The 71,597-nt window shown below is 44.1% G+C and overlaps 3 protein-coding genes across 6 annotated transcripts; 1 reads left to right on the top strand and 2 right to left on the bottom strand.

Moving 5' to 3' along the window:
• Positions 1 to 32,691: 32,691 nt before the first annotated feature.
• On the bottom strand, positions 32,692 to 39,373 carry LOC136751636 (G-protein coupled receptor family C group 5 member B). 3 transcript variants are annotated; one of them, XM_066707409.1, is made up of 4 exons: positions 37,842 to 39,373; positions 36,341 to 37,713; positions 36,008 to 36,072; positions 32,692 to 34,405 (listed from the first exon to the last, which is right to left on the bottom strand). In XM_066707409.1, the coding sequence occupies exons 2-4, from the start codon at positions 37,647 to 37,649 to the stop codon at positions 34,310 to 34,312; spliced, it is 1,470 nt and encodes a 489-aa protein (XP_066563506.1). In that variant the 5' UTR covers positions 37,650 to 37,713; positions 37,842 to 39,373; the 3' UTR covers positions 32,692 to 34,309. The 3 variants fall into 3 exon arrangements, with proteins under 3 accessions (XP_066563506.1, XP_066563503.1, XP_066563505.1); XM_066707406.1 differs by having other exon boundaries at positions 38,435 to 39,093; XM_066707408.1 differs by lacking the exon at positions 37,842 to 39,373 and having other exon boundaries at positions 36,341 to 37,835.
• An 833-nt stretch (positions 39,374 to 40,206) lies between these two features.
• LOC136751647 (retinal cone rhodopsin-sensitive cGMP 3',5'-cyclic phosphodiesterase subunit gamma) lies at positions 40,207 to 46,673 on the bottom strand. Its single transcript, XM_066707423.1, has 4 exons — positions 46,534 to 46,673; positions 43,052 to 43,224; positions 42,744 to 42,784; positions 40,207 to 42,382 (listed from the first exon to the last, which is right to left on the bottom strand). Exons 2-4 carry the CDS (start codon positions 43,195 to 43,197, stop codon positions 42,306 to 42,308), a joined length of 264 nt encoding a protein of 87 aa, XP_066563520.1. The 5' UTR covers positions 43,198 to 43,224; positions 46,534 to 46,673; the 3' UTR covers positions 40,207 to 42,305.
• Positions 46,674 to 52,188: 5,515 nt separating this feature from the next.
• Positions 52,189 to 65,012, top strand: erp27 (endoplasmic reticulum protein 27). Of its 2 annotated transcripts, none has more exons than XM_066707418.1 (7): positions 52,189 to 52,389; positions 61,174 to 61,259; positions 62,812 to 62,949; positions 63,435 to 63,551; positions 63,652 to 63,777; positions 64,045 to 64,242; positions 64,898 to 65,012. In XM_066707418.1, the coding sequence occupies exons 1-7, from the start codon at positions 52,380 to 52,382 to the stop codon at positions 64,946 to 64,948; spliced, it is 726 nt and encodes a 241-aa protein (XP_066563515.1). In that variant the 5' UTR covers positions 52,189 to 52,379; the 3' UTR covers positions 64,949 to 65,012. The 2 variants fall into 2 exon arrangements, with proteins under 2 accessions (XP_066563515.1, XP_066563514.1); XM_066707417.1 differs by lacking the exon at positions 52,189 to 52,389 and adding an exon at positions 59,781 to 61,007.
• Positions 65,013 to 71,597: the final 6,585 nt, after the last annotated feature.

Here is a 71,597-nt window from a genome sequence, read left to right as displayed (position 1 = left end):
CAATAAAAAAGGCAAACATAATGCTAGGGTATATTGTCAAAAGTGTAGAATTGAGAACAAGGGCAATGATGTTCAGACTGTACAATGCACTAGTTAGAGCTCATCTGGATACTGTGGACAGTTCTGGGCTCCACACTTCAAGAAAGATAACGCTGCTCTAGAGGCAGTTCAGAGGAGAGCAACCAGACTTATTCCAGGTCTGAAGGGAATGTCCTACTGAGAGACTGAGGACCTGAACCTTTTCACCCTGGAACAGAGGAGACTACGTGGGGACTTGATCCAAGTCTTCAAAATCATGAAGGGCATCGACCACATCAAACCAGAGGAGCTTTTTCAGATCAGCAGGGACACACGCACCCGGGGACACAAATGGAAATTGGGCTTCAAGGCATTCAAGAAGAAGCACCATCACACTTTACACTTTCACACCATAATTTCTCATGAATTACTATACGAATACCACAGGATAAACCCATGAATATGTGACGCACATGTATAACAGGGTTAGGGTTAGGATTTAGGTTTAGGGTAAGTGAGGGTTCATGTGCTCAACATCAGAACTCAGATGATAGTCATGATGTATTGATGTTTAAATCCCATGGTAATCATATATTCATTCAAGAGGAATGATGGTACCATATTGTAAAGTGTTACCAGAAACACACATACAGATAATGCACTAAATGAAGAAAAACATCTTGGGCCACTCATAGGAGCATTATGGTAGGTGGAATGGCATAAAGCCCCTAAGAAAGATGGCCTCTGTAATGGCCCCTTGCCCTTACAAAACTCTGTATTTGCAGGTTTGAGTACGATGTTTATCAGGAATTTACTTAGAAGTGTTTCTCACACTTCTATTACAAGAGCAACTTTGAAGAAAAAATGTGCAAAACCAAAAGGAGAACTTAGTCAGTAAAACTGTGAAAGAATTACAATGTATGCACAATGTAGTTTAGAAATAGTACAGCATTGTATTACTCAGGCAGGTGGCTGCGAACGACCACATTTGCTACTAAAATTGTCTTTATTTAGAAATCTAGTTTTGTTAGGACAGTACAGGTCCCTGGGGCACTTAGACACAGGACACCCTGCTCCAAAATCCCGTACACTCTGTGTGATTGGTGTCAGGGTCCTCATTACTCTTATCTGTTTATTTCATTTTGTTTGCAGCTGGTTGTTTTGCAGAAAAAACAACAGCAACAAAATGTGTTATCATATCTGATTAAAAACATTTACACACAAGCCGGTTTAACACTTGTGTGACTGTGTCTCACTCTCTGCCCGTCTGTGCTTATCTTTCGCTGTTGCCACTGCTGTTGTTACTCCTTGTCTTTCTGTACTTGATTGTGTATGGTGCCACTCCCTGAGATACTGAGACTGTGGAGGTTATTTCACCAGTAAACTTTTAAAAAAAAAAACATTTGACACCCCCTCCCTTAGAACACACTTCGTCAGCACGCCCCCCCCCTCCGGACCACACTTTGCCAAGACAGGGTGCCCTTTTTTAGATTGAGCCACTGCTCCTCAAAAAATCTGTACTGGTATGTGTAAATACTTCAATTATGTATTTTCACTAGTATTTCATACTCTCAATTTTAAAGTATAATTTTATTTGTACATCACAACAACATAAATGTAGCACACCATTAACGGAAGATTAAAGACACAATGTGAGATTCCTAACATAGTCCCAACAAGGAGAGTGGGAGAAAAAAATTCTGCATGTTCAAAAGCCTAAATTGGTCATTGACTCCTCGTCTCCTCCCCATCTCTTATTGAGGAGAACTGAGCAGAGGATGAAAATTGTTATATCTCGTGGGTGTAAATGTATATATATTTATATACAGTGATCAGCCATAATATTATGACCACTGACAGGTGACGTGAATGACACTGATAATCTTGTTATCATGGCACCTGTCAGTGGGTGGGATATAATAGGCAGAAAGTGAACATTTTGTCCTCAAATTTCATGTGTTGGAAGCAGGACAAATGGGCAAGCGTAAGGATCTGAGCAACTTTGACAAGGGCCAGATTGTGATGACTAGACGACTGGGTCAGAGCATCTCCAAAACTGCAGCTCTTGTGGGGTGTTCCCGGTCTGCAGTGGTCAGTACCTATCAAAAGTGTCCAAGGAAGGAAAAGCGGTGAACCGGCGACAGGGTCATGGGCGGCCAAGGCTCATTGATGCACGTGGGGAGCGAAGGCTGGCCCGTGTGGTCCGATCCAACAGACAAGCTACTGTAGCTCAAATTGCTGAAAAAGTGAATGCTGGTTCTGATAGAAAGGTGTCAGAACACACAGTGCATCGCAGTTTGTTGCGTATGGAGCTGCGTAGCCGCAGACCAGTCAGGGTGCCCATGCTGACCCCTGTCCACTGCCGAAAGCGCCTACAATGTTCATGTGACCATCAGAACTGGACCACAGAGCAATGGAAGAAGGTGGCCTGGTCTGATGAATCACGAGTTCAAGGTGTTGATTTGACCAAATTCCCCAGATCTTAATCCAATCGAGCATCTGTGGGATGTGCTGGACAAACCAGTCCGATCCATGGAGGCCCCACCTCACAACTTACAGGACTTAAAGGATCTGCTGCTAACGTCTTGGTACCAGATACCACAGCACACCTTCAGACGTCTAGTGGAGTCCATGCCTCGACGGGTCAGGGCTGTTTTGGTGGCAAAAGGGGGACCTACACAATATTATCCAGGTGGTCATAATGTTATGGCTGATCGGTGCATATATAAGGCACAGAATTGAGGAGAGGATGAAAATTGTTATCTTGTGGGTGTATATATATATATACAGTATATATATATATATATATATATATATATATATATATACACTCACCTAAAGGATTATTAGGAACACCTGTTCAATTTCTCACTAATGCAATTATCTAACCAACCAATCACATGGCAGTTGCTTCAATGCATTTAGGGGTGTGGTCCTGGTCAAGACAATCTCCTGAACTCCAAACTGAATGTCTGGATGGGAAAGAAAGGTGATTTAAGCAATTTTGAGCGTGGCATGGTTGTTGGTGCCAGACGGGCCGGTCTGAGTATTTCACAATCTGCTCAGTTACTGGGATTTTCACGCACAACCATTTCTAGGGTTTACAAAGAATGGTGTGAAAAGGGAAAAACATCCAGTATGCGGCAGTCCTGTGGGCAAAAATGCCTTGTTGATGCTAGAGGTCAGAGGAGAATGGGCCAACTGATTCAAGCTGATAGAAGAGCAACTTTGACTGAAATAACCACTCGTTACAACCGAGGTATGCAGCAAAGCATTTGTGAAGCCACAACACGTACAACCTTGAGGCGGATGGGCTACAACAGCAGAAGACCCCACCGGGTACCACTCATCTCCACTACAAATAGGAAAAGAGGCTACAATTTGCACAAGCTCACCAAAATTGGACAGTTGAAGACTGGAAAAATGTTGCCTGGTCTGATGAGTCTCGATTTCTGTTGAGACATTCAGATGGTAGAGTCAGAATTTGGCGTAAACAGAATGAGAACATGGATCCATCATGCCTTGTTACCACTGTGCAGGCTGGTGGTGGTGGTGTAATGGTGTGGGGGATGTTTTCTTGGCACACTTTAGGCCCCTTAGTGCCAATTGGGCATCGTTTAAATGCCACGGCCTACCTGAGCATTGTTTCTGACCATGTCCATCCCTTTATGACCACCATGTACCCATCCTCTGATGGCTACTTCCAGCAGGATAATGCACCATGTCACAAAGGTCGAATCATTTCAAATTGGTTTCTTGAACATGACAATGAGTTCACTGTACTAAACTGGCCCCCACAGTCACCAGATCTCAACCCAATAGAGCATCTTTGGGATGTGGTGGAACGGGAGCTTCGTGCCCTGGATGTGCATCCCACAAATCTCCATCAACTGCAAGATGCTATCCTATCAATATGGGCCAACATTTCTAAAGAATGCTTTCAGCACCTTGTTGAATCAATGCCACGTAGAATTAAGGCAGTTCTGAAGGCGAAAGGGGGTCAAACACAGTATTAGTATGGTGTTCCTAATAATCCTTTAGGTGAGTGTATATATATATATATTTGTTTTAATTCATTTTTCTTTCAATAGCTTAATAGTTTAGTAATGTGAGCTGCAACGAAAATGCCTTTACATTAGTGTCCTTGTGTCAATGTTTTCCGGTCATAACAGCGAAATACAAAATGTGTTAGACTATATGTAATTATATAATGCACATTTCCAAACCACAATCACTATACAGACTGCCAGGTCATTAAAAAAGTCAGTAATTATGACTATGAAAAGTATTCTTTTAAAAAAATATGTCGCTATTATTTTACATTATTATTTTATTCGGGGGACTGATGTGTAGGCTCTAGCGCAGTGCAGTCTCTTTGCAGAACGCGTGTGCACAGTTCACACTGTGCTGGAGCCACACGGCGGTGCCTGGAATAACACAATCATGTTAAATAATAGCGACAGTTCTGGGTGGTGAAATAGACTTTTTATGTCTACAAACCGATGGTTCTTTCGGAAAAATAGGGTGATGGGGCAATCAAACGTGTATACAATTATATTTGTACAAGGGGATAGGCCCCCGGTGATGTCACGGCATATTTCTCAATTGGGTGGTTTGCATGTTGGGAAACCATGCCACAGCAATGGAGATCGAGAAAGGGAACAGAAGCTAACCCTGACAGAGCTGATCTGAGGGGCTGGCCTGACATGCCTCTCCACAGCCCTGATAATCTGCAGTGAAGGTAAACAGAATAATTACACAAGATCATTAAACAAATTTCACTTCCTCTTCTCTCTTCTGCTTTACCAGCATTTCATAATTGTATTTTAGGATAAGAGCAAGCCCTACGTGCCCTAAGCACAGAGTCTCTTGACCCACCCTTACAAAATTGAAATATATTCCAATTGTGTTTTGACAATAAATATATTTCAATATATATTGCCATATTTACCATATATGTAGCCTTCATAGCAAAATATATTGTAGAGTATGCCACAGATAAAATATATTTCCCAGTATATTATATAATATATTATAATACACACAATCTCTACTGTCATATATTCTGCTTGCTGTTGCCCTAAGAGCAAGTTATATATAAACCATTCAAATAAGACAAAGTCATACATTTGGGTTAATGTTAGAATATTTACTTTGTTAATAATGTGTATTATTACAGTACAATTAAATGCATGTATACACTCACCTAAAGGATTATTAGGAACACCATACTAATACTGTGTTTGACCCCCTTTCGCCTTCAGAACTGCCTTAATTCTACGTGGCATTGATTCAACAAGGTGCTGAAAGCATTCTTTAGAAATGTTGGCCCATATTGATAGGATAGCATCTTGCAGTTGATGGAGATTTGTGGGATGCACATCCAGGGCACGAAGCTCCCGTTCCACCACATCCCAAAGATGCTCTATTGGGTTGAGATCTGGTGACTGTGGGGGCCAGTTTAGTACAGTGAACTCATTGTCATGTTCAAGAAACCAATTTGAAATGATTCGACCTTTGTGACATGGTGCATTATCCTGCTGGAAGTAGCCATCAGAGGATGGGTACATGGTGGTCATAAAGGGATGGACATGGTCAGAAACAATGCTCAGGTAGGCCGTGGCATTTAAACGATGCCCAATTGGCACTAAGGGGCCTAAAGTGTGCCAAGAAAACATCCCCCACGCCATTACACCACCACCACCAGCCTGCACAGTGGTAACAAGGCATGATGGATCCATGTTCTCATTCTGTTTACGCCAAATTCTGACAGACTCATCAGACCAGGCAACATTTTTCCAGTCTTCAACTGTCCAATTATGGTGAGCTTGTGCAAATTGTAGCCTCTTTTCCTATTTGTAGTGGAGATGAGTGGTACCCGGTGGGGTCTTCTGCTGTTGTAGCCCATCCGCCTCAAGGTTGTACGTGTTGTGGCTTCACAAATGCTTTGCTGCATACCTCGGTTGTAACGAGTGGTTATTTCAGTCAAAGTTGCTCTTCTATCAGCTTGAATCAGTCGGCCCATTCTCCTCTGACCTCTAGCATCAACAAGGCATTTTCGCCCACAGGACTGCCGCATACTGGATGTTTTTCCCTTTTCACACCATTCTTTGTAAACCCTAGAAATGGTTGTGCGTGAAAATCCCAGTAACTGAGCAGATTGTGAAATACTCAGACCGGCCCATCTGGCACCAACAACCATGCCACGCTCAAAATTGCTTAAATCACCTTTCTTTCCCATTCAGACATTCAGTTTGGAGTTCAGAAGATTGTCTTGACCAGGACCACACCCCTAAATGCATTGAAGCAACTGCCATGTGATTGGTTGGTTAGATAATTGCATTAATGAGAAATTGAACAGGTGTTCCTAATAATCCTTTAGGTGAGTGTATATATGAAGACATTATAGCTTATAGAGAACATTTTGGAACCTGTACATAGCAGTAAAATATTTGTGTAGCTTTACTAATCTAATATATACAGCTCTGGAAAATATTAAGAGACCACTGAAATGTTTTCTTAAATCAGCATCTCTACATGTATGGCAGCCATTTCATTCCAGTGTCTGTTGAATTCCAACACAGGCACGCCTGATTCTACTGAATGAGGTACTGATTAGGTGATCACCTGAACCAAGTTTTATTTAACGAGGAAAGGTATAAAAACCACTGCTGTGGTTATCACTATTGCAATAGGACCAGCTGGATGGCAAAAACAGTACTAGTAGTACCTCAAAAGTAATTGGATTCAAAAAATAACTATTGACATCAAGTGTCCTACAAAAGGAATGGCAAACGTTAGCTGGGGTAAAGTGCACGGAGAGGACGGCCCGTCTGGCACCAACAACCATGCCACGCTCAAAATTGCTTAAATCACCTTTCTTTCCCATTCAGACATTCAGTTTGGAGTTCAGGAGATTGTCTTGACCAGGATCACACCCCTAAATGCATTGAAGCAACTGCCATGTGATTGGTTGGTTAGATAATTGCATTAATGAGAAATTGAACAGGTGTTCCTAATAATCCTAATAAAAGAAGAGCCAGGCTGATTAAAGAATGCACCGTAGAGGACTGGAGTAAGGTCATCTTCTCTGATGAGTCCAATTTTCAGTTTTGCCCAACACCTGGTGGTCTAATGGTTAGACAGAGACCTGGAGAAGCCTGCAAGCCACAGTGTCTCGCACCCACTGTGAAATTTGGTGGAGGATCGGTGATGACCTGGGGGTGCTTCAGCAAGGCTGGAATTGGGCAGATTTGTCTTTGTGTAGGATGCATGAATCAAGCCAAGTACAAGTCCTGGAAGAAAACTTGCTTCCTTCTGCTCTGACAATGTTCCCCAACTCTGAGGATTGGTTTTTCAGCAGAACAATGTTCCATGCCACACAGCCAGGCCAATCAAAGTTTGGATGGAGGACCACCAGATCAAGACCCTGTCATGGCCAGCCCAGACCTGAACCCCACTGAAAACCTCTGGAATGTGATCAAGAGGAAGATGAATGGTCACAAGCCATCAAACAAAGCCAAGCTGCTTGAATTGTTGCGCCAGGAGTGGCATAAAGTCACCCAACATCAATGTGAAAGACTGGTGGAGACCATGCCAAGGTGCATGAAAGCTGTGATTGAAAATCAGGGTTTTTCCACTAAATATTGATTTCTGAACTCTTTCTTAAGAAGTTAAAACATTAGTATTGTGTTTAAAAATGCATATGAACTTATATTCTTTGCATTATTCGAGGTCTGACAACACTGCATCTTTTTTGTTATTTTGACCAGTTGTCATTTTCTGCAAATAAATGCTCTAAATGACCGTATGTTTATTTGGAATTTGGGAGAAATGTTGTCAGTAGTTTATAGAATAAAACAAAAATGTTCATTTTACCCAAACACATTCCTATACATAGTAAAATGAGAGACACTGATAATTTTGCAGTGGTCTAATTTTTTTACAGAGCTGTATATATTAAATCTGTATTTTACCACAGGTACCACAGAAATAGAAACATTATTTTGCCATCTATAAAAATGTGTAAATCACATTTACTTTTCATTTTAGAAATACACCTCTGGAAAAAATTAAGAATTAATTAAAAATTTATTTTTTCCAGAGCTGTATATAAACAGTATAAACCTATAGGATCATGCAAAAAGTATATGATATGATACACACATTTCAATTAAAAGTTATGTGGCTTCCAAGCTGGATCCCATAACTATAATTAATTCACATTTCAAACATAACAAATATAATAATAATAATAATAATAATAATAATAATAATAATAATAATAATATAACAAATGTAATCAGTGTTAAAGTCTGTTACCAAAATCCATTATTTCTCATATTACACCTGTTTGAAACTGGTAGAGGTCTGTCAGGGGCATCACTAGACTTCAGGTTTTAGGGGGGCTATGAAACGATGCCCAGGAGCTGCTGACGGTGTTCTCCAATAAGCGCGGGGTGGGCGGGGGGCTACACCGGCAGCAACCTAAACTATTTTTGGGGTGGCAGAGAGAAAAAAAAATTGAGATCCGGGGCTATTCATAAAACATTCGGGGCTGTAGCCCCAGACACCCAGGCCTAATGACGCCAGTGAGATCTGCCATATGAAAGCATTATAACAAAGGCAAATTATATCATGAGAATATTTTACAAAGATCTTGAACAAATAATCCTAGATAGCAAATAACTCTTCAGCCTATTTCTGATGTCTGATGCTACACTTGTGAAAGAAAAAACTGCTGGAGCATCACTGTCAGACCTGGGCCCTGACAGTAAACATGAATAAACCCAGAGTCATGATATTAAAGAACAAATCCAGATCTCAGGTACCACTTCACTCTAGGCAGCACCACCCCAGAGCACACAGCTACACATACCTGGGTCTGCCCATCAGCACCTCAGGGAGCTTTAACCAGGCAGTGAACGCAGTAAAGGAGACTCACGCAGGACTTTTTATGTCATAAAGAGGAGGCCCTGTAACTTTAATCCTGCCAACAAAATGTGGCTCAACATTTTACAAACTATAATTCATCCAATTGCCTTAAACAGCAGTGTAGTGTTGGGACTGATCACCAACCAGTAGTTCACAAATTGGGACAAACACCCCACAGAAACCCTGCATGCTGAGTTCTGTAAAACAAATATTGAAAGTACAGAGAAATACACTGAACAACACATGCAGGGCTGAATTAGGCCTTTATTCCACTAATAATTAACATTCAAAAAAGAGCACTGAAATATTGCATTCACCTAAAAAACAGTGACTCAAACTCAGTTCATTTCAAAGCCAGGTGGTGAGAGGCTCACTGATCAGAGTGACACTGCGGTCAGTCAGCTGCAGCACAGCACTGCACTAACAATGCCAATTCGGTTGAACCAATTAATACAACACCTCAAACACTCCTATGGGGCCCATTGGGAAACCAACACTAAAACACAGAACACACTGGAATGCTATCGGACCCTCAATAGAGCCTGGCAGAATACCTGGTGACTGTCAGAAACACAAAGCAGAGGCAGATCCTTCCTCTTTAAGGTGAAGTTTCAGTCTAGATTTGTCGGTGGATCATATCAGATTACAACATCTATTATTTCAAGTGTGCAATCCAGTGTTTTTGGCCTGTATCGGACCAATACCAACACGGATTATCGGATCGGCGCATCTCTACTCTAGCACTGAAATTGAAGATTCAAGACATTCAATTTACATTATACAGTGAGGGAAAAAAGTATTTGATCCCCCGTTGACAAAGAAATGATCAGTCTATAATTTTAATGGTAGGTGTATTTTAACAGTGAGAGACAGAATAACAACACAAAAATCCAGAAAAACGCATTTCAAAAAAGTTATAAATTGATATGCATGTTAATGAGGGAAATAAGTCTTTGATCCCCTATCAATCTGCAAGATTTCTGGCTCCCAGGTGTCTTTTATACAGGTAACGAGCTGAGATTAGGAGCACTCTCTTAAAGGGACTGATCCTAATCTCAGCTCGTTACCTGTATAAAAGACACCTGTCCACAGAAGGAATCAAACAATCAGATTCCAAACTCTCCACCATGGCCAAGACCAAAGAGCTGTCCAAGGATGTCAGGGACAAGATTGTAGACCTACACAAGGCTGGAATGGGCTACAAGACCATCGCCAAGCAGCTTGGTGAGAAGGTGACAACAGTTGGTGCGATTATTCGCAAATGGAAGAAACACAAAATAACTGTCAGTCTCCCTCGGTCTGGGGCTCCATGCAAAATCTCACCTCGTGGAGTTTCAATGATCATGAAAACGGTGAGGAATCAGCCCAGAACGACACGGGAGGATCTTGTTAATGATCTCAAGGCAGCTGGGACCATAGTCACCAAGAAAACAATTGGTAACACACTACGCCGTGAAGGACTGAAATCCTGCAGCGCCCGCAAGGTCCCCCTGCTCAAGAAAGCACATGTACAGGCCCATCTGAAGTTTGCCAATGAACATCTGTATGATTCAGAGGAGAACTGGGTGAAAGTGTTGTGGTCAGATGAGATCAAAATCGAGCTCTTTGGCATCAACTCAATTTGCCGTATTTGGAGGAGGAGGAATGACCCCAAGAACACCATCCCCACCGTCAAACATGGAGGTGGAAACATTATGCTTTGGGGGTGTTTTTCTGCTAAGGGGACAGGACAACTGCACCGCATCAAAGGGACGATGGACGGGGCCATGTACCATCAAATCTTGGGTGAGAACCTCCTTCCCTCAGCCAGGGCATTGAAAATGGGTCGTGGATGGGTATTCCAGCATGACAATGACCCAAAACACACAGCCAAGGCAACAAAGGAGTGGCTCAAGAAGAAGCACTTTAAGGTCCTGGAGTGGCCTAATCTAATCCCATAGAAAATCTGTGGAGGGAGCTGAAGGTTCGAGTTGCCAAACGTCAGCCTTGAAACCTTAATGACTTGGAGAGGATCTGCAAAGAGGAGTGGGACAAAATCCCTCCTGAGATGTGTGCAAACCTGGTGGCCAACTACAAGAAACGTCTGACCTCTGTGATTGCCAACAAGGGTTTTGCCATCAAGTACTAAGTCGAAGGGGTCAAATACTTATTTCCCTCATTAACATGCAAATCAATGTATAACTTTTTTGAAATGCGTTTTTCTGGATTTTTTTGTTGTTATTCTGTCTCTCACTGTTAAAATACACCTACCATTAAAATTATAGACTGATCATTTCTTTGTCAGTGGGCAAACATACTAAATCAGCAGGGGATCAAATACTTTTTTCCCTCACTGTATATTCCATAAACCAGGGCAACAAACCCAAATACAAACTACATGCTGGTAACAGAAGCCTCAACCAGCTTCTTACCCAGTTTGATAACAAACAAGAAAAGGTGACTTAAAACTAAATTTAATGACACTTATGTAATTCTACCTCAACACCAAAACATGCACCGGCCATGTTGGTCTTAAAAGAAAGAGCATTAGCTAAAACAACCACTGGACCAATTACATTTCACATACAATACAAAATAAACATTTGGTAAGGGAATTATTCATACATCCCAATTTATCCTCCTCTGACATGGGCATCAGACCAGCCCCCCTGGAATTCCAAGAAATGTTATTGTAATTGTTAAATGTGCAATAGCACCTGGCTTGTTTGGTATCTAATGTAAGGTCATGCTTTGAGGGACTGGAAAATGTCATTGATAGAACTAAAACTTGAAAGTATAGAGAGTTAGAAACGCGAAGGAAATAGTTGTACAATTTTCACATTCATCAAAGACATCACACCCCCAATACACATTCTACAGGAATCATGGGATAGGAAAGAAAGACTGCTTTGATTAGAATTAGAATTTTATTACACCAATGAACCAGCAGTTTGTCTAAAACATATAAAAACAGAAAGTTAACACTAGCAATTCGGAGTGGAACAACCTAGTTGTGGAACACCAGGAAGATTGGAAGGAACCGAAGTGGAATCCCAGAAAGGAATCAGAAACAGAACTTCTCCACCAAAATCCTGGAAGCTTTGCAACCGTCCTCAAGTGGACGCAGTCTGCCAGCCCTCCCCGCTATCGAACGCCTGCATAACTGAATCTCAATAAACCACACAGGTAGTATATTTCGTGTGCTAGACTCGGATTGTGTAAATCAAAGTTACATAAAATATAGTTGTGTATGGGCTCTAAGTTGTAGGAACAGGTAGCATAACACTATTATTTTGTTATTGTAGCGACCTCAGGTTTTGAGGTCATGGTTGAAATAAAAGAAAGTAAACCAAATGGTTTCAAAACAAAACTGAGACTATTTCTTGAACACAGAGGTACCTCAACTTTCCCTCCTTTCTGCTCACTCACGAAAAGACACTCAGGTGCGCTGTGGTTAACTCTCCTACTCCAACTCCCCAACCGGCGCGTCACCACCCCCTTATATACCCCCCTGGTAACGTGACTCCCACCCCCCAATCGCCACTCTCTGGCTGTACTACCCCGGAGACGGGGGAAGCCACATGACCCTTAAACATCCCTCCCTAGCCCCACACAATAACACCCCACACATACACACACACACACACACACATACTGGATACTATGGTCTATAAGGACATTTTTTACAAACCATTGTTTAGACCAAGAGTTCCCAAAGTGCGGCCCGGGGGCCAAATGCGTCCCTCAAGGATGTTTGGTGTGGCCCCCCAAAGCCAACCTTAAACCCACTTTTTTCTGAACCTTTACTATATTTTTACACTTTATTAAAAAATTCTTATACAAATTGCACATTGTAATATGGAGGGGAAATGATAAAACAACAATTAAAGTTCATAAATGTTCAATAACAGAAATTTATAGGAAATTAAAAGGTATGATTTGGGACATAATTTGTTTTCATCGGTGGTTAATTTTCTACCCGATCCTATGTAACCTCCGGAAATTGGCCCTCCATTACCAGACATTAGGAACCCCTGGTTTAGACGGACCCACACTTCCCTTTGTCCTACAGCCTATTCAGAACTATGGAACAGCTTCTTATGATCTCAGTACAAGAATTTCACTTCAGATCTCAATTGGAGTATACGGGTCAGGAGAAACTGACACCTGAGATTTTACAGGTATATTGGGATGGGTAAAAAGGGGTGGGCTTAGATAAAGTAGGGTTTATGAGGTAATCAACTGGACTTTCTCTCTCTCTCACACACACACACACACACACAGGTATGTCAAGACCCTTCACTATGGGGACTGGAATGGTTTATCTGGTCATTGGCCCTGCACTGATATTGTTGGCATTTATCATTTCTAGGATAACATGATGCTCTCTCTCTCTCTCTCTCTCTCACACAGGTATGAAAACATAAGAAAGTTTACAAACGAGAGGAGGCCGTTCAACCCATCTTGCTCGTTTGGTGTCCATTGGCCACTAAGTGATCAAAGGATCCCATCCAGTCTATTTTTAAATGTTCCCAAATTTTCAGCTTCACCCACATTGCTGGGGAGTTTGTTCCAGATTGTGACGCCTCTCTGTGTGAAGAAGTGTCTCTTGTTTTCCGTCTTCAATGTCTTGAAGCCCAGTTTCCACTGATGTCCCCGAGTTCGTGTCCCTGCTGATCTGGAAAAGTCCCTTTGAATAGCCTGTGCTGCCGAGGTCATATCTGCTCAGCCACCTATTTTAGTGTCATCTGCAAATTTGACAAGTTTTCTAACTATCCCAGAGTCCAGATCATTAATATAGATTAGAAAAAGGACAGGCCCTAGTACTGATCCCTGTGGAACTCCACTAACAACCTCACTCCAGTTAGAAGCAACTCCTCTAATCGACACCCTCTGCTTCCTATACATCAACCAGTTCATAATCCATCTACTTACATTACCCTGAATGCCTACAGCTTCCAATTTGAGGATCAGTCTTTAATAAATTAGTAAGACATGATCTGCCTCGTCTAAACCCATGTTGACTATCTACTTGTGGATTGGAATGACATTTGCTGTCTTCCAGTCAGTTGGCACATCCCCTGTTCTAAGTGTCATTTGGAATATTTGATTTAGCGGCCTACAAATAATTTCCCTCATTTCTTTAAGTACTGTATATAACTTTGGTAACACATCTTTCAGCTTTATAGTGATAAAGGACGGTTTTAGATCCCTTTTTAAAGATCTAAAGTCTCTGATACTGTACTGTACCTATGACAAAATTGAGGTAAGGTGATGGAGGTAGAGTTCAATCTCAAATGAAAAGTAACATCCAATAATTTACAAATATAAAAAGTAACTTGATAGAATCAAAATGAAATTATCTGCTGACCGAAAAAAAAAAACAGAAAGAATGGTCATTACATCTTCCAGCAGATGTCCTTCACTTTGTACTGTGTGAAGGCTATGTGACTGCCTTGTATAGCTTCATAACACTAATGGAACCGTCATTCTCTTTGTCCAGTTCCAAACTCTCTGCAAGTGCCTCTCTTATGTACAGGTTGGGATGATATGGTCTAGATAGTTCACAGAATAAGAGTGAGACTCTATTGAATCTCCCCAGCATTAACATATCTAGATTGAGAGATAACTCAATCATTTTTGATAAGATATCTGATGGTAGTGTAGCGTAAGTTACACTTATAAATTTAAATTAAAGAAGTGAATTTATAGTATCACCTTATCACGAATCCTGGAATCTTGTTGAACTCAATTTCTGTAATAATTGGACACAGACACCAATTCCAAAGATATAAATTGTCAAATTTATTCAAAAACAAAGACTAAATGTAACACTACACTAATTATACAAAAGGGAAAAATTAATTAAAATTCAACTCTAGATCAACAAATCAAAGACAAATCACTTCCGTGACCAAATCAAAGACCATGGGATCGCATATGATATCACACAAATCGTTAAACAAAAAAGGTTATAAACACATTGACTACCATACCGGCTAGTAAGACAAAGGTGAGTCTCTCATTAGTATTGTTAGTCAGACATTAAATAACTACGCAGGTTAGTATTTATGTCAGGTAACTTCTCGTTATATATATATCAGTCTCATTTACGTTTAGGTGCCGAGAAAGATCCTATCATTACTTGTTACCACAATTTCCCTTAACTGATCATTATTCAATTATTAAGGATAGGCAGGGCCACCAATAATCTGGTGTCTATTAACTTGTGTCAATTTCAGACAAAAAAATACTCGGCATTGACAGATTTTATTTCTAAAATTATCAACAAAACAGTTTAATGCAACACACATTTATATTTAAGAAAACTAAATGAATCACAGATTAACATTTCTAATTGATTTCTCAAATGTCATGAATCACAAACTCCAAACTGTTAAACTTATGTGAATTTCGTCGCAGAGAGGCCTCTCTGGCTTCGGGCTCAGATAACAGCACACGGCACGAGGTCCGTGTGGTTGGAACAAAGGCAGTCCGGTTCGGCTTTGTCCAAGAACTTCCACTCAGTCGATGCACCTGGAAGTTGGGGTTTCGCGAAACAGAGTCTTTTCCAAACAGATTTTCCACTGGTTTGAAGGCTCCAAGGTTGTGCACAGAATCTCCACCGTACTTATTTGAAGACAAAGTCTTTGAGGAAAGCAGGTCCCTGTTTGGTTCCAAGGGTCGAGTTTCTTAAGACTCAATAGCTATTTAAATGACTGACACTTTCGTATACAGTCGACCAGCTGTAAGACTCCACTTTATTTAATAAAGTCCTTTAAAATAATTCTTCGTACAGCTCAATCTCCTTCTCCCAGTTTAACTCTTCTGTTGCCGGCAAAGACTTGGTTAGTTTCCGGTTCTAGTTCTGGCAACAGAGCTACAGGTAGAGCTGTGGCAGCGAGTTACTGGTTCAGGTGAGAGAGAGAGAGATGCCATGTGCTACCCTTTATACGCCTGTCAGATCAAGAGGTGATTGGTTCTTGAATTTGTGAGATTGGATTTCGGTTTCAGCCCCCAGTGTCATATTGGAGGGAGCTTGATTTATGACTAATGTCAATCCATGTCATCTTTTGGAAATGCCGGTTGGCCCGGGTTCATAGCTCTGTGTCAGGATTTCGGCTCTCGTCCAATTCAAAGCTTTTTTATTATCTCTAGGCCCTTTTCCCCAGACATTTCACAGCAGGGATCCCAAGCCATTTGGCCCATTCTCGGTGCCATCCTCCCAAGACTGCCACTTTGATATAGAACAGTTCACATGCTGATGAGCTTAGGAAATCTGATAACTTTGGGGGAGAGGTCTTCTTTAGATCAGAGCTTCAGCTCAGAGCCAAAATGCTCTTATCAAAATACACCCCCCCCACTTAACGCTACATACCCCTTTTCTTGAATGGGACTGAGGTCGACAAGGATGTTATCCCCTTCAAGACAAAATAAGACGTTAAGCATTTATCTCAAAATTATGTAACAGAATTCAACAGTGGACTTCACCATTCATGACTTCAAGAAATCAGAGAAAACAAACTAATAGTTCATTATCTAAGCAGAAAGTATTCCAATCAATTTGAAAATCCTATACTAACACATATACAGGTTACATATTATAACACAAGTACATAAAAACAAAACAAAAATTGGTATTAGTATTACTCAGTATATTGAGTATGGTTATTGACGGTAACCATAGGGGGAAGTTAATTAACAGAGGGAGGTGACTGGGAATTCAAAGGTTATTCGGGCACCTGACCTCCACTATCACTGTCACCAATGCCTATAGTGGGCAGGGACCTGGGTTCAAATGGTTGGCTTACATGGTAAGCCGGTGCTCCTCTGAAGTTATGCCCTCTGTCGTGCAATACCCACAGATGCATGGCTAGCATCCATATCACACTTCCTGTCATGATCCAGCCAATCAGGAGCAACGTTATGAATACCACATCCCTGATCCCCGGGTGTGAGACAGCCTGTGCTTTCTCTCACGTGACTCTAGGAGGGTGGCATTTCAGCAGTATGTATAAGACATAGATAAGTAAAAACATGAATAAAAATAAAATCCTCACACAGTTACTACAAAACACTTATACTGGTTCTTCACAGAGGCGCAGCTTACGACAAGGCAAACCAGGCAGCTACCTGGGGCCCCAAGACTAAAGGGGTCCCCCAAGGGGCAACTAAATAGAATCCACAGCATTGACCGCAAGGCCCCCACACACTCCACTCTCACCAGAGAAAACTCCGTCAGCACATCCCCCCCCCGAAAAACAGGCCCCGTTTTGGGTTTATACCCAGACCGCTAGATACTAGCAGTCTTGTTATCTCTGAACGTAAACTGTGACAGAAAGTAGCGTAAGGGCACACCCCTAGTGTTAGCAAACATAGTTCAATAGTAATGGAAGATGAAAGAATTGTTCCAGCTCCTGCCTCGGCTTTCATTATAGAGAAGGCACAAAGAGATTGACAAAAGTCATGTGGTGTGTAAAATGCGCAATGCTAACGTAAAATATTTGGGGTACACAACAAATCTGAGAGCTCATGTAAGGAGGCACCATTCTGATGTACAGCTAAAAGAACAACAGCAGCAAACAGCTAACGTTAAAAGAGTGGATCCCCTTCAACTCACTCTGGATTATGTTCATACAAAGTTACCACCGACCTTAACGCGTGCATCCAAAATAACTCAATCTATAATTTATTTCATTTGCAAAGATATGTGCCCTCTCAGTGTTGTAGAGAATGAAGGCTTCCATATTATGGTGAAATCACTACACAATACCATCCCGACAACACATCACGGACATTGCTGTGCCAAACTTGTACAAGGAGGTAAAAATGAGCGTACTGGAATAAATCTTAACTCAGCTGAGAGAGTCGCTTTGACATGTGATGCTTGGACATCACGGGCCACTGAATCGATAACAGCGCCTCACATAACAAAATGAGTGGAATCTGGTCTCGTATGTGCTACAGACAAGAGCGATGCATGACAGCCACACAGGGGATAACATTGCAGAATTACTAATGGAGGACATTACTGAATGGGGGTTGGAAGAAAAAGATCCCGTGATTGTAACAGACAATGCATCCAATATGAGTGTCACAGCTGGACTTGCAGACATGACCCACATATGATGTTTTGCACATAGCCTGAATCTCGCCTCACAGAAAGCACTGAAATTGCCAGCAGTGGAGCGACTACTCGCCAGGATCAGACGTGTTACAAGCTTTTTCAGATGTAGCACCACAGCCAGCAACCAGCTAAAACACAAACAAGACCTGCTCCAGTTACCAAAACACAGGTTAATCACAGACATTGTCACAAGGTGGAATAGCTCTTACGACATGATAGAAAGATTTTTAGAACAACAACCAGCCATCTATGCAGCACTCATTTTAACAGAGGTCAGAAAGAGTGAAAAGGATGTCTTCACACTGAACGAGGCTGACATCACATGTGCCGAGGAAGTGCTCAAGGCACTGAAGCCAATGAAGGATGCCACATTGGTAATGTCAGAAGAGAGCATGCCCACTCTGTGTCATTGCACCACTTTATTCCAAGCTTGTCATGGGCTCAGAAGAAAGCCTGGATGATACAAAGACAGTGAAGGACATCAAGGCTGCTACAGCACAAGATCTGGGAAAGATATACCAATGAGATATACTGTCCATGGCATCAGCTCTTGATCCTAGGTTTAAGGATCTACCCTTTCTCTCTGAAACAGAGATCAATAAGATTACTCCAAAATGACTGATGCTGTGGTGGCTGCCATAAAGAAGCAACAGAATGTAAGTAAATACATTAATGTATATAATAAAAACAGACTAATTTATTAAAGTTTTTAAGTGTATCAGTTAATATTGTGATGGAGTAGGCCCATCCCTGTGTTAAGGCGTTTAGGAAAGAACAGACCTTCCAAACAAAGGCTTACCTGGGGTGGGGCTGTGGAGCAGCCATCTTGGGAAAGTAGAATAGAGGTTACAGAGGCTTGACAGGGGATTTTAAAAACCTGAGTCACCTTACTATTGACATGGGGAGGGGTCAATATTGTTTGCAGTGTTGTTCCTTTCGTTTATGGTTTTGGATTTTGGGTTTGAATTGAATACCACTTTTTGTTATAAGTTTATTTTGAAACTTATTTTTGGTAACATTTTTGGGGTTCTTCGATAGGTTTTTTACAGTTATTCCTATTTTTTAAATGGTTGGATCTAGAGGGTGGGGCTAAGTGGCCAAAAGTATAAAAGCTGGTTCAAGGGCCTTAGTAAGGGAGAGCCTGGTAGAGATTATCACCTGTCTGTTTGTGATTACGGAGTGTGTTGCTGTGACTACACTGGTTTTGTTCTGGATCTTTAGGAAGACAATAAATGTTCTGGTTTTGAAGCCTTGCTTCCATTATTCTTGCATGTCTGACTTTGGGACCACCACAAATACAAATAAAAATAAATGTTAATTTAGTTTTAATAGTTGTACTTGGATAATTATTTACAAAATAGAAATATGCAATATAATGAATTTGGTCTCGGATTGTGTTGTGACTGTTAATGCCAATTTATTCTAACAAAATAATATCTGATTTGATGCTTTGATGTTTTTCAGCAGCCAGAGGAGGTATACTGTCCAGTAGAGGAGACTGACCAGTCAAAGGACGTTGATGATCACCTACCTAACTATGAGGATGGCCCTGCCTCCCCCTCCCTGCTACCCATGAAGAGACCAAGGAGATCATGTGCATTGGCTGACTTGCTTGGAACGGTATTTGCCACTTCTAAAGACTTAATGTCAACACAATCTGCACATGCTGCTGCTGCAGGTGAGATTAAAAGGTTTAGAGAAGAAAAACCTTTGCCATTCCCAGAAAACCCACTCAGTTGGTGGAAAGAACATGAACATGAGTACCCTGAGCTATCAAGACTAGCCAAGCGTTTCCTGTGCATTACTGGCACCAGCGTCTCTGCTGAGAGAATCTTCTCCACCGCAGGAGACATCATTACTGCACATAGAAATGCCCTGAAATCTGGGCACATTGACCAGCTTATCTTCCTCCAGAAAAACCTTGACATTAAAAAATAAAGACTGACAAATACAAACAAACTGAAAAACCTGTGAAATCGAAGTTAAAAGAATCTGAGAATATTCAACATCTGTATTTATTGTATTGTTTACATTTGTTTGTTTTCTATAGGAATCCTGCAGGCACTCTTTTTCATTGATATTAGGCAGATGTAATTCTTTTGATCAGATCACAAAATAAGTTATGACATACAGTTACTACTGTAAACTGTTACACTGTGAACCTTTAAAGCAGGATCTCAAAATGTATCGTCTGTTTATAACAGTTTAAATTTTTTTTAAATATGTTAAGGTACAACGCTTCAGTTGAAGCAACCCTTCGGATCCCAGTGAATCAGGCACCCCAGTGAGTGCTTCCAGTAACAGATGAGACTTTTCTGCAGGAGACGAGCGCTCGGGAAGAACATATTCACAGACACTGAAGTCTGCTCGTTTATCTTCGTTTATTGAGAGTTTCACACAACCTTTTATACATCTACAAGCAGTATTTCAAAGGAGTTTCGGGGCCGTCCCAAAACTGGATGATATCTTCTTGGCATATGTCCTGGGGCAGTTCCGAGACACGGGAAGTGATAATTAATAAGGTTTTCATTGTAATTAGTTCAGACATGGAAGCGCTGGTACCAAGGACACACTGTACTAATAAAAACGTGTTAATAGATCATTTCGGTTCGTTACCCAAAGAATTTGCCACGGCAGCAGAAATAGTTTCTGCGTGCCACATGGATAAGTCTGAGCAGAGAAATCATAATAAGAGCAAATAAATCCTAATAAGAACAGGTTTTAACTACTAACTTACTGGAAGGTTTCTTATATTTTCGAACAGTTGCCCTCTTTAATGGGATGTTGTACACATCACATTAACCCAATATGTCAGTTGTGGGTCTGTTGTCACAATAATTGAGCACGATATGCACCCAATGGTTTGGGGTTAAGTGCATCCAGGGAAGAGGATATCAGATGAGCCATACACTTTTGAAAGCACATGCAAATACAGGGTCCAAAGCACATAATTAAAAGCAAAGTAACAATACACGGGATGGCCACAGTAATATAGGGGGCCATCCAACCAAAAAGAAACCACCACCAACCCCAGGTCTTTAACCCAATTCTTTAACCCACTGCTCTCATATCATTAAGGGCAGCAGTTATATCACCATCCTCGGCATCATTAGGGGGAATATATGTATAGCAATGGTCTCCTATCAAATGACAGACACCCCCTTCTTTAGCTAATAACATATCAAGAACTAGTCTATTTTGTGTGATCATAAAACGAGTAGCCGTTAATTCAGCCTTAATAGCCTCTATAGCAAGAATAGTGTCATTAGTAAACTGTGCCAATCTATAATGTAAATGCTCAATAATATGCCACTGTTGTACAGTTCCTAATGGAGAGAGCATTGAGGTCCAAAATCGTCGTGCCCTAGTGGTGAGACAGTGTTCCTCAGGTACTTCAGATGCAGATCTATCAACAGAGGCGGCCCTCTTGTGTCGCCTCAAATGCTTAGCTATATTCTGTGGCCAATTTGTGTTACACATCCTCGGACAATAACATTCCCACAAGGCATGACATCTTCACCTGCACTGCCAAACTTTAATTTTATTTTTTCCCCAAACGCATTAACCAATGAAATATTATTATTATGTTGTGTAACATAATATGAACTATGCATAAGCCACCTGTTAAGCGCGTAAAAGTACATAATCCTAACCAGTCAGTGGGCAGGTGAGAATAAGCTTTGTTTCCACAGACCCAATACCAATATTTAATGATAAAGGTTCCCCAAAGTGGGAAGGTGGTGTTACAGGTATCGGGCTGTCCGGAACATGTGAGCCCAGAACTGTCACTGTTTAAGACAGGAGGAGTGTGGGTGTGATTACATAAGGTTAGGGGAAGATTTCCAACAGCGGTGTAAGTGCCATTGGTGTCATGCTGTTTCGACCAACATAGGGAAAAAGGAGCGGGGAGTCCGGATAGCCATCGCAGAAGGCGCACATGCTGTACGACATAAAAGGGTCCAGTGAACTACTAGTGCTGACAGGAATAACATATGGACACAATAAAATTGTTTCTTAACACTTGATCAACTTTCCCAGTTCCGGCCAGAACCAAACAGTCTACTTCATTATTGTCCAAAGGGTGCAAAAGTACTCAAAAGAAATGGAGAGTCCGTTCCATGAGGCATCAAGGAGCACACAAAGCAGGGTGTCTTGACGTTGTTTTCTCTGGCGGTGTCATGGGCATATTTCCAGAACAGGTTACTCTTTTGGAAGGAGAAGGTATCTGGCTTCTTTGGTGCAGCAGCGACGTGTGCAGCAGCCAGGGTCACATTGCGAGCTGTATTCAAGGACAACTTAATACAGAATTAGTAGGCGTGCGCTTTACTCTGGATGCATAGATCCACTGTCGGAATAAATCGGTTAATACAGCAGTTCTGGTTACAGCAATCACTGTGCAGGGTGCAATAGTGTCTCCACGTTTCCTAGGATTCAAAGTTTTGATTAGTACAATATCACCCGTCATATATGGGTGTGTTGGTAACCCATCATTCCTAGGGAGAGTGTAATTTATATTCTGTTGGATCTGGGCCAATTTGTCTGCCAACAAAAGCGCGTATTGAGCTCGAAGCACAGATAAATCAGAGGAGAGTGTAGGTGGTCTCCCCCGCTTTCAAACCCACGGGGTGGGAAAGGGAATCCCAAAGACAGCCTCGTAAGGAGATATCCCATTAGTTTTACTGGGAGTCAGGCGTATTTCAGCCAAAACCATAGGCAACAGTGTGACCCAGTCCCTTGTTTGCTTTTCTGTCATTGCTTTTGTCAATTTACTTTTAATGGTCTGGTTCATCCTCTCAACCACCCCAGAGGACTGTGGGTGATAGGGGATGTGCAATTGCCAGTCAATGTTGAGATATTTCACCAGAGCCTCAGTTATTTTAGAAGTGAAGGGAGTCCCTTGATCACTATCAATGGCCACAGGGATACCGTATCTGGGGATAATTTATTTAGCCAAAATTTTCACCACAGTGTTTGCATTTTCTTTAGAGCATGCAAAAGCCTCTGGCCATTTGCTAAAAGGGTCCACCATCACCAGTAAATATTTGAGGGGACCTCGGGGTTCCATGTGTGTGAAGTCAACTTGCCACTGCATGAAGGAAGTGTCAGGATATTCCAAAGTCTGGTGTGTGTTCTTTGCCCCCTGTGTATTGTGACGAGAAACAACCCTTGTTGTCAAGAAATGGCAGCATCTGCTGTGCTTGCGCAGCTGCCTTAGCAGCCTCATCAGCCCTCTTGTTTCCCATAGCCTCCTCCATGTCTAACAGACTATGCCCCTTTGTTTTGACTATAGCTAGTTTCTTTGGCTTCTCGCAAGCTAAAATCAAATTCTCCACTAGGGATGCATGCGAGATCCCTTTTCCGTTAGCGGCAGTAAATCCCCTAGTCTGCCATATGCAACCTAAATCATGTGCTACCCCAAAAGCATAGCGGCTGTCTGTATAAATAGTGACAACTTTTCTTTCAGACAAAAAGCAAGCTCTAGTTAATGCAAAAAGCTCTGCTGCTTGTGCAGAGCTGAAAGGTAAAGCATAAGCTTCTACCACATCTTGTAGAGTACAGACTGCATAACCACACAGCGTCACACCGTCATTAGGCTTGGAGCAGGAGCCATCAACATATAACACCTCCCCTCCACTCAGGGGGTCTCCTGCAAATCGGCTCTAATGCCTGTGGTGTGAGCAATCTCCCATGTACAGTCATGTCCTTCGAAAGCATCACGCAGATCTGGCATGTTGCCATGTAATCATTGATGCAGGTACTGTGCGGAGTATTTAGGGAATTGAAGGTTTAATTTGCAAATTCTCGGTAGAACACAAAATAGTCTCATACCCTGTGCCGCTGTGCCGTCATGTGTTGTCTGTATATTTGTCAATATATGTGTGACTTGATGAGGTGTGTGTAGTATAAGTGGATGTGATAAGACCAACCTTTCAGCACCCCCCCTGCTGGAGCCCGAGCCAAGATCTTTTAATTCTTTTATGAAAGATTATATTTTAAAATGAATTTTAAAAATGAATTTTAATTGTTTTTAAAGATTTAGTTGTTTTTAAAAACACTAGTTTGATTGTTTTTTTGGGTTGTTTTTGTTATATTTCTTTGTCAAATGCATTGGCCGTTTGGTTTTAATTTTAAATGAATTGGACTGTTTTGGTTTGTTTTTCATTTTTCTTGTTTTATTTTATTTTTTTGATTTGTCCGATTCATTTTCAGTTATTTTCAATGTATTTGACATTTTTTGTTGGTTAGCAGGTTTGCTTTTAGCACATTTGTTTCTCCTTTTATGCACATGTTCAGTTATTTTGAATTTAACACTTTGAGATTTTTAAATTTTTTAAGTGATTTTAGTAATTGATTTAAATTTTTTTTAATCTTAAGTATTAAAATTTTGAATGTTTTTATTTGTAAAATGTAAAATACTTTCACTTAATAAACAGTATTTCAGCATCCCGCACCATTATTGCGCTAGCAGCCACTGCACGCAAACACCAGGGCATCAGTCCCAGAAAAGACAACACTTGAATCACAGTTTTGGGAAAAGCCAGGGTCTCGACAGCTTGAACCCTCAAAGGGGCCAGTGTGCGCTGTCCCTTGGATAACTCAAATCCCAGGTAGTTCACAGTCTCTTGTGCAAATTGTATTTGTGCTTTAGCAACCTTGAATCCCTTTTTCCCCAAATGTTTGAGGAGTGCTATAGAAGCCTGTTGACAAAGGGCTTCACCTTCAGCAGAGACAAGCAAGTCATCTGCATATTGCAAAACTGTGGATCCGTCTGGGAGGACGAGCTCAGAAAGCGCCCGACACACTCTAACAGCAAACACAGCAGGAGAGTCCACAAATCCCTGCGGCAAACGTGTCCATGTGTATTGTTTTCCCCTGTGCGTGAATGCGAACAGCGGCTGTGTTTCAGGATGAACGGGAACCGAAAAGAAGGCTGAGCATAAGTCAATAATGGAAAAATGTGTGTGATTATGTGGAATGGAAGTGATTAAAGACGGGGACTACAGGGGCAACGGGGAGAGTGATATCGTCTATTCGCCTCAAATCTTGTGTAAAAAGCCACCCCCCGTTGCCTTTTTTACAGGATTAACTGGAGTTTTATACAGAGAAACAGTAGGAATAATAACACCCTGCTGAAATAGAGAGGACAGAAGTGCATCGATCGCTTCAACTTTTTCTTGTGACATGGGGTACTGCTTCACCTACACAGGTTCCTGGGTTTTCAGAACAGCTTTATATGGTTCTACATCGACTAATCCTACTTCATCTCTATGCTGAGCCCAGACAGTGTCCAAACTAATCACTAGACCCATTTTAATTAACAAATCTCTCCCCAGCAGATTATAGGGACATTGGGGCAGCACAATAAATGTATGCTGAAAATGTATGTGTGGATCTAATTCACATGTGACTGAAATAAGCGGTGTCTCATAATGTTATTCCCACAGAGCGCTGTTGGCTTTCATTTAACTGCCCTCTATAATCCCGTGAAAGCGAGGAGAGGGTAGCCCCAGTGTCAACTAAAAATGCAGTGGTCACACCATTCAACTCTAAAATTAATAAGGGCATATCATATTCAGAGGAAGCCTGTACAGACAACTGGAGAAAGCTAGAAGGAGCGATATCACCCTGCGGGCATCCCTATTGCGGAGGAATGGTGCTTTGAGCAAAAGGAGGGGTGTAGCCTGACTGCAGGCCCCCTTCCTCTCTGCGCGGTTGTTGGACAGGCAGATACTGTCCGTTCCATTGGTCTCTCTGTTTCTTGCGACATTCTCACACCCAATGTACTCGTATTCCACAATAATGGCAGTTTCCCGGTTTTCTGCCTTCCCCTGTTCCCTGGGTACCTGTCTGCTGGTACATTTGTACAGCCGCTTTCTTTCCCATACCACTGGGGAAGGCATTATCCTCCTCCAACTCTGCTAATCTCTGTTTCCATTATCTAACATCCTTTTTATATCTGTCCTGAACATGCAATCTGATGACAGAGGCCACCAGAGGACGGCAATTAGTAAGAAACGTGTTCACAAACATACCCTGCATTTGCGAGGAGTTGAGGGGCAACAGACACTCCTCAGTCCATGTCTTATGAAATCGAGTGAAAAACAGAGAGGTACGCCTATCAGGCCCCTGTTTACATGCCACAGCACCCGTTATATCCTGTTTCTTACTGGCCACTTTCAACAAATACTTTCTTAAATCCTTTTCCATCTCTTTGTCCACACCTGGCTCATTCCATATAAATTTCAGTTTCGGTTTAACCCTTCTTTTTCGAACAACTGTTTTCTTTCCCTTTTCTGTAATAGCTCCCGGTTCTTTTTCCTTTTCTTCCTCTTCACCCTCTTTTCTTGGTATAATAACCTTTCCCTTTCCTGGCTCCTCAGTTACTTCAAATTCCTCTTCATCTCCTATCATATACGGATTATCATTATTCTGATGCAACAATGGCACTTTCTGTATGAGTTCATCCTCATCATAATGATCCCCTAAGGTCTGAGCTAGAATAAATTGATAATCTGCCCCAGTCATATTGTTGTGTTTACTTATTCTCATTAAACGGGGTTAACAAACTGGGAAGGCAGAGTTTTAATAATCAATGACAGGTCTTATAAAGTCGGGGGAATAACCTTGATCTCACGAGAAGTCACCTGGAAAACGCCTTGAAACACATCTGACTCATTTTCACCCTCAATTGCACTATCCTTCCTTTGAATTTCACTAACCATCGTCGGTACAGCCGGATACAATTTAGTTCCCACGGGGGTGTACAGCGGTGCTGAGGCATAAGGCGGAGGAGCAGGGAGAGGGGCTGGTACAGCACTTTTCTTCCCCGGTCCTTTTGGAAGTTTAGGTTCCCGCTTAGCATTAATCTTAGCCAGCTCTTTCAGGTCTACTTTAGTTTTCAGACTCCAGTGTTTTAGCCAATATGGTCTCAAACGCTCCCATTCTAAACAACATTTTTTCATGTAATTGTAATCCCACTCTGGATCTCCCCAACCTTCAAACACCATTGCATGCATTTCCTGAACATAATCATCCTCAAAACTACCCTCCCGAGGATATGGCATCACCTGTGGGGACATGCCCTCAGATCATCCAGCTAACACCACAACAGCTTTGTACAGTTTGTTTTCTCCTGCGTCAGGAGGACGTGCAAGATACAGTATCGTACTTTGATACGTCAACTGTTACGCATAAGATCCAGTATCTTATTTCAATACATTAACTGTTACGTGTAAGACCCAGTATCATAGTTCGATACGTTCAGCCTCGGATTCACACCCAGTGAGCAGTTATTAGGGTACAGCACAACGGCAATAAAGAGACCACTCACAATTTGAAAGGATACAATCAGGGAGCAGTTCTTAGAGTACAACACAAAGGCAATTAAGATACCACTCACCTGATTGTTTCCCGGAACGAGCCCCCATTTGTTAAGGTACAACGCTTCAGTTGAAGCAACCCTTCGGATCCCAGTGAATCAGGCACCCCAGTGAGCGCTTCCAGTAACAGATGAGACTTTTCTGCAGGAGACGAGCGTGCGGGAAGTACAAATTCACAGACACTGATGTCTGTTCGTTTATCTTCGTTTATTGAGAGTTTCACACAGCCTTTTATACATCTACAAGCAGTATTTCAAAGGAGTTTCGGGGCCGTCCCGAATAAGACATATCGCAATATACTACCTTGCCCACAGTATCGCAATATACCGCAACACATTGTATCGCAACCCCTGTATCACAATATGTATCGTATCGCCAGATTTTTGCCGATACACAGCCCTAGCACCCACGTGCATTTGCAGAAGGGGGCATGGCTGGGGGAGGAAAGGGGTGGTAAATTGACTGTATGCCCACTACTTCATACCACTAGTCTGGACCTCAGACCACAAAATGCTACAACCCCTTCTCTGAAGCGCCTGCATTGCTGTCGGACTGATGCCAGACTGATTCCTGGTCGCCGACGGCAATAGGTTGCTGACAGTATTGATGATACACCTGCTAAATCAAAATGTTGCCACAATGTCTGCAGTCATAGCGGGGTACAAGCCAGACGCATGCACCACCACAACACAATGCAATAATGAACAAACTATATACAGGGCGGCCTCTTAAGTCAGCTTATCTGGAGGCTGCATGATGTCTGCCAAGGGGGCACCTTGAAAAAGGGCCCAAGATGTGGCAACGCCTCGAGTCGAGTGGGCCACCAGGTGTTCAGGCACCTTAGTATGTTCCAAATAGCACCTGAGGGTGAAGCCAACTCTCTTGCTCTGAAGCGAAGGGAGGAGGATGAAAGCCATCAACTCAATAGGCCTGTTGACATTAAATGGATGAACGCCAGGTTAGGCCGTAGTGTGACCTTGGAACCATCTCCCACAAAACGGACACACAATGGGTGTACGGACAGGGTGTGTAACTCGCTCACACGTTTTGCGGAGGTGATTGCCAGCAAAAACGCTGTTTTAAGTGACACTTAGCTGAGTTCAGTGGCTCAAATGGGGCTTGGGAAAGTGTGTCCAGTACTACATCAAGACACCATGCGGGCAGTGAAGGGGTGAAGGAGTAAGATCTCTTATGGATTTTACTGCTGCTTCTGGCACTCCTACTGTGGAGGAAAAAGCTCTGTGGACAAAAACCAACACAGCAAGTGGTCGGAATATATAAGGCACAATAAACATGACTATAATTTTTAAAAGTGCTCTATTTGCAAAACGAAACTGAAACCGACAGAACAGAATCGGATTAGCTATCAAAATAATTAATACAAAACAAATACAGACACACACACTAGTAAAACAGTGGTGAACAACACAGCCATGAAGCCAACCAACTGAAAAACTGAATGAGGTCTAATGCACAGACAAGACACAGAGAACTCACGTTCTCGAGTCCAGCGAAATGGCAAAAGAGGACGAACCTTTTATAGAACAGGAAGTGGGAAGGGACCTGTTCTGAGTGACGAGCACATGGGCCAGTGGCAGCTTTGATAGATTGACGTTTCGATCAGATTCCTACGGAAGTGGGCAGAAAACTCTACCCCTTGGGCAGTGCTTCCGACTTGATATATAACTGGACTTTACACAAAGCGACTTCTCACTAACTGCAATTAAAATGAAATATTGCTCCCGGTTCTCTTGCCTTATATCTCTTGTCTAAATAGAAACACCAAATCCCACTATTTTGTGCATTGAGGAAACAAACACACCCTGTTCACTGGTAACTGGTAGGAACAATTAATATAGGGAAAGAATAATTGGTTTGTGTCATGCGTCTTAAATGGTTGTAAAGTTAATTTTAGCGGTTTCCATTTCTACTGTTTTTGATCTGAAAATGTATACTTATGTAACTCATACTGATCTCTATATGGATAAAATCCCTACTTATTTTAATCATGATTTTGCAACATATTGATGTATTGTTTTAGTAAACTATGAGGAGATGCAGTCATTGTTTGTCATTGCTCAGGGATAGGGAGGCTCATTTTGACAAATTGTGAGAACCCCTGGTCTATAGATACTTATTTAAACCTTCAAAATGTGTAATAAATATCAGTCAGGACCTTTGTTGACTGAAATACTTCAGATTACACATGATGGGGACTATGACTAGGGCAAAAATGTGTAAACCACTAGGTCATTGGAAAAAAGTGAGGGAGGGGGGTGATGGGAGAAAAAAAATGAAATCCTGCTTAGGGCTCCCAAAAGGCTAGAAATGACCCTGGCAATAGTGTTCACTTGTTCAAAGTGCAAAACACAAGTTGGTAAATATGCATTTTGTACAATGAAATTGTTACAATTTAGTTTCAGAACATAATCTGTATTGTTGCATCTGAAATTAATCACTGCTGGAGACTGTGGACCACATTCAATTAAAACATTGACCACACGCTAATCACAAACTACAACTCTGAATTTGATGGTGGTTGTTTTAATGTGTAGAAGAAAGAAGCTCCTTACCAAAAACAAACAAAACAAATTAACCTGACCCTGTGTCTGACAAATTACAGGATATTATATTAATAAAAATATTATTTCCAGTATGTCAATAGGCCATGTAGATAAGGAGCAACATTTGAGTATTGAGTGTAGTTCATTAGACCATTTGCACATTTTAAAATAAGTTTACATACCCAGAACAGTAAAGTGCACCAAATACACACCATTGGTACCCAAAGGTTATTTTTTCATACTAAGCCCACCCACAACAAATGGCTACATGAGTTTATTTACTAGAAATTGAAATAATGTGATTTCCCGGGCTGGGAAACCACATGACTGGCTTATAAAAGCACAAACAGACCCCATGCATTTCAATCTGAACCCGTAGCAGCAGTCCACTGAAAACTGACCACGTCTACAGAAGCATCTGTTAGGTAAGTATCTTATCTGTCAAATACAAAACAGGCTTTATTGTATTCTCTCAGGGCTGGCTAAATGCAGCTAAATGCAGAGGGGAGACAACCAGAGAGGAGTGAGGAGTTGAGGAGGGAGGAGATGAAGGGGAGAAGATCAGGAGCGGTTGCTTGGAAGAGGCGAGAAGGGAGAGGGTCCAGGGCACATGTTGTAGGTTTGTGACGTAGGAGGAGAGCAGAAACTTCAGCATCTGAGAGAGGTGAGAATGAAGAAAAGGAAGCTTGATCGGTGGGAGGTTTCGGTGTGATGGGAGATGAGGGTGGAGTATTGAAGTGCCTGCGGATGTCTTCAATCTTGGAGGAGAAGAAGGAGGCGAAATCATCAGCAGTGAGAGATGAGGGAGGAGGAGGGGGGGGCAAGGAGGGAGGAGAAGGTGGAGAAGAGTTTGCGGGGGTTGTTGACAGTGCAATGCAACATTTTAAATATATTTTCAAAAAGAATTGTACTTAAATTGATTCATGGTACAGTATGTATATCAAATTGTGCATTAAAACAATAAGGGTGTTCTTAGACTTCATATTGTAACACTTTTTGGGGTTTTTCGGGTCCCTGGCGAGATGGGGGATTGAACCCCATTCTTACCGCATCACTAAAGACCCAGGTCTCTTAGCGAGGCTCGTGATCGTTACAATATGAATAATGTAAATTATTCTTATTCACTTCTATTACATGCTTTGCAAGTAACCTTTTTGCTGATAAGTTGATTAGAGGAAAATAGTGTTAGGAGGCTTTCACACTGGGCTCGTTTGCTGCGCTCCAAGCCTGGGGGCAATTGTTCCCGGCACCCCCCGCAGGGTCGGTCTGGTTTCACAATAGGGCTGTGCGATATGACGATATATATCGTATGACGATAGAAAAACGTCTATCGTTCCATATTATGCTCTATCGTTTATATTGTGGTTTCGCAAATGCCACTCTTTACGGCAATATTTTTCGTCATTAGGATGCGGCAAGAAATGTGCATCAGAAACACAGACAGACATGGAGGAGAGAGAACTGACACAAAATAACCAACACAACCAAGAGATATTTTAATGCTCAAGCGCACGCGTTCTGCCCCGCTCTTGTCGCCGGGCTGAACGTCTGCATTCTTGTGAGTTTTCTCTAACTGCTCCTGTATGTTTTCTTCTCTCCATATTTGAATGGGGCACCTCACCTCTTCTGTGTCCCACAATGCTCCCCTGCCACTCATGGTTCTCATGTGTTGAGGAAACAATGATATCGTCAGTGTCACGCATGCGCAGGTTACCTCACTTCCTGAACAAGGGCACACCCGAGTACGTGTTGCTTTCACATACCCGCGAACCGTGCCACAGTTTGGGAGCACCTCCACCAGGTAGTCTTGGGTTCGGTACTCCAGTGCACACCCGGGTTCGCAGTAGCTATTTTTCATGCGAACCATGCCCCGTTCCAAAAGCACCCTTAGTCAACTCCGGCAGACAAAAAATTGACACACCACCACATTTGACCTCTCAACAGGGAGCAACCTTTTTCAGTCTGCTAACTGGTACTACAACCTAATGAAAATAAACATTCTTCATCAGTCAATATCAAATCTTAATGGTTATGGCTGACGGAGTTAACACCTTATGGTTGTGGCCATGATGAAATTATATTTTGTTGAAATGATCAAAGACCGTCTGCAGTTATTCGTCACTCAAAGGCAACAGGAAGTGTGAATGGGGTCCCAAGAACAAAGCAGCCTATGAATGTTCCTGATGTATAACCTTTTTGTTTAACTGACAGAGTTGAGACAAACCCTTTACACTTTTTGTTGGAGGCCTTGCTTGAGCATCAATTAGATTGTCACATTATTATGGCCATGTATTTAACAAGCCTAACTTTCAGTAATTATGAGGTTGAGAAATTAAATTTAAACCCTTTTTTGAAATACCTTGATTTGAGGTCTGTTGTGTTGTACAGGGGATTTCTTTAATTATTACAATTTCCATAATAACCTGATCAGTTGTAAGCATACATGTATGCATGTCACTTAGAAATTGGAAAATGTGGTCAAGTATTTAATTTAATTTTTACTTTAAGTAACATATGGTGTGGCTGGACGAGTTGTGTCCCAATTTTTTAAAATATAAGTATAATTTGATTTGATTTGATGAGATTTGATTGTGGGCACCCACACCTCGCTGCAAAACATTTTAGTGGTGCCCATCTTTATGGTGGAGAGAAAATGTGTAGGTAAAACAAAAAGACACACAAACATGTATTGCACATTAACATACACTGTGCATGTTGAAGAAATAGATTTAGTAATAAATACAAATGTAAATAGTTGGATTTTACAAAACAGAAGATTGCAGTTATTTTTCCGCTGACATTCTCATCATAAACTCCTTAGCAAAATATACACTTACATACATCATATTTACATTAAATATTACATGAAGGTGTTTTGACCTCACTGGAGACACTATGCTCGAGTCTCAGATGAAATGCCCTTCTTCCTCTCGGCTTTACGTGGTCTTAGTTTATTGCACTGGATATGAACTTCTGTTTACCTGCAGACACGCAGAGGGCAAAGGAGTGTCTAGTGCTGCGCCTTGTTGTTTAATACTTAGTTATAATGATCTTACCCGAGTGGGTTCTCATGTCACTGATGGAACTACAAAGCCTTGAATAGAAGTGTTTATAAAGTTAGGCTTACAACACGAGGTACAGTAGAGATCAACCGATACTGTTTTTTTGGGTCCGATAACGATACCGGTAATTGAGAAGCAAAATTGTACGATAACCGAAATGTACTTACTTTGTTAGCAGTTTGCTTGCATGGATTCCTCAAATTTGGCTCTCATAGAGAAATTGTGACAACTATGCACTGGAGGCAGGATTTTTACATTTGAACAATACATTTTAGGTTAATATTAATTTTGATAAAAAACAAACACAAACACAATTAAAAATAAATGAGTAAATGGGAGTATAAACTTAAAATATAAAAATATGCATGTTCTTTACATTAGAGCAAATAATAAGATAGTGTTATGTGCTGGCTGGCCTAGCTTAGGCTATATAGGCATTTTAGACGGGTCAGGTTCTCTCAGGTTTGCAAGTCCTGCTCAGTGCTCAATACTTCAGATCCAGCAGGGGCAGGTTATAGTGCAGGAAGCAGCGGCTCTGCATTTTCTCCCAAGAGGAGCTCCGTTGTTGTTGTTGTTGTTGTTGTTTTTAAATGTATTTAAATATGCCCTGAAAAGCATAACGTATTTACTGCATATGTTATAAGTATTGCAATACAAAGCATAGCCAAAACACGATGTAGGATTTGCAGTAGTTTTATAAATATCTTGTATAGTTTCACTTTTATACAACAGTGTCTGAGAAGTGCGTGCTTTCTCATTTTCTTTAGATTTGTTAACTGTGATCTGAGCTTGCTTGTCATTTGGAGACACATTATATCCAATCAACATCTTCAGGAAACATTATTGTAATTGCTTTATTTTAGTTACTATTATTAATTTTGACAAGCGATTAAATGTACTTTTCAGCAAAAAAAAAAAAAAAACTTATCAGCCCCGATTATAAAACCTGTAGTACAGTTTTTTGTATTACCATCAGGGGGAGCTGTTTTAATTTAGCGCCCCTAAGGAAGATATTGCTGTTTGAGTTCATAGGTGTAGGTTTATGGGGGGACAGGTGGGGGACATCCACGTTAATATTGAGAGAATGTTTAATTGTTCCCCATATAATGTATACTCGGCTCCATAGGCATAGGGGACTTGCCCCCCGATACTGATAGTGTCCCCCACAATATTGATAGCTTCCCCCCAATTCTGAAATGAAACCTATGCCCCTGTGTGGTTTGTGTGTGTGTGAACGTGTGTGTGTCAGTCAGACAGCCTGTGCCCATAGTTGTAGGGCTCTTCAGCGATGGCTGCAGTCTGTGGCCTGGGGATGGAGAAGTCTGTGTCAGGGTCGATCTCCTGAAACACAAACACACAACAGCCCTTAACAAAATGATACAACACAACAAACACACACACAACAGCCCTTTACAACACACTGTCACACTACACAACTGAGACACAATGCACTCACACACACATAACAGTTATTAACTACACAGGAGAGGATGGCAATCACACACACACACACACAGTCACAAGCATTAAGTACATCCACCCACAGACATGGACAGAGAGAGATAGAGATTTGAAAGGGAGAGGGAGGGAGGGAAGGGGAGAGAGGTTGGTGTTGCAGATGAGAAAGAAAGGAGGAATTTTGAAAGAGTGGGTGAGTGAACTGGGCGCAGCTTCCTCCTGTCCTGTCTTGTCTCCAGAAGGAGGGAGAGACTTGAAGAGAGAAAGAGAGTTACTGCCAGAGTGGGAGAGAGAGAGAGAGAGAGAGAGAGAGAGAGAGAAGGACAGAGACGTGGAGAGAGCAAGTGTTTTGGGGTGTCAGAGTGTGAGTGTGTCTTCATGTGTGAGACTCACAGTGTCATCAGTGTCACTTAAATACTGATTCTTTTGATCCAGATCAGAACTGGCAGTGTGAAGGTGTGTAATGTGAGCATCGCAAATACCCCATGATTTAACCTCCACTTTGGGCAACAAAGAAAACAACAAATCTTTTTCGAGAAGACAACTTATTTCTCAAGTATTTGGCAAAACCTCATACATATCTTTTCTTTCCTTCTCTATATAAGGAATAAATGAGACACAAAGTTCCAGGCAAACAAATGCGTATATTAATATGTCTTTGTCTGAAATGTTTAAATGCCATCTAACCAACTTTCGTAGTTTAAAAAAGAAAAGCTTGTTAACAGTGCCTGAGAGTTCATTTCATTTAGAATAATTGTTTTAGACGATGTAAAGTTGTTCAATTACAAGTTTGTTGTATGTGTTTGTTTTATGGGGCTGCAATCCTCTTCCAGAGGGCAAATATGATACAAATGAGTTGAATAAATACACTGAGCAGGTGTATGTGAGCAGACTCTGAGGCTTGTGTCTGTATATGTGTCACACATATTCTCATCCAACTGGATTAAACTCCTCTAGTTTTCATTGTGTAACAAACATGCACTGCTGTCTGATTATAAATCTGCGCCACAATGCTGCTTCAGTTTTGGTGTTTTGCTTTTGCTCTTTTCTGCTTTCCTTGGATAATGGTGTTGGCAGTACCATAGAAATGACTTTCAGCGTGCGGCTGGATTTCCCCTTTGATCACGAGTATGTGGGATGCATGCGCTCAGATTAACATTTACAAAACACCTGTGCACCAGCAAGGTTGTTGTTATTGTTTGGTGTACTTCCGTCAAGGATCCTCTATCTGTCTCCTACACGCAGGACCTTTGTTGCTGCCTTTGGGGGAGGAGAAAACTCATTGTTCATGGGGGAGATTCTGGTGTGACCGCAGCGAGATGGTGACGTGTCCGGCTCTATTGTAATGAGGAGGTCACGACACCGAATGTTGATTGGCATCTTGCTGGCAGTCGGACCAGAGCTGCTTTAGGTCCGACCTGGCAGTGTTAACACAGTGAGAGCGTCTGTGAGTCAGAGTGTCAGTGCGTTGCTGGTGTCACTCACAGTCATGGTGTATCCGGACTCGTAGGGCGATTTCAGCGATTTCAGCTCTGGGTCCTTTCTGTTTCCTGTGGACAGACACACAGAGGTCAGGGGGCGGAGCACAGAGGTCGAGGGGGCATGGCAGTGGGGGTGTGTCCCCTCTCTCTCAGCCTTTCAGTGGTGTATTTGTCTCTGCACCTGCATCCTCTCCTCCTCTCCCCCACCCTCTCTACCTCTCCCTCTCCTCCTCCTCTCCCCAGCTATCTTCTTCTTCCTCTCCCCCACCTCTCCACCTCCTCCTCTCTTCCTCCTCACCCTCCTCTCTACCTCGTCCTCTCCTCCTCCTGCTCTTACCTCTCTTCTTCTTCTTCTTCTCCTCCACCGGCTCTTCCCCCGCTCCCTCGCTGCTGACGTAGCTGCTGTTCTCCCGGCCCGCCCTCTCACTTCCCAGGCCGGTCAGGGTGGTGGGGCTGGTCCATCCTCGGAAATCCGGAGGACCCCCCTTGCCCTTGGCCCCTCCAGCCTCGCCCCCCCCGAGACCGAGGAGGTGGAGGAACTGGGGCAGGGCGGCGCCCAGCAGGACACAGGCAGCGCAGGTCAGCAGCGCCACGCTCAGGACCGGGTCGTCCCAGCGGGGGCGGCGGCCCATCTCTGGGTTCCCACGGATCAGCAGGGTGATCCACACCACCCACACCCCAACGCACAGCACCAGCACCAGGCACAGCAGGCCCGATTGGACCCGCGCCCACACTGAGCCGGCGCTGGAGTCGTACCCGTAGCTGTGACGGTAGAACAGGCAGCCCACTCGGAGCAGAGACGCCCCCAGCGCAGTGGCCAGCAGCACAAGCACGTAGACCTGCAGCAGGATGAATTCGGCCTGGCTGTAGTAGCAGGGTAGGCCATCGCGCACCAGCACGAGGACCAGCCACTCCACCGCGATGACCACCTGTACCAGGGTGAGTGCCACCGCCAGCCCCAGGGCCCCCCAGGCCCCGCCCCGGCCACTGCAGCCCCTCGGTCCAGGCAGCCAGAGGGCCAGGGCCAGCAGGGACGAGAAGACCTGAGCGAAGAGCACACCGAAGAGGAAGACCCTGGTGGGGCAGGTGCGGGCGTCTGACTGGATGACGAAGGCAAAGACCAGAGCGAAGAGCCCGGCGCAGCCCAGGAGCAAGAACAGCAGCAGGGCCACCTCGCCCCCCGCGGGGCAACCCCTGCCACCCCAGTGACCCCAGCGCCCACTACCAGTCCGGCGCGCACACAGGCCGCACGCCACCCACCCCACCAGCCCCAGGGCCAGCCCTACTGCCAACAGGAAGCCCAGGGAGGCCAGTGCCTCCACAACCACGCCCCAGACCGCATCCAGGTCGCACAGGTATGAGTAGACGGGGGCCAGGCCTTCCCCACAGCCGCGGGCACGGGTGGCGTTGGTTGGCATTCCGTTGGCAAGGCGTTGGGTTGAGGCGGTGTTGGTCGAGGTCATGTTGGCGGTGGGTGGCGTTGGGTTGGCGTTGTTTTTTGATGTGATGGCGTCTGTGGTGTTTGCAGGAGCGGATTCCAGGCTGGTGCTGTTTGGGGGGCTGGGTATTGCTGGGCTGTAGAGGGGCAGGGAGAGGAGGAGGAGGAGGAGGAGTGGGAGAAGGAGGGAGGAGGAGGAGCGGGCCATGCCTCTCTTCTCTTGCGTGGTTTTCTGGTCCTGTCCTGCTGTCTGTCTCCCACGGGGCGCAGCTCTGAAACACAGGCAGGGAGCTCCAGCCATTAGCCAGCCATGAGCCACCCTCTCCCCTCGCCCAACAACAGCTGCCAATGGGCCAATTACCCTAACGAGCTCATTACGAGATGAACAGGCGGGGCTCACCTGGATTTGCTGACTGTGCTGGCAGCTACTGGCGTGTGAGTGCGAGTACCACTCTAGTAAGTTCTGTCAGCAGTAGTAGTAGTAGAGTAGCAGCAGCAGGAGTAGCAGCAGGAGCAGAAGCAGCAGCACTATCAGTACTACTACCAGGAGTAGCATTCGTGACAGTGACAGTAAGTAGCAGTAGTAGAAATAACAGTCACAGCAGTACTAGCAGTAGCAGTAATTACAAAAGTTGTAGCAGTAGTAACTACAAACGTAGTAGCAGTAGTAGCACTAGTAACTACAAACGTAGCAGTAGTAGTAGCAGTAGTAACAGCAGTAGTTTTATTAGTAAAAGTAGTAACCGAGGTATTGTAAGCAGTACCAAGAGTTGCTACTACCAGCTGTAGTACCAGCGGCAGTGAAAGGAGCAGCAGAATAACAGCACAGTACCTGGGGTTATTACTATTCACAATACAGGCAATTACAGGAGTGATATTAGTAGTAGCAACTGTAGTAGTATCTGCAGTAGTAGGAGCTGTAGTAGCAGCGAGTAGTATTAATAGTACCACCTGTAGTATTTACAGTATCAGCAATAGTATTAATAGTAGTACCTGTAGTAGCAGGAGAAATACCTGTAGAAGCAGTAGTAGATTCTGGAGCAGCAGTAGTAGTACTTGTAGTGTTTATAGTAGCAGCAGCAGTAGCAGCGTGCTGTGCTGTAGTGTGCTGTGCTGTGTGCTGTGTGCTGTGCTGTGTGCTGTGCTGTGTTGTGTGTGCTGTGCTGTGTGCTGTGTGCTGTGCTGTAGTTTGCTGTGCTGTGTGCTGTGTGCTGTGCTGTATTGTGCTGTGCTGTGCTGTGCTGTGTGCTGTGCTGTGCTGTAGTTTGCTGTGCTGTGTGCTGTGCTGTAGTTTGCTGTAGTGTGCTGTGCTGTAGTGTGCTGTGCTTTGTGTGCTGTGCTGTGCTGTGCTGTGCTGTGCTGTGCTGTGCTGTGTGCTGTGCTGTAGTTTGCTGTGCTGTGTGCTGTGTGCTGTGCTGTATTGTGCTGTGCTGTGCTGTGCTGTGTGCTGTGCTGTGCTGTAGTTTGCTGTGCTGTGTGCTGTGCTGTAGTTTGCTGTAGTGTGCTGTGCTGTAGTGTGCTGTGCTTTGTGTGCTGTGCTGTGCTGTGCTGTGCTGTGCTGTGCTGTGCTGTGTGCTGTGCTGTGCTGTGTGTGCTTTGCTGTAGTGTGTTGTGCTGTAGTGTGCTGTGCTGTGTGAGCTCCGGCTTTCCAGCTATCTTCCCAGAGAGGAGTCTGTCTGGATTATTCTGTCCATTGCTTCCACTCCCTCCCTCTCTCTTGTCTCTCTGTTTCCCAGGGTGCTGTGCTCCTGGCTAAGCCAGCGGCTGGTCCTGCTGGTCTGATGCTCCGAGAGACAAGTCTGTCTGGAACAGTCTGTCTCTGTGCGTCTGTCTTTCCCTTCTCCAGCTCTCCCTCTTTGTCTGTCTCTCTCTCCCTGTGTTCCCGTCTGAGTGTCTCTCAGTGCCTCTCTCCCTCCCATTCCCTTCCTCTCCCTCTCCCTCTCCCTCTCTCTGTTTGTCTCCAGGCGCCTCTCTCAGTCCAGTCCTGACTTGTCTCTCTCTCTCTTTCCCTCATGCACCCCTCCCCTCCTCTCCTGCTCTCTCAGAGAGGATCAGAGGACAGGTGTGGCCCGATACACCTGGAGGGCATAGGGGCGCTCACACACCTACACATTTACTACAAAACAAACACACAAACACACTACACAGTTACACACACACACACGCATACTCACAGAGCCAAAACTTACTGCACAACTACACACACACTGCTCATACAACACTACACACTCACTGACACAAACTACACTGCATACCACACTGCATACACAACACAAAGCTCTCAGTATTCACAATCTACAGTACAGCACAGGTACACACAATACAGTACAGACACACAGTAGGCATAGACACACAGTACAGTACAGACTCTGATTCATTCCTAGTGGCAACAGTAACTAGTGTAACACAGTTCAAAAACACTGTCTTGTTATAGACTGTGAGGTTTGGCAACACAGCAAGCAGTGATGTCAGCCTGTCTGAATGTGTGAGGGTGTGTGTGAGAGTATATGTACGTGTTTGTTCGTGTGCATGTGTAAGCGAGCGTGGAAGTGCATGTGTATGTGTATGTATGTTTGTGAGTCTGTTCATGTGAGAGTGTGTGTGTGTTTGTGAGTGAGTGAGTGAGTGTGTGTCACACTGTCCTCAGATTGAAATATGGGGGTAATATGGTAATATGTGTGTGAGAGATTGTGTGTGTGAGAGAGAGAGAGAGAATGTACTTATTCCTGCAGTTCACATAAAGAAATGAGAGACACACACAGAGCTGGTCTTATAAAATAGAAGCGTGTTTATTCATTATTTTGGCTGGTGGGGGGGGAGGGGTGGACAACGGGGTGGACCGGGTCTCTGGCCACACAGCGACTGTCTGACCAAGCGTCCGACAGTCCGGCACATCTCTGTCTACAAGGCTCTCCTGGCCAACCGCAGCGGCGGCCATCCCCAGGACGCAGCTGAAGGGGTTTGGTGAGCCGATGCCAGTGAACCCTGTGGCCCTCCAGTGCAGTGTGTGGGCAGAGCAGGGCAGGGCTGTGTGTGTGTGGAGAGCATGGGAGACAGGCAGAGGGCGAGAGAGAGCGGAGGGGGCTGAAGTGCTGGCTGTGCTGGTTGTGATTGGCTAGAATACTCAATAGAAAACTCCTCAACTGATTCATTTATTATTTAAAAGCTTTTGGGTGGGTTTTCTCAATCATTGATTGATGTCAAATTTAGTTTTTGCAGTCTGTTGGAAATTAGCACACCAAGGTAGACGTAGAGGTAGAGGGGGAAGGGGAAATTGTTTTAATTGGTTAACAAGATAGATTAATTGGATAATTGGTTAACTGGGCGGAAAATCTGAACAGCACAGCACGAGATTCACCGCAGGGATGTCCCACTGTTCAACTCTCTATCTCTTTCTGTCTCCCTCTGTCTCTCTTTATCCCTGTCTGTCTCTCTTTCTCTCTTTGTTCGTCTGAGAGAGAGACAGAGAGAGTTAAAACGTAGGACCCCCCCGGAAACCTCCCCCCTCTGCGACGAAAACAGAAAAAGACTGAAAATAAATGACAGTGAGTCAGGCATACAGACACTCGATAAAATAAAATAAATATATATTCCCATTGTTTTATATTATATATTGATATATGTTTTTTGTTGTAGCTCCCCACATATGTCTAGCACTTTCATTGGCATGGAGGAGAGGAGGTGAAAGGTCAGAGGTCAGAGGCTGGTTCTCTTCTGTCTGGAAACCAGCAGAGAATGAAGAACAGGTTTTTCATTTGGGAGGAAGGGATGGATGAAAGGGAGAAGAGAGCAAGAAAAAGACTCAATGGCTATCTTCTCAAATCTCAGTAAGGGGCTCTCTCTCTCAGTGAGTGTGTAGGTGTGTACTGACCCTCTCTCTCCCTCTCTCCTCGCTCTGTTTTTGAAGCTGCACGTCTGTGGATGCAGCAGTGCACAGCACACACACAGAGCCAGGAGGCAGGAAAGCCTGTGCTAGAACACAGGAAGGTATGTGGGGGGGCTCGTGCTCTAGAACCCCCTGTGGCTGTTCTCCCAGTCTGGGCTGTCCCCCCCGCACCTCCCTGCGAGCCCCCTCTCCCACGGCCAGTGTGGGACCGTCCTTCCCCAGTGAATAGCCTCAATTCAATCAACAAGTTATGTCGCTAATTGCAATTGCTGCTCATTCAGGTTTTTCTGCTTTGTCCCCTCCCCACATACACACCAGCACAGTCCTGTGAGGGGGGGTGTATTCTGCTCTTTCCCTCTTTTTGCATTCTCTATCTTTGTGTCGTTTTGCTCATTCTCCCTTCTTCCCGTGGGCAGGGCGGGCTGAGGGGCAGAGAGGACGGAAGACCAGGAAGGGGGGATGAGGAAGAGGAGGAGAAGAGGGAGGGGATTTTAAGGAGGGCAGTGGGGGGGGCAGACTCTGATTGCTCCCCCTCCACACACACACAATTTTGTTTCGGGGAGGGGAGGGGAGGCGGAGGAGGAGCAGGGGGTTATCCAATTGAACACACAAGCCTTTATTTTGCAAGACCACTAGAGGCTCTATGTTGATAAATACAGGGTGATGCCATGGTTACATATTGGGTTTCATTAGCACTAATAGTGAGTAATAAACTGCCATAATATGAGCGATTACAATACATATGTGATTAAATATGTGTGTGTTTCTTGGGGGTGGGGGGTGCAGGGATGCAGTCAGAGATGGAGAGAGGGGTGGGGGACCCAAGCGACTTCCTGTTGTCAGCCCTAGGTGAGCGACATCAAGAGATGGGGAAAAAGGGAGTGAGAGAAGGAGGAGAAGGAAGGAGCCCATGAGAGAGAGATGGAGGAGGAGGGAGAGGCAGGGATCCAAGGAGGGAGGGCCCTCTGTGTGGCCGGCTTAGACGATGCCGAACTGAGCCAGCTCGTGCAGCTCCAGGTGGCTGAACGCCTCCCAGGGGCAGATCACAGTGATGTCTGAGAGAGAGAGAGAGAGAGAGAGAGAGAGAGAGAGAGAGAGAGAGAGAGAGAGGGGGAGAGGGAGAGCAGGTTAAGTATTTGTTACTTCATCTCTTCTCTTAGTATCTTTATACCTCAGGATGAATGAAGCACATGTAAGCAATGACAGCACTGTATGACACTGCACAGTACTGCGCTTCACAGTGCTGGGTTACACTCCAGTGTTGCCTATAGAGTGTGTATGTGTGTTGCGCATAGTGTGTGTGCTTGCAAGTTGTGTGGCAGTGCTGTGTAGTATGCGAGTTGTGTTGTGTTGTGTGGAGTAGGTGTTGTGTAGTGTGAGTTGTGTTGTGTTGTTGGGGGAGGCTTCTGTCCTTACCTGTGCCAAGACCCTCCATTCCTGGAATGTCATCCCCAAATCTGAGAGAGAGAGAGGGGGAGAGAGGTTTTACAGGCTGACTTGAAACACTTTTAAAACAGCGTTTGGGTCCGTCTGTCTGTCTCACGTGCCTCCCTGTGAATGTCTCTCTCTCTCATTGTGTCTCAGTACCGATCAGTCTGTCTTTCTCTCTGTGTGTGTCTCTGTGTCTGTCTGTCTGTCTGTCTGTGTGTATCTGTCTCTCTCTGTGTCTGTCTGTCTCTCTCTCTCTGTGTCCCTGTCTCTCTCTGTGTCTGTCTGGTCCTCACCCCTTGATGCCCTTCTTGGGGGGCTTGCTCTTGAACTGCCTGGTCTGCCTTTGTTTGAATTTTGGGGGGCCCTTCTTGGGGGTGGCCCCAGCTTCAATGGGGGCAGGGGCAGACAGGGCGCTGCCTGCTGGGGGCTGGGCGTTCATCTTCACTGAGAGGGGGTCACCGAGTCACTGCGGGATGGAGAGAGGGCGGTGTTAATACAGCCTGTCACATACTGAACACTAGCACTGTAGTGAGAGAGAGAGAGAGAGAGAGAGAGAGACAGACACAGAGAGAGATAGGTCTCTCTATACACAGAGCCTCTGATCCCAGAATATCCCCCCCACACACACACATAAGAACATAAGAAAGAGTCCAATCATGCTCGTTTGGTGTCCAAGGATCCTCTCCAGTCTATTTTTGAATGTTCCCAAATTTTCAGTTTCAGCCACATCGCTGGGGAGTTTGTTCCAGATTGTGACGCCTCTCTGTGTGAAGAAGTGTCTCCTGTTTTCCATTTTGAATGCCTTGAAGCCCAATTTCCATTTGTGTCCCCGGGTGCGTGTGTCCCTGCTGATCTGGAAAAGCTCCTCTGGTTTGATGTGGTCGATGCCCTTCATGATTTTGAAGACTTGGATCAAGTCCCCACGTAGTCTCCTCTGTTCCAGGGTGAAAAGGTTCAGTTCCTCAGTCGCTCAGTAGGACATTCCCTTCAGACCTGGAATAAGTCTGGTTGCTCTCCTCTGAACTGCCTCTAGAGCAGCGATATCTTTCTTGAAGTGTGGAGCCCAGAACTGTCCACAGTATCCAGATGAGCTCTAACTAGTGCATTGTACAGTCTGAACATCACTGCCCTTGTTCTCAATTCTACACTTTTGACAATATACCCTAACACCCTGTTTGCCTTTTTTTATTGCTTCCCCACATTGTTTGGATGGAGAAAGTGAGGAGTCCACGTAGACTCCTAGGTCTTTCTCATGTGTTACTTCATCTAGTTCTATTCCTCCCATAGTGTAATTATAGTGGACATTTTTGTTACCTGCGTGTATTACCTTGCACTTGTCCACATTGAATTTCATCTGCCAGGTGTCGCCCACAGCTGAATATTATCTAAGTCCCTTTGAATAGCCTGTGCTGCCGAGATTGTATCTGCTGAGCCACCTATTTTAGTATCAAGCTAGTATCAAACTCACACACTCACACACAGACTCACATGTTCAATCTGCTCTCGTGGAAAAAACACTAATCTAATCATCACAGACTCACAAAAAGAGCACGATTTGCATGGCAACTGGATAATCCAGCCTCACGGAATTTACACACAAAACAATACATATTCTAAAATGAAACATACAGAAATAAATACGTTTAAATACAGAAATAAACAAGATACCTAAGGACATTATCTAGGCAATTTTTGACATTTTTTGACATTTTGACAGGATGGTAAGAATCTTAGGGGGGGGTCTGTCTGTCCGTCTGTGTGTGTCTGTGTGTGTGTGTGTGTGTGTGTGAGTGTGTGTGTGTGTGTGTGTTTCTGTTTCTGTGTGTGTCTGTGTGTCTGTGTGTGTCTTTGTGTTTCTGTGTCTCTGTCTCTCTGTCTCTCTCTCCCAAAGCGTTGCCAAAGCGTACAGAGGTGATACATATAATAATTCATGTTAAATTTTAAAAATAAAGACTAAGAATGATACATAATTAATTACAAACTGAATTAATAAATAACAAATAACATATATTCAGCAATACTATAAATACATATGTAATAAAATAATAGCACTCTCTCTCTCTGTCTCTCTCGCTCCAGTGTATTGATTTAAAATATAGTGTGTTATAGTACAGTACAGTGCAATAAAATACAGTGCAGTACATTACAGTATAATAAAGTTTTGGTGCAGAGCAGTACAATATAGTACAGTATAATCGAGTGTGGTGCAGTGCAGTATAATACAGTGCAGTTCATTGCAGTATAATATAGTGTGGTGCAGCGCAGTATAATACAGTGTGGTGCAGCGCAGTATAATACAGTGTGGTGCAGCGCAGTATAATACAGTGCAGTTCATTGCAGTATAATATAGTGTGGTGCAGCGCAGTATAATACAGTGTGGTGCAGTGCAGTGCAGTATAATACAGTGTGGTGCAGCGCAGTATAATACAGTGTGGTGCAGTGCAGTACAATATAGTGCAGTATAATACAGTGTGGTGCAGTGCAGTACAATATAGTGCAGTATAATACAGTGTGGTGCAGTGCAGTACAATATAGTGCAGTATAATACAGCGTGGTGCAGCGCAGTATAATACAGTGTGGTGCAGTGCAGTACAATATAGTGCAGTATAATACAGTGTGGTGCAGTGCACTATACTACAGTAAAGTGCAGTGAAACACAGGGCATTACAGTAGTATCTCACTCCAGTAGTGCAATCCAGCCAGGTGCTACATTGATGCTGTTGTGTATTCCCAGTGACATAGTGCTGTAATCTCCCTCGCTCATCCCTCTCTTTTTTAACTTTCTTCCCCCTCCTCCTCCTCCCTGTCTCCACTAATCCCTCCATCCCTCCTTTTTTAGACTTTCTTTATTTCACTTCTAGTCCTTATCCCTTCTTATCCCTCCTCATCCTCCTCCTCCCTCTGTCCCACTAATCCCTTGTTCTCTCCCTCCATGACTCCTCGTTATCTAATCTGTGATTGCGGTGGCTCGTTAGGGGTAATTAACAGAGCTCTGGGGCAGTTGTGTAACAGAGTCAGATCAGGGGGCAGAAATAGCTGCCCTCCTGAACTGGCAAAGGGAGGGAGGGGGAACAAATGATGTGTGTATGAGGGTGCTTGTGTGTGTGTGTGTGTGTGTCTTTCTGTGTGCTGGTGTGTGTGTCTGTGTGTATCTGTGTGTCAGTTCCTCAGCTCCTGCAGCAAACTCCAAAAAGGCTCCATTCATGCATAATACTATACTGTAAATGGTACTAAAGTACATTCAACACTAAGTACAATGCAGAACAGTGCAGCACACAACAGCACAGCACTGCAGTACATTACTCTACACTGGTCCTTCAAATGCTTCTTGTATAAAAGGTAAGTCATCCTGGATGCAGGTATCTGCTAATAAATAAATAACAATTATAATAATACACTGCATACTGTACTCTATAGCAGTTACAGATCAATACAGGGTGTGACTCTGCCTCAGACTGGAGCCCAGCAAAGTAGAGTACAATAGAGCAGAGTACAATGGGTAGAGTAGAGTAGAAGAGTAGAGCAAAGTAGAACAAAGTATAGTAGAAGAGTAGAGTACAGTAGAACAGAGTAGAAGATTAGAGCAGAACAGTATAGTATAGTAGAAGAGTAGAGCAGAAGAGTAGAATACAGTATAGTAGTGTAGACTGTAAGCAAGTGCAACAGGATGGAGAACACCAGGACTTCTCCTCAGCGCCTCCCCCCCCGTTGTCCAGCCTGCAGTGGCCCCAGGGGGCCCACAGCAGTGTCTTCTCTGTGACGGAGTTGTACTGACCTGGCTGGGCTGGGCTGAGCTGTCCCGGCAAGGCTGTCTGCTCTTCGGGAAAAGCGAGGGAACAAAGTGACAAACGAGTGCGAATCAGCGCAGAACACGGGCGTCTCTCTCCTCTCTTCCTGTGAGCTCGGCCTTTTCTCTTCTCCTCCCTCTCCATCGCTCCCCTTCAAATACCCTCTCCTCTCCTAATCCCCCCCCCCTCCGGCCAATCACAGCCCTCCATCCTCAGGATCCTCAGGTAAACACCCCCCTCTCCTCTCCTCCGTCCCTCCCTCATCCCTTGTTCACAGCACAGGGCAGGATGGGAGAAGAGGGGGTGGGGGGTGTAAATAGAAACAGCAGGTTGCAGATGACGGGGCAGTGTGCTGTGGGGGGGCAGTGTTGTGATCTGCATGTGTGTTAGGGGCATGTGCCTCTCCAACAGCAATGAGAGTGTACTGCACTGTAGTGCACTGTACTGTAGTTTACTAGTGATGCTGACGATAAAAACTAGCGAGAGTGGGGGGGTGATGACAGTGAAAACGTGAGAGAGCGTACCACGGATGCCCTAGCACCACCTTGCGGACCCCTTGTGGGTTGCAGACCCCGGTTTGGGAACCTCTGCTATAGGGTATTGTACTGTAGAGTAGTTTACTATAGTGTAGTTTACCAGTAGTGTACTGTAGTGTATTGTAGTGTACTATAATATACCATAGTGTACAACAATATACTTTTATATTCTATAGTGTACTACAATATACTGTACTGTAATGTACTGTACTACGATACTACGTTGTGTTTTGTGGTGTAGCACCAGAGAAGCTGCAACAGAAACAGAGAGAGGGGAGATAGAAAGCGAGGTGGGGTGGAGAGGCGAAGAGAAATAAGGGATGGCGAGAGAGGTGAGGAGAGTTGAGGCCTGGATTGTCATCATTGCATAAGGTCAGCAAGTCTTAATGCCCTCATCCAATCCCCCCCGGTCCCTCATCGCTCCCTGCTGAGGTCTGTCTCCCAGCGTGTGGACAGCTTAGGGCTCCGTAAGACGATTTCACTGCTTATGGTGAGTGAGTGGACGTGTGTGTGTGAGTGGACACATGCATGTTACTGTCAGTAGGGGACTGAGCGTGGGAAAATGTCCCTGTGCCGGGTGTAGAGTGGATTAGAACCCAGCAGAACTGAGCAGAAGGGACTTGAGCAGAACAGGAGAGAACAGAGTAGAACAGAGTAGAATAGAGTGGAATACAATAGAGTAGGTCAGAATAGAGCACAGTATTATGCAATGCCACAGAATGAAAGGTCAGTTTCTACAGTACCCCTGACTGGACTGGAATGGACTTGGGGTGGACTGAGCAGATCTACTCAGATGTCCCCTCACTGACCTCAGCGTGCAGCACTGGAACAGAGTGGCAGAGACAGTACTGTACAGCATACATCACCATTCACACTGACTGTGTGTCTCCTTGTCCCCCTACCCAACACTGTGTCTCTGTCTATCTCCTTGCCCATCAGTACAACACTGTGTCTCTGTCTGTCTCCTTGTCCCACAGTCCACCACTGTGTCTATTTGTCTCTGTCTCTCTGTCTTCTTGTTCCCCAGTTCAACTCTGTGTCTATCCATCTGTCTCTCTGTCCAACACTGTCTGTCTGTCTCTTTGTCCCCTATCCAACACTGTGTCACTGTCTGTCCCCCATCCAGCACTGTGTCTCTCTGTCTGTCTGTCTCTCTGCTCCCCAGTCTGACACCCTGTCTCTCCACAACATTACAGTACAATCCAGTCAAGTCAGTGACTCTACAACAGTCCAGTCCAGAACAGTCCATGTGTTTGTGCGTGTGGGGTTGGGGGTGGAGGGCAGAAGTCTTGATCCTGGAGGCTTTTGGGCTTTGTTGGATCTTAATGAGCTGCAGTCTTAATGAGACGCTAATTGGATCAGTCTAAATAAGGGGCATGCAACTGCTGCCTGAGACACGCTGCACTGTATTTACAGAGAGAGCGGGGGGGTGAGCGTGGGCTGGGAGCATGTGCGCACTGTTGTGTAAGAGAAGCCGTGTGCTAATATCTCTCTCTGTGAGCAGGGTTGAGGGCGGTGCCGGGGCTCAGGAAGGGGTGCGAGAAACACAGGAAGGGTGTAGGAGCTGCTGCTCAAATAACACACAGACACTGCAAGCCCAACTGCACAGAAACGGTTCCTCTTTACACACAGCTAACAACACACAAATGCAACACACAGCTAATAACAACACGCATCTAATGACACATGAACACAACACATAGCTAATGACACACAATACACAGCTAATAACAACACACAACTAATGACAGACAAACACAACACACAGCTAATAACAACACACAGCTAATGACAGCCAAACACAACACACAGCTAATGACACACAAACAACACACAGCTAATGACACACAAACACAACACACAGTCATTAGCTGTGTGTTGTTATTTGCTGTGTGTTGTGTTTGTGTGTCATTATCAGTGTGTTGTTATTTGCTGTGTGTTGTCATTAGCTGTGTGTTGTTATTTGCTGTGTGTTGTTTGTGTGTCATTAGCTGTGTGTTGTTATTAGCTGTGTGTTGTGTTTGTGTCATTAGCTGTGTGTTGTCATTAGCTGTGTGTTGTTTGTGTGTCATTAGCTGTGTGTTGTTTGTGTGTCATTAGCTGTGTGTTGTTATTAGCTGTGTGTTGTGTTTGTGTGTCATTAGCTGTGTGTGTCATTAGCTGTGTGTTGTTATTAGCTGTGTGTTGTGTTTGTGTGTCATTAGCTGTGTGTTGTTATTAGCTGTGTGTTGCTTGTGTGTCATTAGCTGTGTGTTGTTATTAGCTGTGTGTTGTGTTTGTGTGTCATTAGCTGTGTGTTGTTATTAGCTGTGTGTTGTTTGTGTGTCATTAGCTGTGTGTTGTTATTAGCTGTGTGTTGTTTGTGTGCCATTAGCTGTGTGTTGTTATTAGCTGTGTGTTGTGTTTGTGTGTCATTAGCTGTGTGTTGTTATTAGCTGTGTGTTGTTTGTGTGTCATTAGCTGTGTGTTGTTTGTGTGTCATTAGCTGTGTGTTGTCATTAGCTGTGTGTTGTTATTAGCTGTGTGTTGTTATTAGCTGTGTGTTGTGTTTGTGTGTCATTAGCTGTGTGTTGTTATTAGCTGTGTGTTGTTTGTGTGTCATTAGCTGTGTGTTGTTATTAGCTGTGTGTTGTTTGTGTGTCATTAGCTGTGTGTTGTCATTAGCTGTGTGTTGTGTTTGTGTGTCATTAGCTGTGTGTTGTCATTAGCTGTGTGTTGTTTGTGTGTCATTAGCTGTGTGTTGTCATTAGCTGTGTGTTGTGTTTGTGTGTCATTAGCTGTGTGTTGTTATTAGCTGTGTGTTGTGTTTGTGTGTCATTAGCTGTGTGTTGTTATTAGCTGTGTGTTGTCATTAGCTGTGTGTTGTTATTAGCTGTGTGTTGTGTTTGTGTGTCATTAGCTGAGTGTTGTTATTAGCTGTGTGTTGTGTTTGTGTGTCATTAGCTGTGTGTTGTCATTAGCTGTGTGTTGTTATTAGCTGTGTGTTGTGTTTGTGTGTCATTAGCTGTGTGTTGTTATTAGCTGTGTGTTGTTTATGTGTAATTTGCTGAGAAGAAGAAAAACAAGGCTACATTAATTCTAAAGCAAGAGGGGAAGTTTAGGTTACAGGCAGACTATATAGTCTCCATTTATTTTGTGGGTTTGGATTGGGTACTGTAAGTTATCATTCTTTACCACCTTATAACAATGTGGTGTCCTCCCGCCATAGCATGTCTTACAGACAATAACAGGTTTCAATTAACTGAATTCAGCCACTGTATTTATTTTAATAACCCCATTCTTACTTAGAGGCAGGGGTTAAATTGGGATTTGTTATGTGGGGGGGCTCTGTGGTTTCAGGCTTTCGAGGGGTGCACATGTGTATGCAAAGCCTACAAAAATCTTATCAATTGACAAACTGTAAAATATAACAAGTTGAGAGAGCCCTCTGCTATGAACACTAAAATGCTGATCAAAATCTAGATGCTGGAAGTGTGCAAAGCTACATCTGATGACAATAAAATAAAGGAGAGAAAATAAATACAAAATATTAAGAGTAGAACAGTCTTTGTATTAGGAAAATGAAACTGGAATTGAGTTATATCCTACACCATTACAATACACGAGTTTTACAGTTAGTTCCATCAAAGGGAGCCCAACAAATTCCATACCTTAAAAATGTGCTCAACAAACCAGAATTAGCTTGTCTATTCAGTTTGGCACTTTTATATCAACAAATAAAATTTGATAAGGAAGGTTGGCATTTGTCCGTCAAAAAACAATTAAATCGTTTGAATACAGCTGTCACGTTTCCCTCGGGGAGCTCGGGAACAGGGGACCCATATCAAGCAACATTATACACGCAACCTGGACGCGGTGCCGGTGCTGCTCAGTCACAGATCTGTGCCGGCGGGTCTGATGGACACGGGGAGGAGCAGCTCTGACGTGTCGCTGCTGAAACCCGCCGTGTCCGCCGCTGATGGACGAGTTTCTATGTGATCACAAAGCTATGGCACTGGTCGTGTGCGCACTTTTATATTTTAGAGGCGAGGTTGACAATGTCCAATTTTAGCTGCTTATGTATAGAAATCAGCAAAACCCAATAGCTGTGTTTGTGTTGTTTTTGACAGTACAAAGTGCCGCTGTTGCCCAGTGCAGAGAGAGCAGGGAATCTGCGCGCAGTCAACTCACTGACTGACTCCCTAACAGCAGCTCTATACAGGACATCCCATATTAACACTCACATCCTATTGGATAATAACCAGGGCTGCGTCCCAAACCGCACACTCGCTCCCTCGTCCCTTCCCTTGCGGGGCGGCAGCCCGGTGTCCATAAGCGCCGTCTGTCCATCAGGGGCGAGTGAAGGAGCCCAATCAGCCGCCTGTCCTCCCATGTCCTTCAGCGCAGTGAACAGAAGAGCGCACTGATGCGCAACTGGGACAATACAGCAGCGGCGGTGCATATAAATATAATGTCAGCTAGACAGCTGTATCAAGGAAATTATAATACATAGATAGATAATTTACAATGATTATATAATCATGAATTAAATATACGAATAGAAAGTTAAACCAAAACATGTTTTGGAAACTATCATTTAATTAATTACTGAAGTAGTATCCTATAAAACTAGGAGGTGATATTAATGAACAGTGTATTTCAAAATTATTATTATTATTATTATTATTAAATACAAATACAAGAAAAGACCTACACCCTCCTCACTCAAACGCACACTGTGACGTCAGCACAGCGTCACACAAGGTGTACACTTGTCGAAGGGTGTCGGAGCACGTGTGCGGTTTGGGACGCAGCCATAACCTACCTTTTGAAGTGTCTGTAAGCTTCTCCTCTTTGCCTCACTCATATCTTTTACCTCTGAAACTTTGAGATCAGATCATTGGTAGGAAACGAACTTGCGACTTACAGTCTTGTATAATACGAGTGCAACAAAAATAATAAATTAAACGAAACCTTAGTACACTTCACGCCAAAGTGGCGGGAGAATAACCATCACTCGGTGGCCTGTGAATGACGCTGTCGGAGATTCTTTGAAGCTCTGACGTAATCTTGTAAACTTTAGGCCGGACCTCGTTTATTATGAGCTACAGAGGCAACGCGTTTGAATCATTGCTTGAATTAGTAAGAACGAGAAAGCTTCTATATTGTTGAAAATATACGAGGAAAGTCGTAAGCCTATGTAACCCCTGCTTACAGGCACATCCATATAAATCGAAATGAAAATGATGTTTTATGGCTACTGTAGCAGCTGCAGTTTCTAAAGGAAGGTACGGTGCCGCAGTAGCAGAAGAGACGTGATGTCAGCAGGTGGAGTATCCAGCGCTGGTATCGCTCACACCTGAAATACGTGCACACTTGTGTCGGGGTCTTTATGGAAACGGTGAAAGGCAAGACTATGTTTACTGTCGAACTGATATTTGTTGCAGTTAATTGATGAACACAACTTCCTGTCGCTTTCGAGCTCATGCTGTCGCTACAGGTTGTGTGTAACTGTGTCCCGCAGTGCAAAATGGCGGCAGCGCTTCGTCTCTTGCGCTTCTGTACTGTTTGCTCTTTTGACTCCCAAACGGCTCTTTAAATAAAAACGTTTTGTATTGTTTCAAGTCAAACAGTTTGCGATAGTTTAACTATGATAGGTGTTAAAACAATTCGAATTAAACTCTACCTTAACCACAATGTATTTAAAAATGCATTGGTTTGTTATGAAAAATAGTGCTATTAAACATTTGCACTTAAAGTATAACTTTTTAAATGTATATAAACAAAGTGCATATTAATCTAACCATTCAAAACGAATACAATCTGAACAGCATAATAGAATATTGCACCATATCAAAGCAAAATAAATAACAATTTGCAAAACTGCAGCATCCCACAAATTGAAATAAATGTAAAAAAGAAGGATGCTATTACACATTTGCATTTAAAGTATAACTTTTTAAATGTATATAAACAAAGTGCATATTAATGTAACAATTCAAAACAAATACAATCTGAACAGCATAATAATAGCCCTCCCTCTCGCATCTTTTCATGGGTGTCTCAGCAGACAGTCAGAACGGATGTGTGCGCTTGAGCATTTAGGCCTAAATTATTTTATTTCTTTTTTTGTTCTCTGGATTACTTAATTCTATTCATTTAAGTCTTTTGATTATTCATATCTTATTTTTTATGTATTTTTATAAATAGATTTATAATGCGGCAGGGACGACACACCTCACACAACTCAGCTATCAGTGATTGTTATTTTGAATTCGTTATTATATGTGTTAGCTATAGAAAAGACAGGGAAGCATGTGTTTGTATTGTAGTCGTGGACATGTTTGTTTCTGAGACATGTATTTGTATTCTACACTATATTCGTATTGGTATTTCTAAGTTATATGGGTTGTGATATAATTGTTATTTATGCAGCTATATTAAGTAGAATATTCAAATCTTTAAATCTACCATCATGTATTCTTGTATATATACACAAGGCGCCTCAGCACATTTACAATTGTGTTTTTTGTTTATGTATTGTTGTTTTAATATGATTTAATATGCTAATATGAATGACAGCAGTAGAGCAGCGCCAACACGCAGACTCACAGCAGTGCAGTTATAACAGACATTGCAGGACTTGCTCACACTTACAAAGGACACCCAGGGCAGTGAAGATAAAAACATGGCAGATGACTTCAATGAACTGATAATGAAAATTAAACAAACATAATTATAATAATAATGAACACCCTATACATTTCAAACAAATAATGTAGCTGTTCTTTCATTCCTCCACACTGTGAAGAAGTGTGGCACACAGGGGCCAGGCCGTCCTCCAGCTCAATGTTTGGGGGGGCACAGTCAGAAAACAAAGAATGATTGTTACAAATGGCTGGTATTTAATGTTTTTAACTATCTATATGGTATCCTAAATTATTGTAAATGTTAGTGTACTGTAATGTCCTGCTCTACATGCATATCAAACTCCTCCAATACCACTATCATGATCCCCGCACAATAACCTAAAGTATTCCACGCTACTGTGTGTTTGTTTCTAATAAAGTTACTTTTATATGCTATTAATAGGCTAGATATGTGAGTGTTGTGTCCTTTGCTGGAGTACATTCATATTAAGATTATGCTATTTATTTTAATTGAGCTGTAATCTGCCCATCCACCATGCATTGGATACCACACACAGTTGAAATGCATCGCAGCAGTGCTGTTGCAGAAGCCAACACAGCGATGTGCTACAAATTGCAGCAAAGAAGGGTTGAAGTTAAGGATGCGTACAATTTCACCACAGCATTGGGCTGAGCACAGGAAAGTGTGCAGTGACTTTTGTCACTTGCAATTGTGTCCCTAAACCCACTGTAGTCTGTGAATAATCCTGGAGGAACTGTACCTGTAGTTAGCTTATTATAGATCTAACATATATATATATATATATATATATATATATATATATATATATAAAATACTTTTTTCCCTCACTGTGTATATATATATATATATACACAGTGAGGGAAAAAAGTATTTGATCCCCTGCTGATGTTTGCCCACTGACAAAGAAATGATCAGTCTATAATTTTAATGGTAGGTGTATTTTAACAGTGAGAGACAGAATAACAACAAAAAAATCCAGAAAAACGCATTTCAAAAAAGTTATACATTGATTTGCATGTTAATGAGGGAAATAAGTATTTGACCCCTTCGACTTAGTACTTGGTGGCAAAACCCTTGTTGGCAATCACAGAGGTCAGACGTTTCTTGTAGTTGGCCACCAGGTTTGCACACATCTCAGGAGGGATTTTGTCCCACTCCTCTTTGCAGATCCTTTCCAAGTCATTAAGGTTTCGAGGCTGACGTTTGGCAACTCGAACCTTCAGCTCCCTCAACAGATTTTCTATGGGATTAAGGTCTGGAGACTGGCTAGGCCACTCCAGGACCTTAATGTGCTTCTTCTTGAGCCAATCCTTTGTTGCCTTGGCTGTGTGTTTTGGGTCATTGTCATGCTGGAATACCATCCACGACCCATTTTCAATGCCCTGGCTGAGGGAAGGAAGTTCTCACCAAAGATTTGATGGTACATGGCCCCGTCCATCGTCCCTTTGATGCGGTGCAGTTGTCCTGTCCCCTTAGCAGAAAAACACCCCCAAAGCATAATGTTTCCACCTCCATGTTTGACGGTGGGGATGGTGTTCTTGGGGTCATTCCTCCTCCTCCAAACACGGAGAGTTGAGTTGATGCCAAAGAGCTCGATTTTGGTCTCATCTGACCACAACACTTTCACCCAGTTCTCCTGTGAATCATTCAGGTGTTCATTGGCAAACTTCAGACGGGCCTGTACATGTGCTTTCTTGAGCAGGGGGGCCTTGCGGGCACTGCAGGATTTCAGTCCTTCATGGCGTAGTGTGTTACCAATTGTTTTCTTGGTGACTATGGTCCCAGCTGCCTTGAGATCATTAACAAGATCCTCCCGTGTAGTTCTGGGCTGATTCCTCACCGTTCTCATGATCATTGAAACTCCATGAGGTGAGATCTTGCATGGAGCCCCAGACCGAGGGAGACTGACAGTTATTTTGGGTTTCTTCCATTTGCGAATAATCGCACCAACTGTTGTCACCTTCTCACCAAGCTGCTTGGCGATGGTCTTGTAGCCCATTCCAGCCTTGTGTAGGTCTACAATCTTGTCCCTGACATCCTTGGACAGCTCTTTGGTCTTGGCCATGGTGGAGAGTTTGGAATCTGATTGATTGATTACTTCTGTGGACAGGTGTCTTTTATACAGGTAACGAGCTGAGATTAGGAGAGTCCCTTTAAGAGAGTGCTCCTAATCTCAGCTCGTTACCTGTATAAAAGACACCTGGGAGCAAGAAATCTTGCTGATTGATAGGGGATCAAATACTTATTTACCTCATTAACATGCAAATCAATTTATAACTTTTTTGAAATGCGTTTTTCTGGATTTTTTTGTTGCTATTCTGTCTCTCACTGTTAAAATACACCTACCATTAAAATTACAGACTGATCATTTCTTTGTCAGTGGGCAAACGTACAAAATCAGCAGGGGATCAAATACTTTTTTCCCTCACTGTATATCCTGATACCTGGCAGGCTGGTATACAATGGTATCGATCTGCCTGGCAGGCTGGTATATAATGGTTAGATCTGCCTGGCAGGCTGGTATATAATGGTTAGATCTGCCTGGCAGGCTGGTATACAATGGTGGTTAGATGTGCCTAGTAGGCTGGTATATAGTGGTGGCTGTTTTATTTTTGTTGGGTAGAGGACTTTCAGACTGGACTATTACATAGAAGGTTTAGACCTCCAATTTTGTATATTCTCATCAATATTCTATTTTTGATCATTCCTTTCCATTTGTAAGGAAACCAAACATTTATGCCCTCTAAATATTCTATTTCTGAGTGGTGTGATAGAGAATTAGATATGTCAGCTACTCAATTGTACCACTTTTTATTCCCTTTGAGACATAATGGAACGTTCCTGGATCTCATTTGTAGAAGATTTTCTTGCATTTTGAATCAATAACCTAAACTTACACTATAACTTCACCTGGAGTAAGGTTTCTCTGTAGTGTGACAGTCATGAATGTACAGCATACTATTGAATGTCTGTCTCCAATAATAAACCACAATTAAATTGAATTGGATTTGTTTGTTTAGATGTAAAAATCAGTACTTACTGTTTACCTTTTTATAAGACATGTTCCTCAACAAATCTGTTCTTAAGATTATGTATACACTCACCTAAAGGATTATTAGGAACACCATACTAATACTGTGTTTGACCCCCTTTCGCCTTCAGAACTGCCTTAATTCTACGTGGCATTGATTCAACAAGGTGCTGAAAGCATTCTTTAGAAATGTTGGCCCATATTGATAGGATAGCATCTTGCAGTTGATGGAGATTTGTGGGATGCACATCCAGGGCACGAAGTTCCCGTTCCACCACATCCCAAAGATGCTCTATTGGGTTGAGATCTGGTGACTGTGGGGGCCAGTTTAGTACAGTGAACTCATTGTCATGTTCAAGAAACCAATTTGAAATGATTCGACCTTTGTGACATGGTGCATTATCCTGCTAGAAGTAGCCATCAGAGGATGGGTACATGGTGGTCATAAAGGGATGGACATGGTCAGAAACAATGCTCAGGTAGGCCGTGGCATTTAAACGATGCCCAATTGGCACTAAGGGGCCTAAAGTGTGCCAAGAAAACATCCCCCACACCATTACACCACCACCACCAGCCTGCACAGTGGTAACAAGGCATGATGGATCCATGTTCTCATTCTGTTTATGCCAAATTCTGACTCTACCATCTGAATGTCTCAACAGAAATCGAGACTCATCAGACCAGGCAACATTTTTCCAGTCTTCAACTGTCCAATTTTGGTGAGCTTGTGCAAATTGTAGCCTCTTTTTCCTATTTGTAGTGGAGATGAGTGGTACCCGGTGGGGTCTTCTGCTGTTGTAGCCCATCCGCCTCAAGGTTGTATGTGTTGTGGCTTCACAAATGCTTTGCTGCATACCTCGGTTGTAACGAGTGTTTATTTCAGTCAAAGTTGCTCTTCTATCAGCTTGAATCAGTCGGCCCATTCTCCTCTGACCTCTAGCATCAACAAGGCATTTTCGCCCACAGGACTGCCGCATACTGGATGTTTTTCCCTTTTCACACCATTCTTTGTAAACCCTAGAAATGGTTGTGCGTGAAAATCCCAGTAACTGAGCAGATTGTGAAATACTCAGACCAGCCCGTCTGGCACCAACAACCATGCCACGCTCAAAATTGCTTAAATCACCTTTCTTTGCCTTTCAGACATTCAGTTTGGAGTTCAGGAGATTGTCTTGACCAGGACCACACCCCTAAATGCATTGAAGCAACTGCCATGTGATTGGTTGGTTAGATAATTGCATTAATGAGAAATTGAACAGGTGTTCCTAATAATCTTTTAGGTGAGTGTATATATATATAATGATCATAACATTATGACCACCTGCCTAATATTATGTAGGTCCCTCTTTTGCCGCCAAAACAGCCCTGACCCGTCGAGGCATGGACTCCACTAGACCTCTGAAGGTGTGCTGTGGTATCTGGCACCAAGATGTCAGCAGCAGAACCTTTAAGTCAGGGCTGGGGAACCTTTTTCTTGTCAAGGGCCATTCGAGTGTTCACAAATGTATACACGGGCCACAACCTTAATTAATACACCTAAATCAAAACATTAATACAGATGAAACTTACATTCTAATGCGAAGGCTGAAACTGCTTTTTTTGCCTTTGAGAGTTGTGGGATGTCCGCTGGACATGAGGATGTTGCCACTCGCAGCTGGTTTTCCAGATTGGAGTCTGTGAGTCTTGAACGGAGCCAAGTCTTTACAAGTGTAAGTTTAGAAAAAAACTGATCGCAGCAGTAAGTAGTTCCGAACACAGACGCCACTTTCAATGCATGGTTCCTCAAAATGGGAAATAGTTTCGGGCCTAAATACAGTTTATAAAATTCAAGCAGAGGGAGACTGTTGTACTTTGCTTTCAGTTCATCATTGTTTTCGAGTTCAATTATTTCAAGTTGGAAGGTGTCAGGCACATCAGCTGGTTCGATGGCAAATGGTGAACTAAATATATTCAACTCCAGTTGTTTGGTTCGGACACTGTGAAACCGCTCACCAAATGTGTCAATGAGTTTTGCACACTCAGGCTTCAGTGATTTCAGACTGGGAAAACGCACCGTATTGCCCTTCTCCAGTTGCACTCACCACAACTTCAACTTGGCCTCGAATGCTTTGACGTTGGATACCAGTGAACTGAGAAGCTGGTTGGGACCCTGAAGCTTAATATTCAGCTCTGACAGGTAATTGGTGATGTCAACCATGAAAGCTAAATCACACAGCCACTTACTGTTGCTGAGATCTGCAACAGGCTTTCCCTTTATTTCCATGAACGTTTTGACCTCCTCTCTCAACTCGTAGAACCGCATCAGCATGTTCTCACAGCTCAGCCACTTCAGTGGTACACCAGGTCCCCATGGTCTGATTCACGTTCTTTGAGAAACCCCTTGATTGTTCAGTCCTCTGCTCTTGATAAAGTTTATGGTTGACACTAAGGTTGACATCACATTGTTCAATTTCAAGGACTGTGCACACAGGTTTTCCAGATGTATGATGCAGTGACATATGATTAAATCATTCGCATCCAGACTGAGCCGACTCATCTCCTTTTTTACCAATGCCTTCAACCCCTTTTGCGAACCAGCATTCACTTTTTCAGCAATTTGAGCTACAGTAGCTCGTCTGTTGGTTCCCCACGTGCATCAGTGAGCCTTGGCCGTCCTTGACCCTGTCGCCGGTTCATCGCTTTTCCTTCCTTGGACCACTTTTGATAGGTACTGACCACTGCAGACCGGGAACACCCCACAAGAGCTGCAGTTTTGGAGATGCTCTGACCCAGTCATCTAGCCATCACAATTTGGCCCTTGTCAAAGTCGCTCAGATCCTTACGCTTGCCCATTTTTCCTGCTTCTAACACATCAACTTTGAGGACAAAATGTTCACTTGCTGCCTAATTTATCCCACCCACTGACAGGTGCCATGATAATGAGATTATCAGTGTTATTCACTTCACCTCTCAGTGGTCATAATATTATGGCTGATCGGCGTGTATTCAGTCACCGACCGCAGCACCAGGTACACACTTGATGACGCGCATGCGCTGATTAAGGGTCTGTCGCTGAATTGCATACTGTAGCAAGTGGCAAGGGATCATCAAGAGAAATCTTATATTCTGAAATAGGTCTGACAAACAATAAATACACGAACAATGGAAATAGTTTGAGCCCCAATGACATGACGCCAATGCCGGGGGTCACACACACAAGGTTGACTTGGTTAATGCTGATGAAAAGCCACATCTGGCCCGGCGTTGTTCAGGCTGCGCTGCAGATAAACACTCCCCTGCGCTTGTGATGTAGTACTGCGGTTTGTCCAGCAGAGGGAAGCGTGATACCAGAATCCAAGCTGCAGCTCCACATAAAACTTTTCTTTCTTTCTTTCATGCCGTTTCTCTGTATCAGCATTTTCCATTCTTTATTTTCTCTCCCAACTGTTTTCATTACAAAAAGGTTATACATGTGTTCCCATTTCCCATTAGTGAGAAAGACACAGTGAAATATACACACAGGCATTCTGCACATGCACACATACCCTCATACACAGGCACACACTGGTACACACCGTCCCCTCCCCAGCCACTGTATTGGTCCACGTACTCTCAGCCCCCCACCACCCTCAGCCAGGTCTATCTTCAGCACCTGTCCATTTCTCACCTGTACCTGCTGTCCCCACCAATCACAGAGCTGGTCCCAGTCACATGACCCAGGGGAAGAGGTGGGCTCAAGGATGCAGAGGTTAAAGGTCAGGCCTGGTTTCAGTGCACTGACAGAGAGACAGAAGCAGAGAGAGACACAAGGACAGAGAGACAGAGTGAGAGAGATACAGGGACAGAGAGACAGAGTGAGAGAGACACACAGGGACAGAGAGAGTGAGAGAGACAGAGAGACACAGGTACAGAGAGACAGAGTGAGAGAGACACAGGGACAGAGAGACAGAGTGAGAGAGACACACAGGGACAGAGAGAGTGAGAGAGACAGAGAGACACAGGTACAGAGAGACAGAGTGAGAGAGACACAAGGACAGAGAGACAGATTGAGAGAGGCACAGGGACAGAGAGACAGAGACAGAGAGAGACACAGGGGCAGAGAGATAGAGACACAGGGACAGAGAGACAGAGTGAGAGAGACACAGGGACAGAGAGACAGAGACAGAGAGAAACACAGGGACAGAGAGACCCTCTCAGGACCCTCTCAGGATGTGGAGGGTCTGTGTGTTGTTGCTCATCAGTGGACTTGCCCATGCAGACACAGGTAAGGACACTCATCACTTATGTCTCTAGTTGTATCCCTGTGTAAAATATGAAATAATCTCTATCTGTCTCTCTCCTTCCCGCTCTCTCTCAGTGTACAGTAGCATGCAGTAGGTGTGTGTGTATTAACCCCTCTCTCCCTCTCCCTCGCCCTTGCTCTCCCTCAGACAGCACCCCACTCAGGCTTAGCGATGTCAGTGCTGCCGAGGCGTTTGTGGAGTCCGCGGAGGTGGTGGTGATCGGGTTCTTCAAGGTGAGAGAGAGAGAGAGAGAGAGAGAGAGGGCTTGGGGGGACACAGAGAGAGAGAGAGACAGAGATTCAGAGACAGACAGACAGATATACAGACAGACAAACAGAAAGACACACAGACAGACAGATTTACAGAGACAGACAGACAGACACACACAGACAGACACACAGACAGATATACAGAGAGAGACACACAGACAGATACACGGAGAGACCGAGAGACAGACATGCAGACAGTTACACATAGAGAGACAGAGACAGACATACAGACAGATACATAGACATAAACAGAGAGAGAGACACACAGACACACAGACACATACACAGAGAGGGACGACACACAGACACATACACAGAGAGGGACGACACACAGACACATACACAGAGAGAGAGACACACAGACACACAGACACATACACAGAGAGGGACGACACACAGACACATACACAGAGAGGGACGACACACAGACACATAAACAGAGAGAGAGACACACAGACACATACACAGAGAGGGACGACACACAGACACATAAACAGAGAGAGAGACACACAGACACATACACAGAGAGGGACGACACACAGACACATAAACAGAGAGAGAGACACACAGACACACAGACACATACACAGAGAGGGACGACACACAGACACATACACAGAGAGGGACGACACACAGACACATAAACAGAGAGAGAGACACACAGACACATAAACAGAGAGAGAGACACACAGACACACAGACACATACACAGAGAGGGATGACACACAGACACATACACAGAGAGGGACGACACACAGACACATAAACAGAGAGGGACGACACACAGACACATAAACAGAGAGAGACACACACACACACACAGACAGATGGTGCGTGAGATCATTCTGTATTGAGCCCCAGATCCTTAATTCCTACTGATGTAAATATTTGGGTTGGATGTCAGTGCGCTGGCAGCGCTGGTCTCACACTGCAGCCAACACAGTGACTTACACCGCCCTCGGAGAAGGAGGGAGAGATGCGTGGGGGGTAACTATGGGGTAGGGGAGAGGGTGTGGGGAGACAGACAGAGACAGGCTGACAGACAGGCTGACAGACAGACAGACAGACAGACAGACAGGGAGAGACAGGCAGAAACAGAGAGATCGACAGACAGTGAAGAGAGAGAGAGAGAGGACAGTGGGCAGGGCTCCAGTGTGTAAATACAGCTCTTATCTGTGTTTGCACTCACTCTGGCCGCACTGCAGGAACTCGGGGCCCCGGGGCGCAGGAAGTGTCTGTCGCCGTGGTTACGGAGTGGGCGTCCATCCCAGAATGCTGAGCCTAGGCCAGACTTCCTGCGGGGGGGAGCAGGCGGCACAGGAAGTCAGGGCGTGTTTGAGGGATTGTGGGAGCTGGCAAGTGCTCTGTCCAAACCACAGTAAACACGACAGAATGAGAGAGAGGGACAGAAAGACAGAGAGAGAAGGAGAGAGGGATACATCACTGACTACTCCCCCCCTTCTCCCTCTCCCTCTCCCTCTCCCTCTCCCTCTCTCTCTCTCTCTCTCTCTCTCAGGAGGACGGTGGCACAGGGTTCCAGGAGTTCCTGTCTTTGGCATCTGACCTGCGAACCGTGCCCTTTGCCCTCTGCAGTGCGCCGGAGGTGTGGCAGCGCTACAACATCAGCATGGACACTGTGAGCCTCTTCAGACAGGTAACACACCTGGACACACCTCTACCCAAATGTAATTCACCTGTAATGCTATAGAGATGAATCCCCCTGTATACTCTGGTAATTTCCTACAAATTCACCTGTGACTCACTTGTATCTCACCTGTCTCATCCCTGTGTCTCGCCCCTGTGCCCCTCCCCTGTGCCCCTGTGTCTCGTCCCTGTGCAACTGTGTCTGTCCCTGTGCCCCTGTGTCTCGTACCTGTGTCCCTGTGTCTCGTCTATGTATCTCGTCCCTGCGTCTTGCCCCTGTGTCTCACCCCTGTGCAACTGTCTGTCCCTGTCCCCCTGTGTCTCATACCTGTGTCTCTGTGTCTTGTCCCTGTGTCTCGCCCCTGTGCCCCTGTGTCTCGTCCCTGTGTCCCTCTGTCTTGTCCCTGTGTCTTGCCCCTGTGTCCCTGTGTCTCGCCCCTGTGTCCCTGTGTCTCGCCCCTGTGCCCCTGTGTCTCAACCCTGTGTCTTGTGCAGACAGACAGTCACCAGGAGAAGTTGCAGATGGAGGAGGGCAGAAAGCTGGAGTCGGATTCCCTGCTGAGATTCGTCCGCATGAACGAGCTGAGATACCTGACTGAGTACAACGCCATGGTACCACTGACACTCTGACACACTGAGATACCTGAATGCGTACAACACTGTAGTAACACTGATACACTCTCTCATTCTCTCTCTCCCTCCTCTCTCTCAGACGGCAGTGGGTCTGTTCAGCTCCTCAGTGCAGACTCACCTGCTGCTGTTTGCTGACCAGCGCAGTGAGGGATTCGCCGCCCTGCAGAGCTCCCTGGCACACCTGGCGCCTACGTACCGCGGGCAGGTGAGGGCGGAGTGAGGCGGGGCAGGGGCAGGGCAGTGACTGGACTAGTATATGGTGGCCTGAAATTTCTTATAGTACTTTACTGCACAATACTGTACTGTAGCAATACTGTACTATACTGTGACTATACTTTACTGTAACTATAATATACTGTACTATACTGTGCGACGCTGTTGACCCTACAGCCCCTGTGTGTGTGTGCGTGTGTGCCCGTGTGCGCGTGTGTGCGTATGTGCGTGTGTGCGTGTGTGTGTGTGTCTCCTGCAGTTACTGTTCGTGCTGGTAGATGGAGCCACGAAATCTAACTCACGCTCACTGAGCTACTTCGGCTTGCGGTCCAGTGATCTGCCCGCTGTGGGCCTGTACGACACAAAGGCGGACAGGAAGTGGCTGCTGCCCCCGGGGGAGGTCACCACTGAGCGTGTGCAGCAGTTCTGCGAGTCTTTCCTAAGCGGAGAGCTGCAGGTGAGCCTCAATAAGGGCCTGCCAATTAGCTGATTGATTAATTGGGATGATGGGTGATGCTAATTAACAGAGCTGATTAACAGCAATCCTGCTAATTAAGTGTGTCTTGTTAGGGTCCCTTAATTTATCCAGACACTCTATCTCTCTCTTTCTCACTCCTCCCTCTCTTCATCTACATCCTCTCCCTGATCTCCTTCTTCATCTCCTCTTCTCTCTCTCGTTGTATGCAGTTCCCTATCCCTCCATCTCTCTCTCTTGCTCTCTTGCCTTCTTTCCTGTACGTCTCATTGCTCTCTCTCTCCTTTCTCTGTTTGTCTCCATCTCTCCTTTATCTCCCTCTATCTGTCATTCACTCTCTTGCTTTGTGTCAGTACTGTAATTCTGTAATTACTCTCTCTCTTCCTCTCCATCTGACCACTGTACTCCCTGACCTCTCTCTCTCTGTTTTACATCTTTCTCCCTCCCTCTTTCTCTCTTTCTCTGTCTGTCTGAGAGTTGATCTTGTTCTATCCCTCAATTTAACGCCAAACTGTCATCCCTCTTTTTCTCTCTCTCCCTCCATCTCTCTCTTGTCCTCAATCTCCCTCTCTAAATCTCTCTATTTCTCTATGTGTATATAGCTCTGTCTGTGTGATGTTGTGTATTTTCTTTACAGAGCCAGGATTCCTCTGAATCGTCCACTGCAGAGTCCAAGAGCGAGCTGTAGTGTGTAGTGTGTTATTTGTGTGTGGCATGTAAGCCTGACCATTAAAATCCAGCTTCTCTTTCCAGCTCTGGTCTCCTCTGTGTCAATTGTGTGTGTGAGTGTGTAGGTGTGCGTGCATGAGTGTGAGAGTGTGTGTTTGTGAGAAAGAGAGAGCGAGTGTGTGTGCGTGTAGGTGTGTGTGTGAGAGTGTGTGTGTCAGTGACCCTATATCACAGCTCTGCGTGGGCAGCTGGCTTGCGTGAGGTTGGCGTGTGGTTGGCATGCCGTTGGTGTGTTGTTGGCGGGATAACAGACAGGCTCTCTCTGGCCTGACTGCAGAGACCACAGAGCAACATGCAATCAAAACACAGAGAGAGAGAGTGTTGTGTAGTGTACTGTAGTTCATTGCACTGTACTGTATTGAGCTGTGTTTTACTCAACAGAATACAGTAATGTGCTGTACTGTTGTGTAGTGTACAGGAGTGCCAAGCTGTGAAGTGTAGTGTTGTGCTGTTTCAGACAGCCTGGGTGACCCTTTCAGACAGGCAATTTGATTGATAATAACACACATACTCACACACATACAAACATTACACACTCACACAGACTTACTGCAGACAGAGGGATTAACTGTACAGACTGCACCACAACTCTTGACCTCTGGCCTCTGACCCCCACACTCCCACAAAGAAATCAACAACAGCCAGCTGCCGAGACCAATAAAAGAAGGGGGGAGAGAAGGGAAAGACAGAGAGGGGGGAGGGACAGAGAGAGGGAGAGGGGAGGAAAAGAAAGAGGGGTGTGTTAGGGAGACAGAGAATACAAGAACTAGGAGAATTACATATCAATGTAATCAATTTACAATAATTGTAAATATCCTGTATTGTTCAGATACTCACACAAAGCTCTTACCTTAAGCTCCATTTATTCTCGATGGACTTGCAGAAGCGCGTGCAACAAGAACTGCCCCGTACGACTACAACAATAAAAACAGGGGAGTTCGGTATAACCAGTGTCCGTAGGCTACACTCCCTGCTCTGAGACCAAGTTCTACTCTATTGAACACACGATGCTCTCACTCCTGGGCCGCAGCAGGCTGTTCCGACCCAGAACAAGTTCCAGGGATTATTCTGCCCTTTTCATAGAATTTACAATAACACAATAGAACTTAAAACAACACAATAAAAACTGGCTTTTTGAAATAAATGGTAGTTCTAATGATTCCAATGACTGAGGGTGTCCAGGCGCAGGTGCTAACTGATTGAGAGCAGATGCACAAGGTGAGCATTATATTATATTACATTAATCGTCATTTAGCAGACATTCTTATCCAGAGCGATTTACATGTGTACCCATTTAAACAGCTGGGCATTTTACTGGAGCAATCTAAGTGAAGTACCTTGCTCAAGGGTACAACAGCATTGCTGTTCCATTTACAAGTCCAGAGCCCTAACCACTACTCCACAGTGCTGCCTTATGTGACAAGATGCTGGATTTCCTGATCAAGTCCCAGGCACCATATGTATCACTGGGCCAACGCCTTCATCAAGAGATGCCAGTATGTTGACAGTATGTCAATCAGCAAGCAACCTCTTCCAAAATGTTGCATCCCTCCATAAAATTCAGCCTTGATCTGTGGACAACTGGTCTATTTTTATCGCAGAAGGGTTGGAAGGTCTGGTCTCCTATGAAGTCAGGTCCAGCTTTTGAGGCTTAAATCCACCTCCTTTGAGAGAACTGGATCCCATCTGGTATCCTTGGCTACAGCATGTGGAGGGATGGGCAGCGCCTCACTGAGTGACAGCTGAAACAGCCCCATCACCCTGCCTTTCTGCTGCTCCCTTGCAAGGCATCCCTGATCCTGAGATCGTCTGTCATATGTTGTAGTCAAAATCAATTGTCAAACTGAATTCCCTCCCATTTTAGTGTTTAAAAAACTTTTTAACCCAAAAATGATAGTCAATCTGGGCATCATTTCTTTCACTTGGAGGCAGTGAAGTAAAAGCAGTTGGGTGTTCCTCCCCTGACACTGAAACGTACCAGTCTTAATGGTCTTCTGTGTCATAGTTTGTGAGCCACTTGCTTTACAGCAGACACTGTTTGTATGAGTGGAAGGCTTCCTCTCACTGTGGATTCCTTTTCACATCTGTTTGCAGCAAACTGTGTGGAGTGGCTGCAGCAATGTGGACAAGTCTGCCAGGATCCGTCCACAGTCGCTCAACCGGCCCAAGAATGATCGTAGCTCTGTCACATTGGTTGGAGCTGAAGCATTGACAATTGCTCTCTCTGGGGCCCTGGTGTGTGGTGGCTCGAAGGCCCCTCACTCTCTCTAGTGCCCTGGTGTGAGAGCATCATTCAGAAACTCACACATATTTGCCAGATGCTTCACAGTCATGATATAGTCCACCAAAATGCCCCTGCTCTTGGTTACGGTTATGAAATCTGAAGAGTTCTGTGGTAAGAATTGGTTTGGTCTCTGGAAGCTGGCTACTCCATGTCCACCAGGTTCATAGGAGCAGTAAGAGTTTTGAGGAGTCCATTCACCCTAGGGCCCAAGAAAACCTTTGTCATCTTTGTCATCAGCAACATTCTGAATAAGAATCAAAATTGTCTTTCGATTCATCAGATTCTTGCACATCCAGTTGAGCAACACAATTATTTATTATATGTATTGTTTGTCTTATGTTTGTTCTTGAAAAGCTTCTGTTTTAAAATTTTTGAAGTGCTCATGTCCTTCACTGTAGATGGCGCTGTTGCTGCTGTCTGCCTTCTGTATGTGCAGATCCCAGACATGACTGATCTATTGACACCTTTACTTCAACGATCATGACCAGACAATAATCTTGTTAAATATCGAAACACACAAATTGTCCATGCATGACAGTCAGTATTGGGTATGTATCATAGAGTTAGTATCATTGACAGTGTGGCGTGTGGAGTGCTTATTTACTTTCTAGCTGTCTGCTGTACATAGGTTACAGTTAAACACTGTTGCTTTAACTTAAGCAGTCCTGGAGATGGCCAAGGATGTGGGCTCTTGTTAAGGTTGTGGGGGTGGAGGTTTAACCTAATTCAAGATGGCTGTTGATTGGTTTAGCTTTGGAGTGTTCAAAAAGACTAGCAAAGCCTAAAGAAAGTTGCAACTGAGCAGCATATGTTTGTGTCGTCAGCGTCTCTTTGCAGTTCACAGCGTAGTCATCCTAATGAGAGAGAGCACAGAGCCAACGGACACAGCGGATTAGTCTGCGCAGTTCCAGTAACTGCTGCCGCCTGGTCCTGCTGGGTGGGACTGTATGTGCTCCACTGCCTTTGTGTGTTCTCCTCCCCTACAGCCCAACTGCGGGTTCGATTGACATTATGGAAGCCAAAGGAAATGTGCGGCGGCTGAGGGATGTGAAGCGTGAGTGCTGCAAAGGGACGAGACTGTCTGGGCGGGACGCACCACTTTGTGATTAAGGGAAGAAAGGGTTAGCTGCTCCAGAGGAGTCCTGGAGCCCCTCTGTTCTGTAAAAACATGGCTTACCTTACGTCTGGAGGAGGAGAACAGTTCCGGGCAGAGAGGATGTAATGTATGAGGGCTTTAGTGGGCGCTAGATACATTCGAAAATGGAAGTAATATTGATCCCCAGAGCTACGTGATAGGAATTCTTTTCATATTGGTGTTTGATATGGATCCTCTCTTGTGCTATTGTTGTGTAATTAGTTGAAAGGAAAAAAGGAACAAAATAATATTCCCCCCTCTTTTTATACATTTAAAGCAGTGTCTGTGTTGGGTGTCCCGAGATCCAAACTTGTTGTGGGGATTGGGTGGAGGAGGTTCCCCTTCCTCGTAAATCACAGGGGTGGCGCAGTCAGTCAGTGTCGAGTACCACCCATGACATTCGTATTGTTGCTGTTTATTGTTGTGCAGCTCTTCTGGCAGCTGGGTTATTTCTGTTCAGTGGCCTGCTTTATGGACCTGATTGTCTTGGGTGGGTTTGTGGTGACGTCTGTCTCCCTGGATGATTGATGTGCATTGGTGTGTTTCGAGCCCTTGTTCTCCCTCCCAGTGGGAAACTGAGTCCCTGACAGCACCCCCCACCTGAGCCCTGTGGAAAGGGAATCAGAGTCCAGGCCCAAAAAGAGTTGAAGCCAGAGGTCAAGAGGACAGAGCAGAGGAAGTGGTAGCAGGGCACTGAGGTGATCTAAGGGAGCTTAACTTGTTAATGAAGAGAAATGGTTTCCATATAGTGAAGGAGAGTCACTGAATTAAGACAGTGACCCAGAGGCAGGGGCGTCGCAAGGTGGTAGGCATCCCAGGGCCGGGGACCCCTGGGGCCCCGGGCTGGGGGGAGGGGGGGGCAAATTGAAAAACTGCACTGCCTCCCTCCCCCCGGTCTCACTGGAGAAAACTCTGCCACACCCCTACCCCCCCGGTCTCAAGGGAGAAAAATCTGCCGCACCCCACCTCCCCTCTAATGGGAGAGTACTCTGAACCCCCCCACCTCTCTCACGGGAGAAAATACCATCATCGTCAGGATTTATTTTGCCTGGGGCCCCCACATACCCTAGAATCGCCTTTGCCCAGAGGGATGTTGGTGTCTGTTTTGGCTCCGCTTGCTGTCCAATCCTGGTTCTGTATAGCCCTTGAAATGGCAATAGGAGAAGTTAAGGCTTGCTGTGAAGGATGGGGCCATAGAGACTAAACACTTGGCAGGGATGAACATTAGGGACTGTGATGCTGTGCCAATGGGATATTGCAGGAAAGCCCAGCTGTTTTTGTTATTTTATTACTATTTTATTATCATTCCGCTTGACCCGGTCCCTTATCTGAGGTTCTGCTGGGTAGCAGGGAAGGACAGCAAGAATCTCATCAATCATTCTTGTTTAAATATATATTGAAATAAAGGTATTTGCAATAATTCCCTTTGTAAGGCGTCAATCTAATGTCAGTGGAAACTGTGGAAAGGGAGACTGTGTCATTTCAGCTCTCTGTTCCTAATGCAATTGCTTGCTTCGTCCCATTCATTGGAGTTTCTCCAAGTTCACTCGATATGCAGTCCAGCAACACTTCCTCAAGCTGACAAAGTGTAATATCACCTTACAACCCACTGACATCTTCAACGTCAAGGGAAGCCGAATTCAAGCAGCTGACTGTGTGTATTCATATATATAAGACTAACTGTCTTCATTGAACCAACAGCCAGGAGAGCAGAGTGGGGAGAATTTAAATAATAATAATAATAATAATAATAATAATAGTGATGTAAAATCTGCATACATGGGGCTTTAGTATATGATGATGGGTTTAAGGGGATTTTGAATTTTGGGTAAAATAATTATAAATATATTGCACTCGCCTTTTGAGGGCAGTGGTTCAATAAAGACAAATAAAACAAAGGTTTTACGCAAAACGGAGGCTTTATTAAGTAAACCAGGAGGTACATCCACTTTCTGGCACCAAAAACTTGCTGGTCTGGAACCTAAGAACCAGTGACGTCAGGAGTCAGGGGGCGGGGTTAAGTCGTCTCCACAGGAAGTGATTTGCCGGAGCGCAGCCGCCATGTTTAAAATGCAGTCGGAGAGTTTATTAAAAATGAGCGAAATCAGCAGCAACAGCGGTCTGTCAGAGAGAGACACTACAGTAACAATATGGGCTCACAGGTCAATAACTAGTTAGTTGTTGGCAAATGGCAGCGATGAGAGACGACCGAGCGCAGCTTCCGTGTCAGGACAGCCGTGTTACCGCGAGATTATGACGATGAGAGTTAATGCGAGACAGATGGAACAGAAGCGCTGTTTGTAATGAAGCGTCCCGAGTCATGTGTCCCGGGTTGGTTTGCGCATGATTAACAATGTGAATAAATTCATATATATATATATATATATTGTATCATCTACATTGATGTACACTGCAAGTTCAACCTTCTCTGAAAATGATCTATGTAAATGGACAACTATGTAAACGAATGCAATATAGATTAATAGGCAGTCAATGCTATGTGTGCTGTTTTCAGTATCCCAGGCCTGTCATTCCATGTCATTCCACTTTTTGCATTTTTTATAAGAGGTTATTTTAAAGAAAGCATATTCAGGATTTTTGGATTCCTGTGTGGGATTTGGAGATATAGGCCGTCCTTCTGTTTTCCCCATTGTAGTCTATGGGTATTCCCTTTTGTCATTAGTTTTAGTCTGTCCTCAATAAACTAATAGTAAAGTTATATCAACATTTATTTGTGTTCTAGGTAAGGTGGTGTTGTGATTTTATTTGTATTTATGTCTTTAAATATCAGCTACAGCCATTTAGAAATAATAACAAACTTTTAAATAAATCAAACCATTACTTTATTGTTACATATCTCTGAGCTCTCAATTACTGAATTGAACCCTTAATTGAACTAATCATTTCATAAATCAGAGCCTTTTCATTATTTTAAACAACCATTTTATTCCCCAATTTAAAAAGTCATAGCTAAGCAGATATTAAGGTTCAATTAAATAATTGAGAGCTCGGAAGGAACAAAAACCAGCAGGGTTTGGGGTCCTCCAGGACCGGGGTTGGGAACCACTGCTCTAAGGTGACAAGTGGACCCAAACCATGCCAGGAAAATGCCCCCCACAGCATAACAGAGCCTCCAGACCCCCTCACTGTAAGGGTCAAGCAGTCAGCAACACAGCAACTGCAAAACTT

The sequence above is a fragment of the Amia ocellicauda genome, chromosome 6 (assembly GCF_036373705.1).
Source record: "Amia ocellicauda isolate fAmiCal2 chromosome 6, fAmiCal2.hap1, whole genome shotgun sequence".
Classification (NCBI taxonomy): domain Eukaryota; kingdom Metazoa; phylum Chordata; class Actinopteri; order Amiiformes; family Amiidae; genus Amia; species Amia ocellicauda.
This window is presented reverse-complemented; position numbering and strand designations above follow the sequence as displayed.

Bases quoted from the DNA above. Each gene is read 5' to 3' on its own strand.
- LOC136751636 (XM_066707408.1), bottom strand. From the start codon at position 37,742: ATGGCTGGAGCTCCCTGCCTGTGTTTCAGAGCTGCGCCCCGTGGGAGA. The intron at 36,073-36,340 runs GTAAGAGCAGGA...GTCTGTCCACAG, and splicing joins GAAGAAGAAGAAGAAGAGAG to GAAACAGAAAGGACCCAGAG. The intron at 34,406-36,007 runs GTGAGTGACACC...TTTGTGTTTCAG, and splicing joins AGTCCGGATACACCATGACT to GAGATCGACCCTGACACAGA.
- LOC136751647 (XM_066707423.1), bottom strand. From the start codon at position 43,197: ATGAACGCCCAGCCCCCAGCAGGCAGCGCCCTGTCTGCCCCTGCCCCC. The intron at 42,785-43,051 runs GTGAGGACCAGA...TCTCTCTCTCAG, and splicing joins CCCAAGAAGGGCATCAAGGG to ATTTGGGGATGACATTCCAG. The intron at 42,383-42,743 runs GTAAGGACAGAA...TCTCTCTCTCAG, and splicing joins AATGGAGGGTCTTGGCACAG to ACATCACTGTGATCTGCCCC.
- erp27 (XM_066707417.1), top strand. From the start codon at position 60,953: ATGTGGAGGGTCTGTGTGTTGTTGCTCATCAGTGGACTTGCCCATGCA. The intron at 61,008-61,173 runs GTAAGGACACTC...GCTCTCCCTCAG, and splicing joins ACTTGCCCATGCAGACACAG to ACAGCACCCCACTCAGGCTT. The intron at 62,950-63,434 runs GTAACACACCTG...TGTCTTGTGCAG, and splicing joins CTGTGAGCCTCTTCAGACAG to ACAGACAGTCACCAGGAGAA.